Source organism: Aricia agestis, chromosome 2 (assembly GCF_905147365.1).
Source record: "Aricia agestis chromosome 2, ilAriAges1.1, whole genome shotgun sequence".
In the NCBI taxonomy this organism is placed as follows: domain Eukaryota; kingdom Metazoa; phylum Arthropoda; class Insecta; order Lepidoptera; family Lycaenidae; genus Aricia; species Aricia agestis.
The window spans coordinates 12,159,186-12,220,133 of NC_056407.1; the positions used below are offsets into that span (position 1 = coordinate 12,159,186).

The 60,948-nt window shown below is 36.6% G+C and overlaps 1 protein-coding gene across 2 annotated transcripts; it reads right to left on the reverse strand.

Annotated features, from left to right (window-relative positions):
* Positions 1 to 32,605: 32,605 nt before the first annotated feature.
* LOC121739742 (sodium-dependent nutrient amino acid transporter 1-like) lies at positions 32,606 to 58,986 on the reverse strand. Of its 2 annotated transcripts, XM_042132291.1 has the most exons (10): positions 58,829 to 58,986; positions 43,222 to 43,465; positions 42,701 to 42,843; positions 39,368 to 39,408; positions 37,885 to 37,977; positions 36,674 to 36,934; positions 35,278 to 35,485; positions 33,993 to 34,209; positions 33,523 to 33,779; positions 32,606 to 33,178 (listed from the first exon to the last, which is right to left on the reverse strand). In XM_042132291.1, exons 1-10 carry the CDS (start codon positions 58,910 to 58,912, stop codon positions 32,726 to 32,728), a joined length of 2,001 nt encoding a protein of 666 aa, XP_041988225.1. In that variant the 5' UTR covers positions 58,913 to 58,986; the 3' UTR covers positions 32,606 to 32,725. The 2 variants fall into 2 exon arrangements, with proteins under 2 accessions (XP_041988225.1, XP_041988226.1); XM_042132292.1 differs by lacking the exon at positions 58,829 to 58,986 and having other exon boundaries at positions 43,211 to 43,277.
* Between the last annotated feature and the right edge of the window lie 1,962 nt (positions 58,987 to 60,948).

Below are 60,948 nucleotides of genomic sequence, written 5' to 3' on the forward strand. Positions count from 1 at the left end.
AACTATCTGAAGATGGAACTCTCTGCCGTTGGTCTTCTCCCATTTCCGGTAAAGTATTCCGTTTTGAAGAATCAGACTGTCCCATTGCGCCCAGTACGCCTTAGTGACAGCGCCAGTGGGTGCAACCTCACTCCAGATTGGCTTTACGTCATCCCGTTTCTTCCATGTGATGATGTGTCGAAGGTCGTCATCTCTTTCTTGAGCCTCTCTCATACCATCATTCTCCCATGGACCCAAAGGACTTGTTTTCGTTAACTTCAATGTTACTTCATTAGATTCCTGCTTAACACAATGTTTGCAGTCTTCTGAACACGGCCTTCGTGAGAGTGCGTCGGCATTCCCATGCGACTTTCCGCTGCGGTGTTCCGTCTTGAAGTCATACTCCTGGAGTTGTTCTATCCATCGAGCTACTTGGCCTTCTGGGTTCTTGAATTGTAGTAGCCACTTCAAGGCTGCGTGATCAGTTCGCAGTAGAAACTGTCTGCCGATGAGATACTTGCTGAAATGTTGTAGCGTCTTTACGACAGCCAAGAGTTCTCTTCTTGTCACACAGTAGTTTCTCTCTGGCTTAGATAAAGATTTGCTGAAATATGCAATTACAACTTCTCTTTCACCCTGTTTTTGAGATAACACCCCCCCAATGGCCGTGTTGCTTGCGTCCGTGTCGACTATAAACTGACCTTCAGGTTGTGGATACCCCAGGATTGGTGTTTCACACAGATGTTTCTTTAGTTTCTGAAAAGAATCTTCGGAAGTCTCGTCCCAAATAAACTGTCGTTTATCTTCTGTCAGCCGATGTAATGGCTTGGCTATCTCTGAGAATCCCTTAACAAAACGCCTGTAGTAGGAGCATAGGCCGAGAAATGCCCGCACTTCGGTTTTGTTCTTAGGGGTTGGCCAATTTTGGACTGCTTCTAGTTTCTCCGGGTCCGTCTGAATTCCATCACTGGAGATAACATGGCCGAGATAGTTCACCTTACTCCTGAATAAACGACACTTTTTCGGATTCAACTTTAATTTGGCTCCCTCTATTTTGGCGAAAACTCGTTCTAAGTTTCGCAAATGGTCTTCGAAGTCGCGGCCAACAATGATGACGTCGTCCAAGTAGACTAAGCAAGCCTCTCCAACTAAGCCTGCCAGTACACACTCCATGAGTCGCTCAAATGTGGCAGGTGCGTTGCACAATCCAAAGGGCATGACGTTAAACTGCCATAAACCTTTACCGGTGGAGAAAGCTGTCTTCTCTTTGTCTTTTGGATGAATTTCCACCTGCCAGTATCCAGATTTCAGGTCCAGGGTCGAGAACCATTTCATGCCACTCAAGGTATCCAGAGTGTCGTCAATTCGAGGTAATGGATAACTGTCCTTCTTGGTGACATCATTGAGACGTCTGTAGTCCACACAAAATCTTGTACTGCCATCTTTCTTCTTCACTAATACAACCGGTGAGCACCACGGACTTGCAGACGGTTCAATGATCTTATGCCTTCTCATGTCCTCCAAAAGGCCTTCAACTTCTTTTTCCTTTGCAATGGGTATCCGTCTTGCTCGTTGACGAATTGGGTTCTCGCTTCCGGTATCTATCCTGTGCTGAACCATCGACGTTCTTCCAAGGTCGCCTTCCTGACTGGAGAAGATATTCGCGTGGCGTTGTAAAAACTTCTTAGCTTTCATGCCCTGCGAATAAGTCAGATTACTCTTGCAGTCATCGAGTAGCTCAGTCACTATTCCATAGTTGCTGGTGTTTGCTGAGTCTGAGCCTGTGATCGAACTACACTTTCTCATCCAGACAACTTCCTCGCACTTTCCAATGACGTCACCTTTGTTCAAGCAGATCTCGCGATCAGCAAGATTCAGAACCCTGACCACAGCGTTACTGCTTCCACTAACAAGGGTTCTCGCCGTCATCAGTTTTTGCGCTGATGTCTTGGTAGGTGTGTCTTCGATCAACACGCATCTATTCAACTTCTTCTTTCCAGCTGGCGGTAGTTTCACCAGCACCCGAGCTTCCGCACGTCCAGGTATTATGACTTTCTTTACACATTCAACTTTCCCGCAGGCGCCTCCAAGGATGAAAATTTCTTCTTCACCACACTTGAAAACTCCGTCAGCGACATTAATTCTGCAGTTATGCTTCTTCATGAAATCCAAACCCAAGATGCAATCATCCATAATCTCAGCCACGATAACGTCATGAGGGTATGAGGTTCCCCCTACATTAATCGTAACTGACATTTCTCCCAGGACGGGTATTGGCTGACCGGAGACGGTAAGAAGCCGACAGTTAATTCTCCTCTTGTGCCTCCTTGCGGCTTTTATCAAATTTGGGTTCACTATTGTTCTAGAGGCTCCTGTGTCTAGAGTCATTTTGCAATCCGTACCGTTAATAGTCCCCTGAATCACCAGACTATTCCCGCTGCTTGCTTGGGAGACAACCGTTATTGGGGCTTCCTCCGTGTCAGCCAGCACTCGCCCCTTAGTCCTGGCTTTTATTCGTTTCCCTGCTCCCGGGCAGGGGACGAAGCCCTTGCTTGCTTCTTCAGCTCCTCCATTTGTTCCTCGAGCCTTTTCATTCTTGCCATCTGGGTCTCCTTCTGCGGGCAGTTGAGCTGGAGATGGCCCCTCTCGCCGCACTTGTAGCACATGGCTCCAAAACTTTTCTTCGTGGGAGCCTTGACCTCCTTGACTTCCTCAGAGACCTCGTGGATCTTATGGGTCTGTCGTATGTCACGGCGAACAGCCTCGACTTCCAAAGCATGCGCCAATGCTTCCTTAAGCGAGGTGTGGTGACGAAGCCTCACTGCAGCTCTGACCTCCAGATCCCTGATTCCGTCGACAAATGCTTGCACAATATTGGAGTCGACCATCTTGGCGTCAGCTCCTGGGTGTGCCTTCTTGACGAGTTTTTCAATTTCCAACGCCCATTGTTGTAATCCTTCTCCTGAGCGTTGGACTCTGTCACGCAGTTGGGCACGAAACACGTGCTCCAGGTGTCGCTCCCCGTATCTGGATTCAAGGGCCTCCATCAGGTCTTTGAACCCATTTCCTGTATGTGCTTCCAGGACCGACAAGGCTTGCCCTCTGAGTGCGACAGTGAGAGCGGTCAGGCATTGTTCGTCAGACCATCCGTTGGCAGAAGCAACAGTCTGGAATTGCTGACGGTAAGCGTTCCAAGAAGTAGTGCCGTCGTATGGCGGTACTTTTACTCGTGGCCCGTGTGCCACTCCGGAAGTTCCATTACACGTCGCGACTCCTGTGGTTTCCAGGCGCACTACTTTTTTTTGTAGTTCAGTGAGGCCAGTTTTCACATTTTCCACATCAACCCCTAACCCGGTAACTCGTTCGTCGATTACGTCGACATCTTTACGAAGCTTAGTCACCGTGTCACTGACATCCTTTATAGCTAAAAGCGCTTTCTCTTGGAGGTCCTTTTGTTGCTCTTGTGACTCTTGCAAAGCGCCGAGCTTGCGGTCTTGTGACTCTTGCAAAGCGTGAATTTCAGCTCTTTGAGAATCTTGTAAAGCGCCGAGCTTGCGGTCTTGGGCCTCCATCATTGCCTTCATTTCAGCTCTTTGCAGCTCCATTAATTCAATTAAACTTTCTAAATGAAGAGCCATTTGAGGGGCTGTAGAAGCTACAGGCGACGCATGGTGGCTGGAGCCAGTAGGTAGGGCTTGAGTGGGCGTGGCCTGAGTGGGCGTGGCCTGAATGGGCGTGGCCTGGTGGGCGGGGCCAGTAGGCGGGGCCACGCCCAAAGTGGGCGGAGCCTGAGGTGCGTGGCCAGTAGGCGTGTCCCGGTGGGCGGAGCCAGTGGGCGTGGCTTCACACAAAGTGGGCGGAGCCTGAGGAGCGTGGCCAGTGGGCGTGTCCCGGTGGGCGGGGCCAGGGGGCGTGGCTTCAGTCAAGGTGGGCGGAGCCTGGTGGGCGTGGCCAGTGGGCGGAGCCATGTGGGCGGGGCCAGTAGGTGGGGCCTGTCCCTCAGTGGGCGGAGCTTGGTCCCCAGTGGGTGTGGCCTCCGCAACTCCTCTCTCGGAGTCAATGGCAGCAGCTCGCTGCGCCCTTGTCCTGACACTCCCCTTGAAGTCCTCTCTCGAAGTCAATGACATCTCCAAATCGCACTTCTGACACCAGTTGTTACGTGCTAGGGTTCGAGGATTTGGAGAGAAAGACCTGGTGACTCTCTTGAAGACTTTATTAACACTGCACTAAACACTAGGTCACAACACTTAGCACTAAGTCCAAACACAAATCACTGGGTCCAATCACTAAGCACTATCACTGTCCTAGGTCGTAGCCAAGTCGCAGGTTTCACTGGTTCACTCACTATTGATCACTCCGAAATCGCCTCGATGATGGCTCGAAAGGAACTGACTTCCGTGCCTGCCTGCGGCTCTTTTTATATGGCGAGACGAATTCCAGAAATTTCCCGATTCACGTAAACAAGTAAACAACCGTGGGAAATTTCTAAGCGGCTCGGGCATGTACCACAATAAAACTGCCGTCCTTGCGATAAGTGCAGTAAGTTGAATTTAATTTAGACCTTATGGACTCAGTCATAAGGTCTAAATTCAAACACGCTAACAAATAAAGGGTAAACACGTAAACAAACATTGGACCTTTTTAGAAGGTTCGAGTATGTACTTGCGCACCACGTGTCCGTATACCATGTACCGTAACAATATTTTATTACGAAATGAAATCATATCGTTCCATTTGTAGGTAGATCTTGCCTTTGGAGCGATAAGTGTAGTAAATTACCTGTATGTGGTGTTGAGCGATAGCGCTGCAACATTAAAGACATGAAATATAAAACGAATGAAAGACTAGGTCGAATTTTATTTATTGACGAGCTTTTGCCCGCGGCTTCGCTCGCTTTAAGAAGTATTATTATATACAAACTTTCATCCCCTATTTGAACCCCTTGGGGTTGGAATTTATCAAAATCCTTTCTTAGCGGATGCCTACATTATAACATCTACCTGCATGCCTTTCAGCCCGATCCGTCCAGTGGTTTGGGCTGTGCGTTGATAGATCACTATGTCAATCAGCCAGTCAGTCACCTTTGAGTTTTATATATATAGATAATGTTCCCATAAAAAATATAGTCGTCGACTTTTGCTAGGAAACCTTGTCAATTCCTGAAAATATTCCCAGCCTGTGCGTCAAAGGCACGGGCACTTGAGGGGATAAATGGTCCATTTCATTCAGCCACAGTTGTGTTGACGAGAAAAAAGCTTTCCTCTCTGCGGTTGACATATTAAAACGTGGTAGTAATATATTCCCTTAATTCAGAAACGATTTATTGATGAAAGACCCCCTTTATAAAAAAGGTCTATTGACTTCATGCGATGATATTGCAAAAGGCGACCCTTATTTTTTATTGGACCATTTTAAAACCTTTCAAATGAATTGCGTTTTAAGAGGAATATATAAATCATAGCTGGCAATTTCTCGTCGGTCATGGTTTTGGAGTCATCAACCGACTGGGGTAATAATAAATAAATAAAAGGTCTTTATTTCAGGCATAAATGTACCCATAGAGCATATATAAAATATTGTGTAAAATTAAAACTAAAGTAATGTTGACACTGTAAAGGGGTGTTCAGTAATAAAATCACTTCTAGTTCTTGTTCATGTGAACAGAGATCCACCGCAGATACATTAGATTATTGTAGTGTAGTCGTCAGAGATAGCCGCGGGTATCCTGTTGCCAGAGCTGCGTAGTCTGTGCCAAAATGCAGCCACCCGAGATCTAATGATAGCAAAAAAGTCATCGACTCCCGCCTTCGCAAACTTTACCGAAGCACTGCAGCTTCGCGGGAGCCGCATAAGAGTTCAGTATGTTTCATTATACTGAACTCTTATACGGCTCATGGTAAGAGATGGTCTCCAAAAATCAAATGGCGTTAGAGACCTATCAGAATATTAAATGAAATCTATAAATAAGTTGAATTATTAAGTTAAATGAATATCATTTAACTTAATAATTCAACTAATTTTGTGACATTCGGTTGAAAGTCACAGGTGTCTGCCAGAGATACCCTCGTCAGAGCGATTGTCGTATGGCGCGTCTGAATCTGCGAGTCTTTGAATAATTTATAACAAGGTTATGCCCTTGTCGGCGAAAGTTTTACTTTAAAATATTGTGTACAATATTGCTTTCAGTCTATGCGCTAGCTGGTGTGGTATTGTAACTACTATATTACTGCTGCCCATAAAGTTAATATACCTAGAGGAATAGAGAAACAAAGGCCTGAGCAAGAGAGATGCCACTATCAGCTTAACACTGCGTGGTAAAAAGAGACGTGTGATACATGACAGCAGCACTCTTTTTTTGACGTCCAGACGGCACGTGCCGCACGTTGACAATTTAATCTCACTAGCTGTTTGACCGAGCTTTGCTCGGTATCCGATGAAAATGACATTTTCTAGAAATGATTCCTAGCTAGATCGATTTATCGCCCCCGAAACCCCTACTAAATTTCATAAAAATCGTTGGAGCCGATTCCGAGATTCCAATTATATCTACACTACTATTATAAAGAGGAAAGATTTGATTGTTTGTTTGTCTTGAATAGGCTCCGAAACTACTGGACCGATTTGAAAGATTATTTCACCATTGGAATCCTACATTAATTTTGCTGAACATGGGCTAAATTTTATTTTGGAAAAAATAGGGTTCCGTAAGATATTTGGGATTTTCGGACGCAAGGTGTAAAAAATCAACCAGAAATGTTACTTTTTTCGCGTACGCTGCCTAAACTATAAAAGATAGAACCATAAAATGTTCTAAGTAATTGTAGATCTTTTAAATATCTACAAAAAAGTCTGCGACATACTATACCTATCTATGTTGAGTGAGGCACAATAACCATTTTTTTATTAAAAAATCTTGAAAAGTTTTTGGACTACATTTAAATGCCTTTATTTTACTCATGGCATTAATTCTTATCAAAATAAATTATTTCATTACTAAGTACAGTTAATGTAGATAATATTTGGTCTTTGAATGATTAAAATTGGACGTTTGGTTTTAATGTTATGGCGAAATTACAATATTACGATTTCTGCTGCACGTTGCGAATTGGGCGTCGTCAAGGCGCGCCGCGCGGGTGTGCTCGACCGGAGAGTCCACGTAAATATTAATTATTATTACCTCGATCATGGGAATCGCAGACACAATAGATTTATAATATAATAGTTATGCGACAGCCGGGTGCCGCTTCATTGATGGGATAATATTATAGTGCTTCATTAATTCATTACGTTTTGAATGACTATTATTTTTGATTGCTATTATAATTAATTTCTATAACTATAAATCTCCAATAGCGGCAGCCGGCTGCCAGCATTACAATTATCTTTATTAATTCTTATTAATTATTAATCATGTTTGTGTACAAACATGCTTGTGTAAGTGTATACGTACACATATTTTTACACACAGATGAAACCAATTTCGGTTTCGTTTGACAGCTCGAGATTGTTGCTCTATACCGCTAGGTATATTAACTTTATGCTGCTGCCTACTGTAGCCTACCTAGCTGGCTGGAGAGTGTAGGCTAAAAAGTGTCCTGAGACCCTGAGGTCAATATTATATTAAGTATATTGGGACAATCCAAGAATCGAATCTAATAAAATTATAGAATTAAAAAAGTAAACCTTACATATTTTTTAGGTTTCCGTACCCAAAGGGTAAAAACGGGACCCTATTACTAAGACATCGTTGTCTGTCCGTCTGTCTGTCTGTCTGTCTCCAGGCTGTAACTCAAGAATGGTAATAGCTAGAGACTTGAAATTTTCACAGATTATGTATATCTGTTGCCGCTATAACAGCAAATACTATAAACAAAATAAAATAAATATTTAAGGGGGGCTCTCATACATCAAACGTGATTTTTTTTCCCTTTTTTGCTCTATATCAATAATGGCATCAGGTACCTACCTGAAAGTACTTGAATTTTTCTCAAAGTTCTTATATGTTTACTTTAATATTTAATAATAATATTAAAATAAAATAAAAAAATAAGGGGGGCTCTCATACCAAAAACACAATTGTTGGCTAATTTTGCTCTATAATGGTACGGAACCCTTCGTGCGACAGTCCAACTCGCACTTGGCCGATTATTCATTATAATTTATAAATAATATAATATTATCTAAACCAAAACAATTTATCTAGGTACCTTCTTCAAACGAATTTTAAATGTATGAGTTAGATTAAACTAACATAGACACGTGAAATTCAGAGCACACTTAAAAGTTCGAGTCGCGAAGCTTCGGCACTCAGTGTATAGAACAACTTAAGTGCAGGCAGGGCTTATATAAAATGTATCACCTGTCTCAACACGTCTTCACAATGGAAAGCTCGAGCTGACTAACTTTGAGCGAGTTACAACAAGTTTTTAACAACGGTATAAAGCGGAGAAGTGACAGACTAAGCTTTGATAACGCGTCAATCAGTAAACTTTCGCCAACCAGGTCAGCAAAATTGTCACAAGGAAAATGAAAAATATAAGCATGATTTTGTTTTTTAGACTAATTTGTTATGCGCTATTATAAATAAACATTATATTAATGGTTTATTGAAATGTATAATGTTATTGTGGAAACCGTAAAATGGAACACCTCAATGAAATGTAAAAGAAGGCAGTTTATTTAAATAATATTATGTACCTTAAAGCTTCCCATAGGATAGTATAATTTGAAGAACTCAAGACTTAATCATTTTCTTAAGGCGACGCCTTGATAATTTGGCTGTAGCGATATCAATTTTTCTCAGCAATGACTAAAGCTAAGAAATTATAGTTCATTGTCAGTATTCATCATGTTTTTGTCCCCAAAGCATAACACGATTGGTCAACTTTTATAATACAGAATAATCAATCAAAAAGACTTCTGTAAATAAATATAAATAAATAAAATAAATAAATAAAAATTTGTACATAAATTGGTTCAAGCATACACTTTAATTTGCCCATAGCTTACATGAAATGTATTTATGGTTTTTAAATCACGCGACAAAAACCATTATGTAGCTACGCCCTTTCCATTTTTTGTTGTCCCATGCTTGTTTTCTATGAGAGGCCAAGCCGGCCTCTCATAGAAAACAAGCAATCTAAAACATATCCAACACGGTTTTTTACTTTAACGAGGCGTCACCTTAACCAATTTACCTATAGAGAGCACAAAGCTAAAATTTTGTTTCAATTTGCTTCAAACTTCAACTAAAAATTAATTTCCAATTTCTAAAGTGCATGCCGAAACTGAAATTATATTAGGACGCACTCCAAACTTCGGTGAATATTGAAAACTAAACAATTCTCATAAAAGTAACAACTACAACTATTCCCCGGGCCCTGATTAAATTATTCGAGACGAAGGAACTATACAGTACAGCGTTCCGTTTATAAACTTTCATTGGAAAACGATAAAATAAGCGAAATTTTATTTTGAAAAAAATTTTGATAACGTTTTTTGAGTCAGGTGATTGTGTAATAACTTTTTTCAGTGAAAAGTGTTCAAGGCACTTATCGGACAAGATTGCTAGCAGAATGTTTATTCTTATCTATTAGCATAGTGACAGCTGCAAAAGATATATTTTCGAATGAAAACGAAAACAGATTTTTTGTATCGATCCGTCACGTTACCTATTTTTGAATGCTAAATAAACTCTTTTCAATGTTTTTATAAAATTGCTTATATTCACACAATTGGATACAAAATTGCTATTACAACTGTCTAAGTTGATAGCACAATAATCGCTTTCATCTGTAACTGTGCGCGGATGTAGTATCAATTTCAAATAATATATTTCGTCGGGGGTTGTTATTGCAAAATTAATTGGCGAGTAATTGGCTGCAGCCGGGTTCACGTCTGAAGGCGTCCTGCTATTGACTGGCGGTTAATTAGATCCGGGAACAATGTGGAACAAACTGTGCAGGCGGAATAACAGTGCGGGTCTTAAATATGAGTCAGGTTGTTTTAGGACGTCTTACACAGTGCCTGCAGGCTGGAGGCTTGAAGGATTGAATGGAACGGTTTATAGCATAAACTCGTTGCTATTATAATTTACCGCAGTTCCGCACGGTTGGTACGTTTGTAATACGTTCCCCGAGTTGGCCGCGATGCAATAAGTACGAGTATGCCGAGCATCGCGTCGTAGTGACAGTGTGGGCCTAACAGCCTTTAGGGGTATTCGTTGGCAGGGTCGCGGTTGTGTATTCCGCGTATCCCGTGGCTCTGCATTAATATTAAGCGGAAGAGCAGGAACACCGTTGGGGTTTTTGTGAGTATCCGCCGCTCCGCCCCCAGGGAGTCCCACATACCCCGGTAGCCCTCCCCAGACTGCAGGGGATGCGTAAACGCATTTCCGCAACGAAAAAAAGGTACGTTGGACGTCTCAGGTACTTCCATCGTCGCTATTTTTTTTTTATTATATTCATCCCCCCTAACGGTGTCAGGGCTTGTTGTTTACAATTAAGTTTTTGCAACATAACAATCAATTTACATTAAAAATTAAGTACATTCAAATATTAAATTCTTATAAAATTATTCCAATTTAACTAACTAACGATTAATAATTAACAATTCAAATATATAACATTCCGATTAAAAATGTCAAAATTAAAAACAATAAAAATATAGCACAACATTTAACTACCCAAATATCACAGCTTAAGAATCACAATAACATACTCGAATTTCTCTTATTAGTAGCACACACTATTCTCTTACAAAAAGAGAGAAACAAATACCTCTTTTTCCCCCCCAGGATGGCAGGCAGATTCTCACCCGTCACCGATGTGCCCAATCTTTGCTCAATATCATATCTATTGCTAGCAAAAATTGGACACTCGAGTAACAGGTGAGGAACCGTCTCTTCAACTCCTGGTTGACACAGGCACGACGGATCCTCCTTCAACTTGAATATGTACAAGTAGAATGCGAATCCGCCGTGTCCAGTCAGAATCTGTGTGGTGTGATGTGTGATGTCTATCTTTTTGAGGATCTTGTATGTAGCAGCAGTGCTTGGGAAAAAGAGTTTCGTGACTCCGGCCGTCCCTCCTACTTCATATCTCCTGTCCCATTCCTCAATCGTATCCTCTCCGGCTCTCTTCAACTCCTCCATGATGAAAGGAGGGTCATCCGGGCCCGTCGGCGGTTCATAGTCCAAGGACTCCGCACGCCGGCGCGTCCGTCGATGTTCCTCGCTTTCATCACTTTCCAGGTCCGCGGGGTAGAAGGTCTCCGCCAACAATTCTGCGGAGCTTCGGGCGTCGAGGGTCTCACTGCCCCTTGTTAGGGGCAGATCCTCCTTCCTCCCTCCAACTCTGTTCAGCACTCTGTAGATGCCCTCCAACTCTCCACTTGAGCATCTTTCACTGCCTTTTCATACTTTTCTTTCGCTTCCAGGTACAGTCCAACTACGCGGTTTCTGCGATCAGACGCTGCGTTTCGGATCCTGCGTCTCCTCGTAGCGACTTCTTTCTTCATCTGCGCGAGCTCATCATTCCACCACGACAACGTGAATTTCTGTGTGTGTTTTTTGGTCGGCATAGTGTCTCTGCATGTCTGTGTTATGGCTTCTGTGTATCTGTCTATTGCTTCATCGATTTGTCGCTTGCTATGTATTGTGTCGATGTCTTGTATAGTCAATTGTCTGTCTGACATAAACTGGGTCAGTGTCTCACGAAATTGAGTCCAGTTGGCCTTATGTGTGTTAAAGATGCGTGTAGTACGTATTATGTTCGTGCCTGTGGATTTGTGTTGTCTGATGCCGAAGGATATGCCGTTGTGGTCAGAACTCGTGAGACTCTCTTCTACCTTCCAGTCGCCCACTCGGTTCAGCAGATCATCGGAGCACGCTGTCACGTCCACGTAACTGGAGAACCTTTTACCCCCTCTGACGGTGTCGAATGTCGGTGTGTCCCCTGTGTTGAGTATGTGTAGACTCATTTCTTCCAGTACTGCAGACACTTCCCTTCCTCGCGGGTCTTCCTTATCGCCACCCCACCACGGGCTTTTGGCGTTTGCATCACCTCCCAAGACCATCTTGTCGGTACCCAGCTCTCTTCCTATCCGTACAAGAAGGTCCAGGTAGGGCCCTACAGGCTTATCAGGCTCGAAGTAGAAGGACACAACAATCATCTCCCAGGCTTTGGTTCGGAGGGTGGCCACAACAATGTTGTTATTGCTGAGGCGTGTGTGTAGTTCGACATCCAACGTGTCGTCGAATACCACAACACATGCCTTGACCACACCGCCCCGTAGGGGTAGAAAAGATAGGAGAAAAAACTTGTTTGTGTGTAAAACTGACTAGTCGTTTGATGTGTTGATTTCTATAATGGGATATTGAATTGGACTATAATTATTTTTCGCAGCTCTAATAATATTCACTTAACTTAAACGGGACTCGGATTTTATCAACATTTTCATTTTAATCTATATATATAAAACTCAAAGGTGACTGACTGATTGACATAGTGATCTATCAACGCACAGCCCAAACCACTGGACGGATCAGGCTGAAATTTTGCATGCAGGTAGATGTTATGACGAAAGCATCCGCTAAGAAAGGATTTTGATAAATTCTAACCCCAAGGGGTTAAAATAGGGGATGAAAATTGTATATATAATAATACTTCTTAACGCGAGCGAAGCCACGGGCAAAAGCTCGTGTTCCATAAATGCCAAATAAAAAGGTAATATAAAATATAAAAATATTTTTATACTTTCGAGGAGTTTTTATTCAAATTTACGTAGGTACACTTGGAGTAGAACAAATCGTGTTACGTCTCAAGATCACAAGACTGATCCAGATTACATTTAGATAATTGAATAAGGATCTATTTTCCCTGGGAAAAGGTTCAGTGAGGGTAACAAGAGTTTTGGGCCACTAACAAAGCGGCACTTAAAACAATATGGTCAAATAATAGTAAATACTGACCGACTTTTTTCAGGGAACTAAGTATCTTATGTCCCGGTACTCCAAGTATCACCATACCAAATTTCAGCAAAGTCGGTTCAGCGGTTTGGGCGTGAAGAGGTAACAGATAGACAGACAGATATACTTTCACATTTATAATATTAGTTTGGAAATATGGATTGGGATATGGATACAAATTATGTACTACATCTAAAATGCCGCTGAAACGATTAAAATAAAATTTTGGTTAAGATCCAATTTTATTTTAATCGGATCAGTGACTTTAGCACGGAGATTAAATAGCATTATTTGTACTGATATTATAACGCTCAACCGATTTTGATAAAATTTTAGGATATTAATACTTTGAGGATCACAAAAGGATATAGGATTGGTAATCTCGGCATAACAAAGATATTATGTTCAATATTATCTAGATATTGCATGAACTAAATGACCTGTGAACTTCGTACGTGCCTCCAAATATAAACCTTCTTTGGACTTCTATGATTATTTTAAAACTATGGACTTTTATTAGCCAAATCGGTCCAGCTGCATAAGTGAGACTAACAAATTTTTTTTTTTTTTTTATAAAATAAGGTGGCAAATGAGCAAACGGGTCACCTGATGGAAAGCAACTTCCGTCGCCCATGAACACTCGCAGCATCAGAAGAGCTGCAAGTGCGTTGCCGGCCTTTTAAGAGGGAATAGGGTAATAGCGGAGGGTAGGGAAGGGAAGGGAATAGTTGAGGGTAGGGAAGGGAATAGGGTAGGGGTTAGGGGATTGGGCCTCCGGTAAACTCACTCACTCGGCGAAACACAGCGCAAGCGCTGTTTCACGCCGGTTTTCTGCGAGAACGTGGTATTTATCCGGTCGAGCCGGCCCATTCATGCCGAAGCATGGCTCTCCCACGTATATAATTTCATTTATATTTACATAAATGACTACAATTTGCAAAGTTCGTGGCCACGCAAACGGTAACGCTGACTAGAGTTCGATCCTTTCCGTTAAGGTGTGATTAATTCCGGGCGTTTACGTTATCTAGTTCCGTTAACCTCCTCACATTCGCCAAGAAGCACCCTTTTTACCTAAAGCGATGTATTTATTGTGATAAAGTGCGCGAATTAACAATAACCTAGTTTATGGTTAATATTTTAAGCCTGGCAACTTATGACGTTAATTTCTTTATGCTATGAGTAAATTGATTTTTTTTACTATATTCTCTGACCACTTACTCATATCTCAATTAAGTCAATTCTGATCTAAAATGTATCATTTTTTTTCTCTCGATATTCATAATTATGTAACTACTAACTAAAGAGACAAGACATTATATTTTTATGCAGGAGTAATTTAACCCAGAAGTTATGCTATTAGCGTTAAGTAATTTTCAGATGTAAGTAATCATAAAAATCTCAAATTACAATATTATAATGATTTAATTTATTATTTTTCATTGAATGTTTGTTTTTTATAACTATTACTAACTTACTAATAATTAATCTTGTGGTGCTACAAAACCTTTAAAGCATCGAAAACGAAACCAAGAAACCTTTCAGAAGCCAAACCAATAAAACAATTTCATATGTAATTAGGACGCCTGTAACAGGTTTAAAATTAGAATTTATGAACCAATTATAAGCCGGAAGCGGCGGGCGGAAGATTTCTTACGCTGAAAGCGGAGTAAACAGCTACGTTTGCTAAGCGAACTTCCGTTTAGGCGCCGGAAGTGAGGTATGCGAGCGGAAGTTGTCGGTGTACGGCGGATATGATGAACAAATTTCTGATTTCCGCTCACTTTAAATTAAGTTTTCATCATTTCAGTGCAATAAAAATCTAAACACTTGAGCTTAGATATTAATACTCTCAAAGAAACGCCTAGTGAGAAATACAGTATTTTGTTATTGTTATATTGTTTCAAGAAACTTTGTTTCCTGTATCTTTACACAATTTTTCATTTTTTAACGGTTTATTTAACACTAAAATGCGTATTAATTAACATCCTAACATTTTTATGACGAAAGAACCTCAATAAATAAAATAGTTTAAGCGTCAAAATTGCTAATTTTAAGTTGCTATTCTAGTTTGAATTTTAATAGACATCTATTATAATATCTATTCATAACTGATTTCAGTATGTATCGGTGATGCCAAAATATTACAATTTAATTCCGATTCACTACGCACTGCAATATAATATTCGCATTCATTACGAAAAATCGATATCGCGCGATAGCTGCTCGTCGGCAGCAATTAATCCCGTACCTACTTTGTACCTAGGTATAAACGGACCTAGACAGCCTAGGTATCAAAGCGTCCCCGTCGCACTAATCCTTTGGTGGGACCGGATAATTAACGGCCAGAGACTGCTTAGCGTACGTTTTAACAAACCTTTGGTGTGACGTCACAGATTATTACCGCTGAATTACGAGAGGGACGAGGGACTGATTTATTGGGAATTTATATTTGTGTCTGGTCTTTTGTTACAACCTCCACATGGGGTCATACTATTTCATTTATTCGGTAATACCGGGATATTGAGCTGCTGTAAGTTACGTTTAAATAGAGCACTTTGACTTTTATTTTCGAGAATCTTTACTAATAACGTTGCTATTGTATACTAAGGGCCTATTTCACCACTTTCTGATAAAGTGCCTAACAGGCTATTCACAACTTTTTTGATAGATTCTCCATACTTGATCTGTCAAGTTAATTTGTGGATAGCCTTGTCAGGAAGTGATGAAACAGGCGCTTAATGTAATTATCAGTTTTGCTCGTACTAGTTTTGTATAAGGCCTTGAAATTGTAGAATTTTGTCAGAGGTTCCGTAAAAGTTTTAGTTTACCATAGATTTGAAGACGATATCAAACATAACATTATCTTTATATTATGACACATTTATATTATGTGTAGTCAATCCCTTTTTGAACCTTTTAACAGGGTATGTAGTATTATATAATATTGTATACTTACACGTAGTTATATATGTCTTTTAATGTTATGTGGTGAGAAATAAATAAAATTATTATTATTATTATTATTAGTTTTCCAGCGAGCACAATGAAGTTTTTCGGTCCTTTCATGGAGATTATTAAACTTGTGCTCGGCTGTCAGGTGACGCGTGAAATATGCCGTGATGTGATTTAGACCCCCCATACATCACCGCTACCTGTCATACACACACCAAATATTGTAACTTATTGCAAATGTGAAACTCTGTAGTGTACTACAGTAGATAACAAAGGACATATAAATAGGATAGTGCTTGCTTTAGCACGGCTAAAAGTATATAATGTCGCTTTAGGAGACGACCATCAACCCTTAGGCTGCTTTTGACCGAAGCTTTATTATGTGCATGACGTTGCTCACTGCTCAGTGCTGTAATTCTACTGGATTTAAAAAAAATATTCCTCCTTGCAAGTCGCAAGGCGGCTTAGCTAAGCTCAGGTGGAAACGCGGGTAACTCTAAGGAGGTCTAACAAGCTATCATGATAGTATAGTCAATGATATTCTATATTACTAACGTAACTAGATTGGAAGTTTACGGTAGCAACGCGTTGCCACTTCGAAGATGTATGCAGACATATCTCACATACATAATGACATAACGAATATATGACTTGACATTGTCTTTTGAACAAAAAAGTGGTTACGCATTTCTGAGAATCTTTTGTAAGACATTGCTACTCTAGTATTTTAGAAACTCATTGAGTATAGTCATATTAGACCGCCGTAGCACTATCGAAGAAATTGATTCATAGGCAGTTGACAGACCTACGTCACCTTGGTCCGATTTTATCAATTCAATGTTACTAGAGATCGACCAATGGTCGAAATTCGACCTTAGTTTCAACGACATTAGGACTACTACCTGTGACTACTACCTATATTTTGTAAAAAAATATTGACTTTATTATATTTTTTTTCAACTCTCGTCTCTGGAACTCAGCTGATCTCAGACTGGCCGTGTAAGCATTGTCTAATAGTATCTAAGATTCAATAAAAAAACTATATACTTAATTCATTTTCATGACTTCAACCATAAATATAAGAGTATAATTCGTGTGTATAGGCTTGTCATTCAAAAATCTGTAATTTCTCATGTGTGTGTAATGTTTTATTTGTTAAAAAAAAAAAACGAAAAAAGCACACTTTATTTCAAAATAAGATAAGCTCGATGCACTCCTTCACCATATAAACTATAACTGTGCAAAATTACATTCACCTACGTTTCCCCATTTTTCGTCAAAAGGGATACAAAGTTTTTGGCTCACGTATTAATAATTAAGTAAGTACAAGTATAATAGAAATGTTATCTGTCGTCTGGGTTTGTCATTACTCATAACGCGACCAAACTATACATACATAGGTTCGCCATATTCTGCCTATAAATCAACTTGTGTGATAGCCTAAATATTACGACGTTACTGCAGCATGGCCTATCGTTTATCAGCTCGAATCCATACATATTTTGACTGGTATATAGTCATACTTGTAAATTGTAAAAAAAAAATAGATTTATATACCTAATGACTTTTGCAACGCAGGTAAAATAAATAAAAATGCTTGAAAAAGCGATCGAATATGAATTGTAGCTTGGAAGCTGCATTTTTTATTGTTCATCATCAAACTCGCAGTTTGAGCTCTATTCCCACAATTTAAAGTCCTAATTCGTTTAGTCACGTGTGATAGAGCAAAACAATTTTTGCTATTGCTAGGTTTCCGTCGGAATCATGGACTAAGTACGACTCGTACAACAAAGTTAACGAACCACGAATGAGTGCGCTGGAATAACCCGAAATTGCAACAATCGCAAAACGCACTAAATCCACTTTTACGGACCAAGTTACGAGATTTTTACAAAAGGTAAAATATTTTTGTACAACTTGCCGGCTTTCAGTAATTAGTTTGGGGTTTAGAGTTTTATTTTGAAAAGAATTGAGTAGCTTATGCTTTATGCACTCTAAACTAATCCAGTTTAAAATATAAGACTAGATGTTCCGCGCGGCTTCGCCCGCGTAATTTAGGAATGTCACGGAAACCGAACAAAAAAAGAAACCTATGTCCTTTCACGTGGTCTATTCTTCATGTGTGCGATAAATTCCCAATATAAAAAATAAGAACATTATTATGTTGCTTCAGATTTATTTACTTCACATGAATAAGAAGATACACCATATATAAAATATAGGCCATAAACAGTCAGATCAGAGTTTGAAAAGCTAAAGTCTTGGTTGTTAAAACTAACTTTTTTATCATCAGGTTTGTATGAATGTCGTACTTGTCTAGAGCAATGTAGATCATTGTAGATAATAATATTAATGTTATGAGCGCAGTCAGTTCCAGCTGCATACGTCACTGTCCACATTTCCCTGCGTGGATACAACCGCCCATTTGTGTGAAGTTGCACGACCAACTTCGAGGCTTATGCATTGCCGGACGAAAACGACCAGGACATCATTTGAACTATGGTGTATGCTTTACTTGTTCATTGGCTGATTTTTTTTAATCTGCAGTCTAGCTGGGGGTCTCCCCTTCCCCTTTTATGTCTAATTTTTATACATGACTAGACTTACGTAAATTAGATATTTCACAAACAAATTATTAGTCCACGAAAAAATAGCCTAATAGCCTATGATCCTTCACGTGGTCTACTTCTTATGTATGCCAAATAACATAAAAATTGCTCCAGTAGATCGTGAGATAAGCTCTTTCAAATAATTTACCCCGCTTTTTCCAAATTTTCCTCTATTTCTTCGTTCCTATATGTCTTAGCGTGATAAAATATAGCCTATAGCCTTTCCTGATAAATGGACTATCTAACACTGAAATAATTTTTCAAATACTTCTTGAGATTAGCGCGTTCAAACAAACAAACAAACTCTTCCGCTTTATAATTTTAAAGTATAGACTATAGAGTATAGACTATAGTTATAATTAAAATACGAGCGTAATATATTGTCACTGAACTCCTCCTAAGTTGGATCGATTTAAATTGTTTTTCGTATCCATGAGTGGCACCTCAGATGGTTAAGATTCATAAATGAGGCAGGTAAGGCAGAAAATATCACGAAGACAACGTCTGTCGGGTGAACTAGTGCTACCTTATATCTAAGACAAGAAACAGGCCTCTGATATTTAGTTGGGTTATTTTAAGTCAATATCAGATCACATCTGTCAGCTGGGCATTACATTCCTCGACCAAATAACGCATCTTTGAAACCATTTCTGTGTTAATACGGTCTATCTTCTAGGTTGTTTTATATGTGAGCATAATTTGATTTGCCCATGCAAAATGGATGTCATTGGATTACTAGCATTGGGCTATAAAAAAATAATGATGTAGAGGTAGAATTAGTAATAATAGAAAGATTATTGAAGCCTAATCGAAGAACTTGTTTTACGTTTCACAAAAATTATATTCTTATTACAATCAACTTCAATGATAAAATATGGCGAAATAATTTGGGTGTCTGTTTGCGTAATACTTACTTAAAACAATTTCTCTAATAGTACTCAGCTGAGGCTGTGATTGTTCATTGTAGTACTTACTATAAGTTTACTGTAGTACCTATTATGTATCTGAAGCGAAGGTGTAAGTAATTTTCAGTGATTTTTAATTCATACAATATATAGATATTGTAAAAACATAGCTTATTTTCACTTTGTTATCAAAATGAACCTGTTCCATCCACTCGTACTTTGCATACATTTTTTACGGAAGTATTAAGCATCATGCACGATACAACTTAATCCGGGGATCCATTTTTAGATTTTAATCCCATGTATATTTAACATGACATGGACGTGGCCGCCGGCCGGGAAATCCCCGTAAACTGTGTCCATTTTCTCCAGTTTTATCTTGAAACGTACGGTCAGTATTTAAGCTTTGTGCCAATAGGCCAAATACACATTAGCGAAAACTGTACAGCTTTCGAATTAAGAACAAGAATTTGTAATATTTAGCAACTTGGTTTATAAAGTTTAATATCTATACTATATTATTATAAAGCGGAAGAGTTTGTTTGTTTGTTCGTTTGAACGTGCTAATCTCGGGAAATACTTATCCGATTTGAAAAATTATTTTAGTGTTAGATAGCCCATTTATCGAGGAAGGCTTATAGGCTATATATTTTATCATGCTAAGACTAATAAGAACTAAGAAATAGAGGAAAATGTGGAAAAAAAGGGGGGAAATTATTTGAAAGGGCTTATTTGAACGCGTTAATCTCAGGAACATAATATATAGAGTATAATAATATAATTGTTGTTATAAGAAAATTTTAACTAAGCAGTACAGTATATTTAAAGATAATATGGTATGGTATGTACTCGTACATAGATAAATAGGACACAAAAAATGTAGTTTGTATTTAAAATTTATTCCTTTAAATAATGTTTCTTGCCAAAATTAATATTAATACCTGGCTTTAATTTCTTATCTACGAGAGTAATACTTAATTATTAATTACTTTAAATTGAAGCGCCACTTTGTTTAAATAATATGAAAAGCTAATTACTCTAAATTAGTAAAAATATCTAACTGCTTTTGCTGACTTTACAACGTGCGCATTTTAGTCCGACATTGAGTTCGGCAACAAAACTGAAATGGAAATACTAAGTTTTTTCGTGTTGAGACTGACTCGTATCGTTTTTTCACGAATTAATGAGTTAAATCCTACTAAAAAGTTGCTAAAAAGCCATCTTAATTATTGTTTTATTTTTCGGGCTAAACAAATTTTAACAGACTAACTTATCGGAAAAGTTTAAGTACAAATATTATTCTTTTTCCTGGTAATTTTATCAATTTTCGTATCTATATATACGCGAGCGAAAAACACAATAGTTTTGTAAACATTAACATTTTTACTATCTCAATTATTATATAATCGAATGGCCACGGCCACATTCAAAAGATATATTTTGATGATAAAGACCACAGACGTATCTGTGTAAAATTATCATTTTATTTTTCATTCCATGATAATTGATAACAATAATTATCAAGTGTAGAGTGCTGTAAATCTATATTAATACGCGAGTGAAAAACTTTGGATTCCTTTTGACAAAAAATGCGGAAACGTAGGAGCATGAAATTTTGCACAGTTATAGTTTGTATGGTGAAGGAGTGTTTCGAGCTAATATTATTTTGAAATTATGTTGTTATCATAATTTTTTTTTAACAAATAAAACATAAAACACACTACACACGAATTATACTCTTTTATTTCTGGTTGAAGTTTGTTGTCAAATTGACAATTGATTATAGTTTTTTAGTGAATCTTAAACACGGCCAGGTCTTAAGGTCGAATTTCAACCATTGGGCGATCTCTAGTAATGCATGAATATACAATTTTATTTTATTTGGTAACACAATCCCACCAAAAACATTTCTTGTAAAATGTTGCCTCGACGAAGTTTAACGAAGAGTTTACCCTGTGAAAAAAATAATATAAGATCTCATATATAGAGCCAAGTTTCTGAACTCTACGGCCCCTAACTTAAACAAATTCTACATACCAGTAAATATGTATGGCTTCGCCGTTTCGCTACCGTCGTGAAGGTGATGCGAATATTTAGTTACAGATCTGAAGTTAGGAACGAAACAGCCGAGCCATACATATTTACTGATAATAATATGTAGAATTTGTTTAAGCTAGGGTCGGTAGAGTTAGGCCGTGTAGATTCAGCAGCTTGGCTCTACATGAGATCTAATATCTTTTTCACAGGGTAAACAGGGTAAGTTGGTTCTTGTAAGTACTTATTTAAACGTTTTTAGTTACACTCTACAGTCCCGTGTAAACTCTTCTGTCCTAATTCATAAAATTGGTGAAAGTCCCATATAAACTTAGATAATATACCAAATTTCAGCTTTCTAGCACTTCAGGAAGTAGCCAAACATTTTGATCATCATCAGTGTGTCAGGGAGTCAGTGATGAAATTGGTGTATTTTAGATATCAATAAAATCTAAAGTATTAGAGCTATTCAATTAAGATTTTGTATGTTTAGTAAGTCCTATATTGCCATTATATCTAGAGAATACGAACTATCTGGTACATCGGGAACCAACTCTATGAGGGTTCGAAGAAACGACGAAACACTTCTGAAAAAGTAGGTGCCCTATTGCGCTTGGCTTGGCCCGTCTCGGCGGGTGCACTGCCGTGCACCCAGATTATTATCTATTATAATGATCTGCTAGGTGTAATCTATATATTATATAAAACTCAAAGGTGACTGACTGACATGGTGATCTATCAACGCACAGCCCAAACCACAGGACCGATCGGGATGAAATTTGGCATGCAAATTTGGTAGGCATCCGCTAAGAAAGGATTTTGATCAATTTCACCTCCAAGGGGTTAAAATAGGGGACGAAAGTTTGTATATAATAATAATTCTTAACGCGAGCGAAGCCGCGGGCAAAAGCGCGTATAATAATATAAGTATTCGATTTAATTACAGGCAGTAATGAGGAAGAATGTAGTGCACCAAATAACAACTTTATTAAATACATAATTTTGTCAAAAGCTCCTCCGGTAGAGCCTCTACCACAAAGTTGCATTAAGTACGACAAAGTTCACATGGCTTTGACACATTTAAGTTCTAAAATAAATGTTATTGTTATGTAAGTAAGGTTCATTTCGTTCTGGCAAGTACTTTGAAGTCTCTCTGGATGCCATCGATATGGTATAATTATTATAGAATAAACAATCGGTAACTATAAAAGTGTTTACTATAATTTAGAGCAAAATATTATCTGTTGATGTTATATTTTTTAAAGAATCTATATAATTATTTTTTTATATTTAACAGGTCACAATGTTGATACCATCTCACACTACACTTTTTTTTTAGCTAGGAGTAGCATTATGGAGTAGATAATAATATTCGCTAGAGCGCACTTTTTTTTTCATTAAAGAGGTTCCAAAGCTTTAGCTGTAAGGACATTGTGGTGTTAATTATAATATTATCTGAATCTAGAATAAAACGTCTACGGTCGCTCTGCATAATATACCGTAGGATCTGTTGTGCAGGCGTCTTCGGACGCTTTAACTTTAGTTTTCATTACTATATTATAATATCCAATGTTCTTAGTTCGAGCCTGACGGGGCGGCAAAATACAGTTGTTTGCTTTCTTCTATTTTTCGAAAGATGTATATTCAATGTTCTTTTTTATAGGCAACCAGTTATACTATTTTATTTTTATTCTCAAATTGACTCACAGATCGACAATACTCTTTTAGCACGTGGTCATAATCAGGACTAACTAGGTAGTCAGTCACTATCTTATCTAGAATCACTTGAGGGACTATTACGATTTAATTTAACACTTATAATAATATGATCTTCGATCTATGTCGTCCAAGCATTATGAAGCACTAGCTATTTGACCGAGCTTTGCTCGGTATTCGATAAAACACGAATAAAATGACATTTTCTATTTGACATTTTCTAGTTTGTTTGTTTGTTTAATTGTAATGAATAGGCTCAAAAACTACTGGACCGATTTTAAAAATTCTTTCACCATTCGAAAGCTGTATTATTTACGAGTAACATAGGCTACTTTTTATTTTGGAAAATATAGGGTTCCGTAAGATATTTCAGTATTTCGGAAACAACCAGAAAATTTACTTATTTTGCGTACGCTGCCTAAACTATAAAATATAGAACTATACAATGTACTAAGTAAATGTAGATCTTATAAATATCTATAAAAATGTCCGCAACACACTATACCTATCTATGTCAAGTGAGGCACAACAACCATTTTTTTATTTAAAAATCTTGATTTTTATTGGACTAAATTTAAACGGATTTATTTTACTCATGCTAATAATCCTTATCAAAATAAATTATTTCATCACTAAGTACAGTTTATGGAGAATATATTTGGTCTTTGAATTATTAAAATTTGACTTTTGGTGTAGCAGTTATGGCGAAATTAAAATATTGCGATGTGCGCCCGTTTCGAAGTGGGCGCCACCAATGCGGCGATGCGCTCGCGGGAAGGGTATCACTATGTACTTACAATATACATCGCCCGCGTAATTTAGGAATGTCACGGAAACCGTACATTATTCCGCAAAAAAGAAACCTATGTCCTTTCACGTGGTCTATTCTTCATGTAAATAATGTACCAAGTATTGTACACATTGAAAAGGTCTACAGAAAACTCCGCGATGGTATTATATACGTATAAGGATATCCCACAATAAAATTTTTTTGTCATTTACTTTTAACTTCAAGTAATGGCTAATTTTCGAAGCGATTTTAACCAATACGGCAATAATCCTTATTTAATTAAATACTTTAAGAAGATACACCAAGGGCGAGAGAAATTGAAAATAGGTATTTGAAAATGTATTGCTGTCTCACCAATCTCAAGCCTCCCACCGCAGAGCGCGATAGAGACAACAAGACAAAAGTTCTAATAAAAGAATAGAAAATCTTCGATTCGTTGTCCGTTGATTTTTTTCTCCAAAACTTAACTGATTTTAATAATAATAATAGATTTTAGTACTTTTTTCATCAACAATTAAAGCAAGGCTTGAGCTGTGTTCCTATGTTTTATTTTTTTTGTATATTTTAGCCAGTTTTGTTTTCTGGGTGTTTGAACACAGAGGAAAATCTGGCCATTTTTTGGGTTTTGGACGTTCTTATCTTTTTTAATAATAAAATTATGAAAAAAAAGAAAACATAGGGACATGTTAATAGTGGCCATAGATATTCAGGGAAAAAATCATAACTCTACCGGCATCATCCAGGGAGGAAACAGGGTGACAACGTTTGTATGGAAAAACGGCGGTGTGGACTCCTTTTGAATACATTATTGATTATGGCCCTTCACAGCATTTTTTTTATGAAATAACGGGGCAAACGAGCAAACGGGTCACCTGATGGAAAACAACTTCCGTCACCCATGGACACTCGCAGCATCAGAAGAGTTGCAGGTGCGTTGCCGGCCTTTTAAGAGGGAATAGGGTAATAGGGGAGGGTAGGGGAGGGAAGGGAAGGGAATAGGGGAGGGTACGGAAAAGAATAGGGTAGGGATTGGGCCTCCCGTAAACTTACTCACTCGGCGCAAGCGCTGTTTCACGCCCGTTTTCTGTGAGAACGTGGTATTTCTCCGGTCGAGCCGGCCCATTCGTGCCGAAGTATGGCTCTCCCACGTATGAAAGCGTATAAAGCTTATTATGATTTAAATTTTAAATGAATATTTTCGAAGATATTACAGATTTAAAAATTGCGGGACGTAGCTTTTGCGGCAGTACCGACCAACGCGGGCCACGGGTAGTAATGAATATAAATTATTTATCAAAACTACTGAATCGATTTAAATCATTTTTTGGTGACATAGGTTGTAATATATTTTATACCCGCTAGTATATATATATATACAAGAATTGCTCGTTTAAAGATATATATAAGATGTGGCCGAATATTTAAAGCTAACACTATCTAGTATAACATTTTTAGTTAATAATAATAATAATAATTTTAATAATAAGTTGCAATTCTTTCGCACCATAATTTTATTATTCGTAGTACAAGGGCTATAAAATTCTTGTAGAGCTGTGAATTATTTCATATCTTAAATAAAAGTCGCTAATCCAGTGACAATGCGATCATAATGCTTATCTTGCTACATTCGAAAATCCACTTAATAATCTACGATTTGAATTTCACGTTAAGAAATTTATTAGGCAAGAAATTCTCCTTTATAACGTAAAGTGTAGGTACGTCAACCTGCAAACTTAAATGAGACGCCACCTGTCGTCAAGTGCAGCTCCGCCTTAATTACTGTTCAAAAATTTACCTGCACCAGTCACTTAACTCCAAGTATTTCACTTCGAATTCTTCATGATAGAACTGACGCTATGAATAAAAATTCTTAAATTGTTGAGAACATTTCGCTGTGTTTTGAGATTATTAAGTTGTGTTACTTCTTCGAGTAGTAGTTTCGAAGAAAATTAGGTACATGGCTTTATTAGGCGCCTATAATTTTCGTCATTGCAAAAATTCTTTAATCAGTTTTGCCTCATGTGGGTTGGTATTTTATATAAGGCCCAATTGCGCCAGTTTGGGTTATACGAGTAGCTAATCGTTTTACAACATAATGCCTTATTACATAAGAACGAAAACCGTCGGTTTAAGGATCAGCTATTACTTCTTAAAAAGTGTTTTAGTAATATTATTCCATAAACAATAAAGCTTTCGAAAGCAATGTAAGATGGCTTGAAATAATATGTTTAAGATATTCCGGCATCACGTTCAATGTGATATATAATCTTTAGTGTTGGGTTACACGCGGTAAAAGAAGACTGTAAACAAAATATGTGAAGTTTTTATTTTACTTAACGTGCAATTCATTTCATCCTAAGTAGCTTTCATGTAAATTATTTGATGAGGGTTAGATAACGCCTCTGGGTGTACTTTACCTTTTCGAAATTAGATAAAAGATGTTCCTTTAACAATTTTGGGGTATTTTCAACTTTTCGGTCGCGCCTCTAAAATTGTTCCAATGAACAGTGTTTCTTACACTTTATTTTATGTTGATGTTCCTTACTTATTACTTACTTACTTACTTTACTTACTTACAAGAAAAACATAGAAAAATAAGCTGTAGTAAGTCTAAGCATAAGGCTTAGACCATAAAGTTAATATACCTAGCGGAATAGAGCAACAATCTCGAGCTGTCAAACGTAACCAAAATTGGTTTTCATCTGTGTGAAAAATATGTGTGCATACACACTTACACAAGCATGATTGAACATGAATTCTATGAGATTAAATTTTCAACGTGCGGCACGTGCCGACTGGACGTCAAAAAAAGAGTGCTGCTGTCATGTGTTACACGTCTCTTTTTACCATGCAGTGTTACTGATAGTGACATCTCTCTTGCTCAGGCCTTTGTTTCTCTATTCCGCTAGGTATATTAACTTTATGGTTTAGACTTACTATAGCTTATTTTTCTATGTTAATGACTTGGTGTCCATGATTATGAGCCATAGACTATTTATAATAAGGTTCCGTTCAACTTCTTTTCAAACTTTCAAAATACACACAATCTATACTTAATATTATAAATGCGAAAGTATCTCTGTCTGTCTGTCTGTCTCGCTTTCACGCCAAAACTACCGAACCGATTGTAATGAAATTTTGTATACAGATAGTATAAAGCCTGAGAAAGGACATAGGCTACTTTTTTACTGGAAAAAAGCGTTGTAAGGGGGTGAAAATGCGTAAATTTGTTCAAATTAAGTTAGTTCCAAAATTCATAATAGATGGCGCCGTGCGTCTCTTACATCGCGCTAACGCTTGCCCAAAAGTCTTTCTATAAGAGGTGGTATTATCTTATATTTCGTTTCCGATTTTTTCGATTGTTATTTCTTTTCAACGTTATTTAATAAATCAGTACTTTTAATCTTTGCAGTGACGTAACCTTAAACCTATCATTGATAAATAGTTTATGGGTAAAGTTGTGTAATTGGGGGCTAAATAAGCTTAAAAATTTGGCATAAATATAAAGTTTAATTAAAAAAATTGAAATATTATGTGCACACTGCACACAGCTGTTTTGATTTAAGGGGTACCAGAGTTTTTTTTTTTTTATAAAAGCTTTTGACACCAATTTTCTTGACATCGCGCGCTATAAACTGAAGTCCACGCGGACGAAGTCGCGGGCAACAGCTAGTTAATACATAAAATAGAAAAAATAGTTTCATTTGTTCTTATTTAAGTATCATCATTTCTTAAGGTTGAGAAAGCAAATCAGGAAATCAAAATACATGAAATAAAAACTACACAAAAAACTTAGTATAAAAAAGTAAACCCCCAAGTTGTAACTAAGTATAGAGACATAAAGTAAGGAACCCATTTGGGGACACCTCACACAATCAGATAGGTCAGATCGCGTGACGGTAACAAATGGGACAGTTACTCACGACCCCCCTTCGAAACATTTCTTATATGCCAGTTATTACATTTTTACCGGGAAAATTGCTGGGAGCTAACAGATTTTACCGCACAAGATGGAGTAGATAAGAATAATAAAACCAAGGGCTCAAATGTTTATGATAATGTTATGAACTTTGAGGAGAAATGAGAGCAGAAAGGAAAGTTAGATGAAAATACTACAAATAAAGCATTTACTTACTATTTACTGATTATTTTAGTCCTGTAAAAATAGTAAATTCATATCCATACTAATCCATACTAATATTACAAATGAGAAAGTGTGTCTTTCTGTCTATCTGTTTGTCTGTCTGTTACCTTTTGACGCCCAAACCGCTGAACTGATTTTGCTGAAATTTGGTATGGAGATACTTTGAGTCCCGGAAAAGGACATAGGATACTTTTTATCCCGAAAAAATGTACGGTTCCTGCGCTATAAACGATTTTTGTCGCAACAGAGTTGCGGGCGTCATCTAGTCGTTCATATCATTTTTCCGTTATATATATGTATATATATATATATATATATATATATATATATATATATATATATATATATATATATATATATATATATATATATATATATATATATATATATATATATATATATATATATATATATATATATAATAATATATAACCATAACTTCGCCGTTTGTGGACCGATTTTAATGATTTGTTTGTTGTTATACAGGGTTAAATTCGAATTTGGTACCATATTATAGGGGACTCCTTGAAATTTGTATGGAAACATATAGTGATTTCGATTTTTTCTGAAGCGTTCGTGGTAAATGCTACCGAAAAGTAAGACTTCGCATCAGGTTATACCCTGGATCCGAAGGTACCGAACAGAACTTTTGAATCATTATAGATACAGGTTTGGGGATTTCGGCGTTGTTTAAACAGCTGAAAGCATAAGCCAACACATCAAATTGATCATCATTATCACAATCATAATTTTACCATGGGTCATCACACAAAGACCCAATTGTTGGTACTTTTCATGATATTTACATCGGAGCAGATGTTTTTGATGATTATTTCGCTGTTTGTGGACCGATTTTAAAAATTCTCGTATTGTTGTATAGGATATAATCTTAATTTTGTATGACAATTACGAAAGTGGTGAGCTGATGATGGGATCTATGAGCAATCGAGGGAAATCCTTGAAATTTATCAAAACACTCATAGTGGTTAAAATGTTGTTTCTAGTAACTTAAACATAATAATTATTATGTTACAAATAAGAGAAATTTCATACGAACTCTTAGTCCAAAGGCACTGAACAGAACTCCTGAACCTTAAAAGATGAAAATTTGGAAATTGTAGCATCGCTTAGATAACTCCAAGCATTTACCACAATTTTGCTTACAGGAATATTATATGGATATTGGATAGTTAATATTCGTAGTGGTTATCTACGCATAAAGCCTTGTCTTGTAGATAACTAAAATCAGTGAAAGGCTTTGTCCAGCGGTGGGACAGTATAGGCTAATTTAAAAAATCATAAAATAGGGTATCCAGGGCTGAAAAGCAAAATTAAGTTTCTACATTATTAACCAGCATTATACATGATTTTGAACATTATTTTGTTCTTTTATTTAAAGTATATTATTATACCGTAGTACCAAAGGTACTACGGTTACTAAGTTGGCCATTTGATAATGATATCCATGTGTTATATAGGAAGCTCTTCAAAATGTATAAGGAAACATAATATTATAGTGATTTCGATTTAGTAAGAAGTATTCTAAGCATACGACAAGTAAGATTTTGCCACGGGTATACCATGGTTCCGAAAGTGCTTAGAGAACTTCTGACTCTTCGGTTTCATTGTTGTTTTAAAAACTGAAAGCATAATAATATGCTACTGTGTAAATTTTATTCAACGTAATTCAAGTTTAAGTACTTACAGTTAGTAGATGTGATAGTTTCATACCTAAATCATATCTATCTACAACTGACACGTCTTATGTATTTACCATTACATAAATAACTAAAAAGAGTGAAATTATTATTTTTTAACAAAAAATTAAAACCGACTTCCAAGGTAAAACAATAAGAATATTAACTAAAAAGTGTTAAATAATTCTTTCTCTAATAGTGCCTTTTCCAGAATTCGTCAAAATCTATACATATAATAAAACTGTAGAAATGACAATTCTGTACGTTAAAGATATCTAAAAAATTATAAGCGGGGGCTGTTACTACATCGCTATAGAAGCCAAAACTGTGGTTAGTTTTTTGTCTGTCTGTCTGTCTGTCTGTTTGTCTGTCCGTCTGTCTGTATGTTTGTTCCAGCAACACACGAAAACTACTGATCCGACTTGAATGCGGTTTTCGCAGATATATTTGTCTTCTCCCAACTTAACATCTGGTGTACAAAAATTTTTCCCCCCACCTCTCCAAGGGGTCAAAAGAGGGGGTAAGATTTTGTACCAAACTTTTTTCTTTAACACGAAAACTACTGATCCGATTTGAATACGGTTTTCGCAGATATATTTATCTTCTTCCAACTTAACATCTGGTGTATAAATTTTTGCCCCCTCACCCCTCTAAGGGGACCAAAGAGGGAGTCAAATTTAGTATCAAACTATTTTATTCAATGGACTAACTTCATATTTAATAATATGAAGTTAGTCCATTGAAGACTGTATTTTTCAATTTAACATCTGGTGTATAAAATTTTTCCCCCACCCCTTTAAGGGGGCCGAAGAGGGAGTCAGATATTGTATCAAACTTTTTTTTAACATGAAAACTACTGATCCGATTTGAATATGGTTTTCGCAGATATATTTGTCTTCTTCCAACTTCATATCTGGTGTACTTATAACATTTTTCCCCCCCAACCCTCAGACGGACAGGCTGATATTATATCTTTGTAATCGGGTTCCGTTTTTTACCATTTGAGTAAGGGACCATAAAAAGGAGAGAATTATCCATTTCCGTTATTATACTATGGTAACGCCTCCGTAGGCGTCCATACTAATATTATAAATGCGAAAGTGTATTTGTTTGTTTGTTTGTTTGTCTTTTTTTCGCAGCCTAACGAAGCAACCAATTGACTTGATTTTTGGCATCGACTTAGTTGAAAGGATAGAGAGTAACATAGGCTACTTTTGGTCTTGGAAAAACATCATGTTTCTAAAGGAGATTTGCAAGAATATTCGTATTGTACACGATTTTCGAATTCCACGCGAGCGAAGCCGCGGGCAAAAGCTAGTCCCAACTATTTCTGTACACATTTTATTATAGTCTTGAATTACTTTGAAGTCGGTACCAGCCCCAAATATTTCAGATATTCTGACATTGACTGAAGTCATGGTTTAATTAGCTGGTGCCGACTTCAAAGTAGTGAAGAATAATATGTACAGAAATCGTTGGGATTTTGACGAATTCTGGAAAAGGCACTATTAGAGAAAGAATTATTTAATACTTTTTAGTTAATATTCTTATTGTTTTATCTTGGAAGTCGGTTTTAATTTTTTGTTAAAAAATAATAAGCTATTATTATGTTACTTTATTAAGTACTTTATCAATAGCAGGTAGTCATAAAAATAATTCCCGTTTTTCTTTTTCTTGAATTCTTCGAATCGTATATTATCGAAACGGTAAATCGATAAACAATATCTATATGCTTTTTTTATGAAATAAGGGGTCAAACGAGTTAACGGGTCACCTGATGGAAAGCAACTACCACCGCCCATGGACACCCGCAACATTAGAAGAGCTGCAGGTGCGTTCAACAAATTTCGCCTTCAGGAAACACTTTAAAACAATCAGTTTTCGAATCGCTAACAAATTGTGAACTGATTGTATCCAATCACCGGCAACGCTTTATCTTAAGACACACCGATTTTTCCTTAAGCGAGAGGAGACGTATTACAAATTATATAATTTGTCTCCCCGGGGAGCTATTGATCAGAATCAGCGCCATATACTTGGGTAGATTAGTCTCTGGGGCTCAAACTTATGTGGAAGTAATAAACTTGTCCGACAAACCATTTCGGTAACATCGCGTATTATCATTATCATCCGAGTGCCTGTGTTTATATCGTATGTCATACTGAATTAGTTTAGAAGTAAGTGGTTGTGTTTATGTTTATGACTGCTTCTAAAATAAGATTTTGGCACACTTTTGGTCGAAATTAGTACATCGCGCGGGAACCGTATATTTTTGTGAAACTAAAACTATTTTAACTTCTTTTTCAGGACTTCTTATTTTTCTTCTCTTCTTATTCAAGAAGAATGAAGATAATGCATAAATTCGGTATGAATCGTAGACAATCATAGACAAGCAGGTATATAGATTTAAAGACAGGAAGACATAATTATCTAGTCTATTTATGTAATAGTATTACATAAATAGACTGTTAGCTTTAATTTAAATAATAAATGTTCAATCTTTACCTTCCCTTGTTCGAACAACTCTACGAACATGAAAAAGTTGTATAAAAGTTGAGACATTTTTTTAGATTTATGTAAAAAACTTAACCCATTTTTCATTGCTCCGGATCTTCCTCATTGCTCGACGATTATGTTTTTATTTAACTTTGTGTACGATCCGTCGCAGAAGATTTCCTGATAATATATTGAACAAGTTTATCTTTCTCGACACAATAATTTTCTTAGTCTTTTGTATGTTGAAACTTATCATAATATTATTTTTGTGCCCTTATAACTACTTATTAGAATTTTCCTTTGCTAAACAAGATTGCTGATTTAGTAAATAATACAAGATTTATTGTTAATAATAATTTATAATGTATTTGTTCATAATTACGTATCTATTTAAAAGTAACTCGACTAGAGAATATTCGTTGTACCCAGAATGATGTTATAGACTAGTCGATATTTCGTTGTTCCTTAAATCAGGCACCTTCAGTTGAAAATGTCTATTGCATTCACAACATATTGGACCGCCTATTTCTTCTTTCGAAATACAAATACTGTTGTAGATGTCCATAGGATTTTTACCTTTTTCAAAATTGACTGGAATCGAATAAATAGCTTCGTTGTCGGAATAAATGTTTTCTTTTCTTTTAATTATGTCGTAATTTTTCTTATTCTTAGCACTCTGATATATATCTTGGTTTGGAGACCAGCCGTCGTGTTTTATTTCGTTGTTCTTTACGTTATACTTATTTATTATGTTATTGAACGCAGTAGTGTCTACGTCGTAATCATATTCTGAATTTTCGTTGAGTGAACGCTGCGACATCCAAATATATCTCGACATAGGCTCCTCTGGGCCCCATAATCTTGAAGGACGGAAAGCTGACTTGATTTTCTGCAAATAAATTATAGATGTATAATAACCTTGTGTGTATATTATGAGCAGTTCACGCTTTGGAACATAACAATTGCAGGTTAAGAGGCTTCAAGATCTTTCCGGAAACTAAAATTGTTTCAAAAAATTGCAAAATAGATCTTAGGTTTTAGTATGCTTTATAAATAAATCATGTGCCTTGCTCTAATACTATAAAGGCGGAAAATAAGTGTCTTACTTGTTACTTCCGACAAACTAAAAACTAAACAAACTTTGAAACGAATTCCAATCAACATTGACATACTCCCGAAAGAAGTCGCGAGTAAAATCTAGTGATGCAAAAAATGTAATGATCACACACTCACCGAAAATAGATTGAACTGCTCCTCCTTAGCCACTGCTATACCAGCTAGTATGATCATAATCACCAATATTCCGATCAGCACTCCACCGAGAGGCCACAACGTCTGTCCATTTCCCCACGTCGCTCGAAGCAAGGATCTCAACCACCAGCCCGACACACCCATCAGCAGGATCGGCGTCAGCCACCACATCATCAGCCAGAACCAGGGTAAATGCGTTCCGGTTATAAACTCTATATCCACTGAGAGGTAGAATAATCCTGAAAAGAAAACAATTTAAACTATATACTTGACCTGTGAATGGAATTTTACGGTACTTATATTGACTCAATAAACATTAGTATGCTTGTTTACAATATTATTTTGAAATAGTTAGTACTTCTTTTTATCAAATCTAGCAATTTTTCTTGTCTTCTGACCATTTCATTAATGAACAAACTTTGAAGTTTGAACATTAAAACCAAAAAACTTACCATAAATAAATACAAAGCCTACGACTTCCACGACGGTGGTGAAAACCGCTAGCACTGGCAACACCAGGTCATCCAAGATGGCCGCCGCGTTGAGACCCTGAGCCAATATGGCGACGGTGACTGCGGTGCCCAGGGCGGAGGTGGCTGCAGCGAAGGTGCGCCAGTTGTCGCCAGCGATGCGGTTCAGCTTGTGGTATACGGGGTACAAAAGTGTTAACTGAAAAATCAAACGATTCGAGAATTATTTTATAATTATTATAATCATTAATAATTATTATGCTGACTAACTAGAAATTGTATGTTGTGACTTGTAGAAATAGCTTTAGCTATAGTATTACAAATTTAAATTGTCATAGAAGTAAAGTCTAAAGTTCAGTTAAAAGTTGTATTTTAGTCATTCAAATATTATAAATTACAGCTGCTACACTAATAAACTCAGTATCTAATTAACAAAACAATCAAAGTTACCTAGATAACATTACAAAGTTGTTTTTTAATTAAATAGAGTAACAACATTATTTTGAGTAAGTAACTAATAACAGTAACAGTATTATACATAATACTTTCTTTGAAACCCTTGAATAATATTGTAATTGGCTTGGCAACAGTTCCACATGGTAATTTTAATAAGCTAAGCGAATGTGGCAGCAGCCTGCAAGGTTTTCTCGACTTTAATCTCTAAGATTCTGGCTAAAGATTGTGCTTATTCCTAATTATATTGCAAAACTTCGTTAAAATATTTTATAACTTAATTAGTTTTGTGAAAAGAGCCAGCGCAAAATATTTTGGGAACTTCTGATGATTACGTACAATTTGGCAAGCGTAATTTCTATAGTACCTACATCCAGTTTAATTTCTATAATAGCTAACTTTACATATTAGATGTAAAGTTAGCTATTATAGTATTATAATATTTAAATGTTATAATATTTTATACCTCTTTTTTTTCACTTTACATCAGCCTTTCCTAAAGTGGGCGATAACGCCCCCTTGTGGGCGCTGAAGGTCTACAGGGGGGCGTTGTAGGACTCATAAAAATAAATGGGGGCGTTGTGTATAGGCTTGGGGGGTGATTTGTAATGTCATTTCATCTGGATGCATTTTAAATTGAACAATGGGGGGCGCTAAAACAAAATTTGTTCTCGGCAGGGCGGTAGACAAAATAAGTTTGGGAACCCCTGCTTTACATGAAGCTTTGTTCCTCGTCTCAACGTATGAATCATAGACGGCAGTTATTACTCATCTATAGACGATGCCTCTGATTTTCTACTTCCAAACAACTCACCAGTGTGATAATTCCTGATGCGAAGACAACTCCAAAGGCAAGTAAAGGCCACTGCTTTGGACGTTTTTCCGCCACAGACGACTGATATATTAAAACTAAAATGGCTATAAAACTCCTGTCGCTATCACTTCCTGTGTTGATTGACTGCCACAGAAATACCCACACCCATCCAGACAAAAAGTTGGTTATTATTACGAATGTTGATGTCCTGAAAGCGAAACAAAGAATATACTTTTTAGATTATTTTATTCGAATCTCCGATTTTTTTTTGGTTCATAATGTTTGCTATGAAAATATTCGTACCAATACATTCTATAACGTCTTTTACGGACTAAAGCAGGCCACACACGCAAGAGTGTACCTGAGGGCCTAGACAAGTGGCAAGTGATTATCGTAAATGCCAACGCCAACGCCACAAAGTGTATGGGATTTGACATAAGTATTCGCTAGCGAAGCGATGACGTATGTCAAATCGCATACATTTTGCAGAGTAGACAGAATGATAGAGTATGCCGACTTAGAACTGATGTTGAAATTTTTAAATTTGACGTATTATGACTAAAATCGTCGCTAGGGTTGTTAACTTGTTACCTACGAATTTAAAATTATGACATATTCGCTGGACGTGTTCCTCTTTGGTCGTATTGTTGTTTGTGTTTTGGCACATGCGAATAAAATTGTCAGAATCCAATTTTGAAATCTTTATTTTAAATATTTAAAAATAAATTATATCAGCCAGCGCGAGGCACATTCCGCTTATAATCCTAGTGAAACCCGACGAATTTGACAGATATTGAAACCTGTCCGTCTCTTTGCAGTCGAACTACTGGTCCTTATGTCTATTGTGCATTTTGTTAGCGTTTACGATAATCGCTTGCCACTTGTCTACTAGGGTTGACAGGTTTGCCTGAACAGGTCAACATTTCAGGTAAGCCGAAGCGTGTATGTTACAACCATAAAGTTATTATACCTAGCGGAATAGAGCAACAATCTCGAGCTGTCAAACGTAACCCAAATTGGTTTTCATCTGTGTGAAAAATATGTGTACGTATAAACTTACACAAGCATGATTGAACATGAATTCTATGAGATTAAATTGTCAACGTGCGGCACGTGCCGACTGGTATCACATGTATCACACGTCTCTTTTTACCACGCAGTGTTACTGATAGTGACATCTCTCTTGCTCAGGCCTTTGTTTCTCTATTCCGCTAGGTATATTAACTTTATGGTTACAACTTACAGGCCTGACATCTACCGGACAGGTGTAACTGTACAGGCAAATCTGTCAGGTACACCTTTGCGTTTATGGCCTGCTTTAAAGCTAAAACTGTGCAATTTTATACAGGCTGCAAATGATTACTGCAATACTTTCTTTACCAAAGATGCAACTTACCACCGTACATCAGAATATTTGTACAGCGTTCCGCCCGAACTGACCAAGTACCCACTGACGATGTGCGAAGACAGCAGCGCCTGTACCATAGCGCTATGCCAGATGCCAGGCTGCCCAAGCGCCGACCAGTACTCGCTGTCGAGGAGTGCCGTCAGGTTCTGTGTGCTCGACACGAATGTGCAAAGGCCGATCCCTATTACTATTATCATAGGCGATAGTATAATAAGCGACGCCTTCAGTGACTTCTGGAGGTAGAGCAACCTGAAAAAGCAGGAGGTTGTTGTTAAGAATAGTGCATACGTTACATACCCATTAGAGCCCCATGGTAGTATCATAATATGTAGCGTAAATGAAAATTGTTTATGAATTTTAATACACACATAGTCTAGACTTTTATAACTATTAAGAATGAAATTTACTGCTACACTATTATAAATCTCCACCAAGAACCTACAGCACAATCAATTACATACCAGCCTTAGAACAATAGCTATGAAACTCTATGTTACAATAAATATTTCAGATATCGGCATTCGTTTAGCGCTCAGTATCGTAAAATATACATACGTAACGTCTAATGTTGCCAGTCACTTGATCAAAGCGATGATCCATCAATTTCTTAATAGTGTTACGCGGACTAAATATCCTAGATGGTTTCACATAACGCTACCGAAGTACCGACTATTATTGTACACGTTGGAAACTCTACAATCGTAAAGTGGGCAATCGACTGACGAAGTTATTTACTTTTTCATGAAACCGTATGCACTTTTAGGTACAATGCTATTAAAATGCGTAAGTATTTCTCATTATCTATGTAACATGTTCATGGTTAATCCTCCGAACTTAATTTTGATCCAATAGATTAGCGTTCTGGGAAACGACAACATTATAAGAGTTATTTTTCCAAGAAAAAACGGTTAGGTACCGCATGTTCTTATAATTTTAGCGTAACGTAGGCGTACATCTACTCATAGATGTTGCTATAACTTCCTAATCGTAAAAACGTCGTCGAAGAGGCAGTATTGCCCGTTTGTCGATCGCAATTCGCAACCGAGACGCGAATAACTCTCAATACCACAATCCCTCGTCAGTCGATCACCTCCATTAGCAACAATCATAAAATTGTCCCCTCAATAAAAGTACCTAGTCAATTTATATTTACCGCGTTATAACTGTTTATTAAAACTGTGTAATAGTATTATACTTACATAATGGGCACAAAGAACCATAAAACGAATATAATAATCGCCATTACGCCGAGATACTGCGGCTGTTCGGTGAATGGCGCCAAAAACGTCGAGCTGAAAATTGTTAATGATATATTTTTATGCCAATTACAATTATTTATGCCGACCGGAGTATAATTTGATGAGTATTTAGCATGGTAATGTTTTGTTTTGCGCGCAGTGTTGGGAATTTATTTGACTTTTTATTTTATATCATTTGGAACTTGGTTTATATTCATATATTTCGTCTCATAACATAATGGCTTACACCACGAGATTAGTTAATAACTAATCTCGTGGTGTAAGCCATATACATCTTCATATTAATAACATAATATTATGAAATTCGTTTGAAGTCGTGTTTGTATCTAGATTCTCGATACTTTTTGTTGTTGTTTGCTGTTTGGACAAAAAATGTCCATAAATCTCTCAAATCATCTCTTCTCACCAACCCAAGTAGTAAGGACATGATGATGATGTCAGATAGGCCTTTATTCCATCCAATGAAATTTGATTACCAGCGCTGATCCTGGGTTGACAATAATTGGCTTCCGACTCAGTTTATTTTAGTGCCTCTACCAGTCAGGCATTGTTAAAATAAAGCCTATTACTTTTAACATTTATTTTACTGAAGCTCACCAAAGGCTAATTTCACGAAAAAATCGTGACCGAATTTTACACAAAGGGTATATTTTTATGTAGAGAAATCTTCAACCAATTCAAAGTTTCAAAGCTACATATTATTGTAGTATGCTTGCAATAAAAAAATAGTTTGTTGTTTATCAAGCAAAATTATAATATTTTTCTAGATCAATTTTTATTCCAAGCCCACTTTGTGTCCTATTGGCTATTCTAAATTGCTGCAACATTCAATACGCAGAGACCATCCATACTAATATTATAAATGCGAAAGTGTGTCTGTCTGTCTGTCTGTTACCTCTTCACGCTCAAACCGCTGAACCGATTTGGCTGAAATTTGGCGTGGAGATACCTCGAGTCCCGGGAAAGGACATAGGATAGTTTTTACCCCGGTAAAATGTACGGTTCCCGCGCGATATATGAATTTTGGCGCAACGGAGTTGCGGGCGTCATCTAGTAATTTATAAATCTTAACTCCGTTCATTCACACGCGTTCAAGTTTTTCTACACCATGCAATTTCCCGGCAATTCACTCTAAATAGTAACGGTGAATTACTTTTCCTTGCGTAATAAGTAAGCGTCTATCATTGATAACTTCCACCTTTACTTATATGGATATTGCTATATGGATAACATTTATGTTAGGTAATGTTGAGTGCGTTATGACTTATGCCCACAGCAAAAAGTACATTTACTTTCAAGGAAAAATGATTTAAGAGAGCTCATTGGATAGATTTCTCTAATGTGCCTTTATTTTACTGGTGATGGCCATTATAATAGTAAACTTATCACCAGTTTTTAATAACTTAATTTTATTACTACTTACTTGAAACATTCGGTTGCATTCATTTTATTCTCGTATCCATTCTGAAATTAAAAGAAATAATTATTACCTATGGATTAAAAAATATATCTAAAAACTTCAAGTTTTCTTGACTGTACCTACTAAAAGTAAGATTAACAACTCAATCTAAAGTGTTTTCCGTTAACCGTCACCAGTTTCCTGTCATTGTCAACATTCCAATTATCTGAATGTTTTTTCCGTTTTAACAAAAGAAGTTGCTTTATTTTTTGTTTTATGTTTTGATCGGAAATTTTGTAGTTGAAGTTGAACGTTATGTTTATGTCCTAAGATCACACTAATAATACACAAAGTTTGTGTGTGTCTATGTATTGTATTTGTTTCTGTTAGGTATTTCTTCACTAGTTACCCAAGTTAGGTAATCTTTTCTTAAAATATCTCCATACAAAGGGTATGGTAGTAGTTCAACTCTATTATAAATGGTGCATTTGAGTTAAACATGGGCTATTTATATAATAATCGGCCAAGTGCGAGTCGGACTCGCGCACGCAGGGTTCCATACCGTTATAGAGCGAAAATAGGCCAAAAATTGAGTTTTTGAATGGGATTAGGCCCTTAATTTATTATTTTAATTTAATATTATTTTTAATCATTAAAAGTACAGATATAATTAAGGAATATCTAAATATTTCAAGCACCTGTTTGTTTCCATTATTGATAACGAGCAAGAAAGGCCAAAAAATCACGTTTGTTGTATGGGAGCCCCTCTTAAGAGGATTCCACACCGCCGTTTTTCCATACAAACGCTGTCCCCTGTTTCCTCCCTGGATAATGCCGGTAGAGTTATGATTTTTTTCCTGAATATCTATGGCCACTATTAGCATGTCCCTATGATATAATATAAGAGCGTCCGAAAACCCAAAAAAATGGCCAGATTTTCCTCTGTGTTCAAACACCCAGAAAACAAAACTGGCTAGAATATTAAAAAAAAAATAAAACGTAGGAACACAGCTCAAGCCTTGCTTTAATTCTTAATGAAAAAATTACTTTAATCTGTTAAGTTTTGGAGAAGGAATCAGCGGACAACGAATCGAAGATTTTCTGTTCTTTTATTAGAACTTTTGTCGTGTTGTCTCTATCGCGCTCTGCGGTGGGAGACTTGAGATTGGTGAGACAGCAATACATTTTCAAATACCTATTTTCAATTTCTCTCGCCCCTGGTGTATCCTCTTAAATATTAATTTTATTTTGTTTTTAGTATTTTTTGTTATATCGGCAAGAGATATACATAATCTGTGAAAATTTCATAACTCTAGCTACAGCGGTTCTTGATATACAGCCTGGTGACAGACAGACGGACAGACAACGAAGTCTTAGTAAGAGGGTCCCGTTTTTACCCTTTGGGTACGGAACCTTAAAAAGCACAGTTTTCCGAAAGTTGGAAATCTGTATTTGCTAGCTTTAGTAGGAAATGCTAGTCCCCAACGTGAAATAGATTAAGTAACTATGACTTAATCTTATGAATATTATAAGATAAAGTTTCACGGGTATTATGAAATAATAATCGCATTATTAATCCATACTAATATTATAAATGCGAAAGTGTGTCTGTCTGTCTGTCTATCTGTCTGTCTGTTACCTCTTTACCATTGGGCCCATCATCATACTTTGTGTACAATACTGAGATAAGTCGTTACCTTAAATTTTTTATAAGTAGTAAAACTGTAGAGAAGACGATTAAAAACATGGCTACAGGGAAATCGCCAGGTCACGACGGTCGCAGTATTGAGCACCTAAGATTCGCGGGCAAACATATGTCAAGAGTTCTGGCATTACTGTTTAATATCTGCATTGTCCATAGCTACTTACCTGCTGATTTAATAAGGACTACGGTTGTGCCAGTTACTAAAAATCGCAGCGGTGACGTTTCTGACAGATCGAATTATAGGCCAATATCTTTAGCGACAACAATAGCTAAAATATTTGACAGTGTGCTTAGCTCCATTTTGGAACAACATTGTAGTCTCCATGATGGTCAGCACGGGTTCAGGCGTGGACTGTCAACGGAGACCGCAATAATGAGTCTAAAGCACACGGTCAAATATTACACGAGCAGGCGTACACCTGTGTACGCATGTTTCCTCGACCTCAGCAAGGCTTTTGATCTCGTCTCCTACGACATCTTGTGGCGAAAATTGGAAACTCTTAGTTTACCCGGTGGTTTCACCGACTTGCTTAAATCTTGGTACTGTAATCAAGTGAACTATGTGAGATGGGCTGGCAAATATTCAGAACCGTACGGGATGGAGTGCGGGGTGAGGCAGGGGGGGCAGACCTCGACCCGGCTCTTCAACCTGTACGTGGATTCACTGATACGGGAGCTCAGCGGTACTCGTGTCGGTTACCATATCGGAAACGTGTGCGTCAACAATATTAGCTACGCGGACGACATGGTACTGCTGGCGCCATCTGTCGGTGCATTAAGGATATTACTCGGTATTTGTGAAAAATACGTTGTCTCACATGGTTTAGTTTACAACGCCAAAAAATCACAGTACATGGTCTTTAAGGCTGGCAGGAAATGTCCCAATATTGTTCCCCCTATACACCTTAATAATCAACCTCTAGAGAGAGTGTACACTTGTAAATATCTGGGACATTTCGTGACTGACGGCCTTCGAGACGATGTGGACCTCGAAAGAGAGCGTAGGGCATTGTCTGTTATGGCAAATATGTTGGTGCATAGATTTGGTCGTTGCACGGACGCCGTAAAAATTACTCTTTTTAAGGCCTACTGCACATCTTTTTACACCTGCAGCTTATGGACCAACTACACCAATAAAACGTACAATGCCTTATGCATTCAATATAATAATGCTTTTAGAGCACGGTTGCGGCTGCCGCGTTTCTGTAGTGCCTCAGCGATGTTTGCTTTTGCGGATGTAGATAGTTTTGAAGCTATACTCCGCAAAAGGACTGCATCGCTATTGGCCAGGGTCCGCGGCAGCGGCCACAGTGTCCTGAGAGAGATAGTCGACAGCGGGAATTGTCCTCTGATCGACTTCATGATAAATAGGACTAAATCTCTTTTTAGAATAGAATACTAATATAGCGATAAGTTTCTTTACTAACAATTTTATGGGTCTGAGTAATCTGCAAAAAAACATTTTTTTTTTTTTTTTACGCCCAAACCTCTGAACCGATTTAGCTGAAATTTGGCATGGAGATACCTTGAGTCCCGGGAAAGGACATAGGATACTTTTTGTTCCGATAAAATGTACGGTCCCCGCGCGATAAACGAGTTTTGGCGCAACGGAGTTGCGGGCATCATCTAGTATAAGAATAAATAACACTTACGACTGTGATTTGCAGTTTTGTGCAATCCCGCAAAGGGAAGGACCCTTTACCAATCCAAATGATATAAGCGGCGGAGAGAGCTACGTAGATCATACTGTAGGCGCAGCACAGATATGACGTCAACAATCTTAAGTGACCAACACCTGAAAAAGAATAAGAGAGAGGTGAATAATAGAAGACCTAAATTTTTTAAGTGAAACAAAAATTGAAGTATTTTGTTTTGAACATCATCAAAGGTTCAAAAGAGTGCAAGAAGAAAATAATATTTTTATGTCTTTTCATCTATATTCGTGTAACACTATGTAGCTGCGAATTGGTATGTATCGCAACCCGAAATCTACTTATAGAAGTGGAATAGTTCACTTATAGAAGTAAAAAGTAAAGAAAAAGGAAAACTGACGTCAAAAGTCTGAAAATTGATCACAATTCAAGTCCAGCCAGTAGCCACCGATAGTTCCTGCACGGTCATTATCTTATTAATTTATGACTGCATAATAAATGAATACTTACAAAATATTTACCTCGCAATATGGGGACAGCTCTCCAAACTCCCACGGGATCCTGCTGGCTTAGCTGCCCCATGGCCAGCTGCAGCACCGCCGTAGATACCCCGACGGCCAGCAGCCAGAACGAGTAAACAACCAGGTAGGCCAGCTCTCCATACTTCATCGCCTCTCTCGGTAGCCTTACGGTGTTGAACAGAGTGAGCGAGACGGCTATAGTGCATATTTGCGTGCTGATTATGTTGAATATCCGTCTGAATGTCTGCAAAAGAAAGAAGCTGATTAGCTTATAGGTGTAAAGTTACCGAGCACAGATAATATAAATAATTGTGTGAGCGTTATTTATAACAAGTTAGGATCAGATAATTTATACCTGAATACTACAAGTCATTACTTGGAGTGTGAGCGCTTTTTAACCGACATCCAAAAAGGAGGAGGTTATATGTTCGGCTGTGGAGATTTTTTTTTATTGCCACGCGTCAAAACGCATTATAGGAAAAGCGCTCATACTCAGATCTGCGCTAGGGTGATGACTCATGAAGTCATGACACGCATGACAGGAAAACCTTTTTACCATAAAACTATTAGAAAAGTCATTAAACTTCCTCTTAGCTTCTCAGTATTCGCTTAAATAGATTCTTAAGCATTTGGAGTAAGATCGGACTAATATGAAAAATCAATATCTTGGTTTTGTTTTACAAGAAACAATGCACTAGCCACTAGGTATCTTCACAACAGTGTAGTAAGAGGAAACCTAATTAAATTACCGTCAGAACGCCTTGCCAATTAACGAGTGTGCCATGTGAGACCACATGCAACCAGGTACACGTATATGAATGGGCGTACCCAGGATGTTAGTTAGGGGGGGGCAGCATATCTGTTTCGAGAAGCTGGTCGGTTTGATATATTGAAACAAGAAATCATGAAAATCGACTTTTATTAATCTGACTGAAATGATATTTTGTTTCCAACACTTCATTTTGCCCCTACCTGGGTACGCCCATGCGTATATCGATTAATTCATATCCATAGTAATTATAACATCCATTTTACTTGGTACTACGTAGATACTAATCATCATCAATCAGTCGTACTATCCTACTTCATACTATCCTACTAATATTATAAATACGAAAGTCCTTTTGTTTGTTATCTTTTCATGCCCACACTGATGAACCGATTTTGCTGAAATTTAGTATTGTGATACTTTGAGCCTCGGGAAAGGACAATTATTTTTACAGTCTTTTAGAATGACGTTTCAAAATCTTTGTAAACCCATAATGAATAGAAGTTTTATTATTTTATAAAAATTTCGAAGGTTCTGTAAACTATAATAACCATAAATTAGTATTCTTTGAATCTTAATCTTTGTGGTTATTCTTGTGGAAATAAACAAGTTTAAATAATTTATGCACTTTTTTTGTTTTCTTCATGTCTTTACTATATTCATTGAAGATTATTTTTCACTTTAAATACAATAGAATACAATAATTATTGAATACGGAAAATCAAGGCCATTATTGAGAAAAAAAAACATTACATAATATTATTATGTTGAACGTCTTAAGAGATAAATAAAATAATATTATAAGAAGGAAAATTTTGCTTGTTTGGATCCAACAAACTCTAAGACAACTGACTGATTTGAATGAAAATTGAGTAATGAAAAATATAAAGCCGCCCATGACGAGAGTCACAGGTTAACAAAGAATATAAAAAAAAATATTACGTCTTAAATCTACGATGCATTAGTATATAAAGTGTCTAATTTGGTCAGCAAACTTAAGAGCCCCGGAGACGATCAACCGGTTTAATTCAAACCTTACGTGTTTGATGCAACCGTTTGATGTCGGTTTGAACGGTTTGTCAAACGACACTGCGCAGTTTCATTCAATACGCGCTGTCGAGAACACGTCTTGTGATGCAGAAGATGCTCTAGATTCTAGAACGAGGATCGCGATTTTCTTATCTTTTGTTTATAACGTTAATGTCCTCTGTCAGAAGAGAAAAAAAAGATATACGTGTGAGAGCCATGCTTCTACACGAATGGGCCGGCTCGATCGAAGAAATACCACGTTCTCACAGAAAACCGGCGTGAAACAGCGCTTGCGCTGTGTTTCGCCGAGTGAGTGAGTTTACCGGAGGCTCAATCCCCTAACCTATTCCCTTCCCTACCCTCCCCTATTCCCTTCTCATCCCTACCCTCCCCTATTACCCTATTCCCGCTTAAAAGGCCTGCAACGCACCTGCAGCTCTTCTGATGTTGCAAGTGTCCATGGGCGACGGAAGTTGCTTTCGATCAGGTGACCCGTTTGCTCGTTTGCCCCCTTATTTCATAAAAAAAAGACTGGTTCAAAGAATGGTATGGACTATGGACTAACATAATATCGTTTTACCCACGAACATCTACAGAAAGTGCTAGAAACTACAGCTTCTTTCTTTTTTTCTTCTTCATAATCCAGCACTAAACTAAGCCGGGTTTGATCAAACCTTCAAACGCGTCGGAACACGATCAAACGGCGCATCAAACACAACGAAAATATGAAATTTCATCAAACAAGCTTCAAACTCGTAAATGTTTGACAAACCGTTCAAACTAGCTTTGTAAACGATCAAATCGGTTTGAGTCAAACCAAAATTTACGTGTTTGAATCAAACCGTTTGATCGTCTTCGGGGCCCTTTAGATCGCAAAGGTTTATGGAGTCAATGACCTAAGAAATTAAATAAATGCATAATGATTAAGCTATGCAAGTACTGGGGTAATACCTAAGCACTTCGTTTATGTTAAGCATGTTTGCGTAGAAGCGCCAATGTTATGAAAACTCAGACTTTGCTTTACGTCTTTACTCGGAATACTCAGTACCTAGACATTCTAAGTATAATGCATTGTTATCACGTAACATAGTTGTATATTTTGTAATGTAAGATACCGGAACCCTACCTATTATGATAATCTATAATCTATATATATAAAACTCAAAGGTGACTGACTGATTGACATAGTGATCTATCAAGGCACAGCCCAAACCACTGGACAGATAAGGGTGAAATTTGGCATGCAGGTAGATGTTATAACGTAGGCATCCGCTAAGAAAGGATTTTGATAAATTCCAACCCCAAGAGGTTCAAATAGGGGATGAAAGTTTGTATATAATAATACTTCTTAACGCGAGCGAAGCCGCGGGCAAAAGCTCGTTGTTCATAATGATGTAAGATTTTTTACTCTAGACTCGAAAAGTGTAAACGTATAGTTCGTAAAACCCCTAATTAAAAAAAATGGCATTTGTAGTATTTAGGAAAATTTTCCTAACATAATTGTAATGATAGAGAATAGCCCGTATACATAATAGTATGAAACTCAGAAGAGTAAACGAATTATAAAAAAACCAGCTGATAAAACAAAATGTAATAACTATTACAAATTAAGTGCATGTGATAATTCATAATTCTTAAAGGTGCTCCCTTACCGGGAGCATTTGCTTGTAATGTAGCGTTACAGAGTCGAGCATGACAATGCGAACCTTGTAATGATACAGTGTGTAATATCTTGATACAACTTGTAACATCAACTAGCTATAGAATGCTCAAAGTCGAATGTTACATTACACGCAAGTGCTCGTCAGTCAGGGAGGTAGTACTTATTGTAATGTAATGCTCAAAGTCGAATCTTTAATGTTACACGTGTAATGTAATGCTCAAAAACGAATCTATAATGTTACATTACAAGTGAATGCTCGCGGGAGCACCTTAATGAAAATATAAGTCGGAAAAAAGAAAAACTGAGTCGTGATTGTTAAAACCCTTCATAGTTGACCTTGTTGTCAGCGAGGACTTATCTAACCTGCGAGATCCGTCATCCGGTGCCATTTAACAGGAAACGTCGGGTAAGATTAAATTGCAGTGCTTAAGGCAAGGCAAAGTTAAGAGTAGGTCTTAACTTTGACGTCTAATTGATGTAGTAGCTGTTTATTATGTAGCGACCGTTCCGAAATTATAAACCAGTGTACTGTTTCCCAAAATAAGGACATTGTATACGATGCCATATTGTACTGGTATACCAAGTTTGACGTTTTATAATCCTAAAAAAAGTTTTTTTACGTAATGTAACGATAATTTTATTGAACGAATTAACTATGTATCGTCGTGTCTAGACGTTGTGGGCACTGGCCAATAGTCTACACTCTACATAAGCTATGTCCACACTATGCACTTTCATCTTCAATTTTCGCCATCCTCTTTCATCCAACTTTCGTTTTGGCGCATTCAATATAGTATGCGTCAACGAACGCAACGCCAACATTGTAATTATTGTTCAGTTGCAGTGTCTGTCAGATTATTTTAAAATGTGACGTGCGACTTATTTGGTCATAAGAAATTCCAGAAAAAAAAGATCCAAGGGAAAGTTTTGGATACGGTCAGAGTGCATGCGTCGCGGGCATACCTCACGTGCGCTGTTGACTGCGTTATAACGCATGCCCTTGATGACCAAAAAAAGGCACAGTGTGGACAAAGCTATAGAGCTATTCGATAAAATGACCAAGGTGCGACATTAAATACAACTAATTTTCAGAAATATAACTTCTTATATTTTTCGAGTTACATAATATAGAGCCCATAAAATACGACATAATAAAAAGTAAAATCTAAGTGAGCAGTATTTCAAAGATCTTTATGTTAGCCACGAACCAACTATAAATCAAAACACAGCAAAAAGTTACGAGAAAGAGGTACGTGCGAATAACATAATGTGCTCTCTGAACTTCGGACATTCAATACTAACTCTTTAGCGCCCCAAGTCTCAAGACACAAGAATGTGGGATTATGAAATGGTTTTCTGCATTTGAATTAGTTGGAGGTTGTATATCACAGTCACATATCTTCTAACTTCACTTGCAGTTGTGCAGATTGTAAATTCTGGGCTTTTTTTTGATTTGGTATCTTGAACACTTAATTTTTTTTAGCCTAAAATTTCCTCCTGATGGGCAAGGGCCTCCCCAAGATTCTTTCATCTTTTCACTGAATTTATTATCAATATTATGCTTTTATCGCTTAAACGTTTATTTATAATATTAAAATACAGTTTAGTTTTTATAACTTTTATTTTAGTTACTAAAGAAGATAACAATGTTAATCATTGTAGCAACGTTCCTAAAGTTACATAAACAACATCAAATTATATAATTATGTTAAAGGAAATAAAAAGTCCTAATAGACAGTGAATAGTCACGGTATCATCACAATAATTTATTATACGGTATACCATCTTTATACTAGACATAATAATACGCGCACGCAAAGTTTATGAAGCAAAACATGACAGTATTACGACCACGTTAAAATGTGTAATTGATTTTGTTTAAAAAAACAATTTTCATGGACTTTGGCAGCAGTATCCAACCACGAAAATCCTTTGCTTTGAAACTAAAGAGCCCGAGGGACATCCCAAAGCTACCTTGGAATCTGCAAAGAAATTAGTCAGAAGAAACTAAGAGAAGGAAGTATTCCAAATTCATGGACATAGCAAAGTTATTATACTGTATGCTACTTATTTTTTATATTGTGGTCGTATTGGAATGTTGTAATGATGCGGGTCCATAAAAACACATTCCTGTCCGCTAAAAACCTATGGAAGAATAGATTGCGGCCTAATGGAGAAAAGATTATCTAATGATGAAGCAGATGTATGCCTCGTGGAGGAAGCGACAGCAATTATCATCGGTCATCTATTTACTTTTGTCGTTTCTTTGATTTGCAAGGTCGTTATACTAGTAAAACGTACTAGGAGTTATTCTTGTTGTTTTTTTTTTTGTACGGGAAAAAAATAATCCCAAAAAATATTTACTCTTCACTCATCTATATATATAAAACTCAAAGGTGACTGACTGTCATGGTGATTTATCAACGCACAGCCCAAACCACTGGACGGATCGGGCTGAAATTTTACATGCAGGTAGATGTTATGACGTAGGCATCCGCTAAGAAAGGTTTTTGATAAATTCCAACCCCCAGGGGTTCAACTAGGGGATGAAAGTTTGTATATAATAAATAATAATACTTCTTAACGCGAGCAAAGCCGCGGGCAAAAGGTCGTTTAAGTATAAACTTCGTTATTGTTACATTTCTTGGGCCTCGCCAACTAATAATTGCCATTTACTTAAATCTGCAATATATATCTTTAGAATTTGAACCCCTTAAGAGGATACACCAGGGGCTAGAGAAATGAAAAAAAAGAACGTGTAATATCTATAGCTGTCTCCCTTACCTCAAGCCTATACCGCAGAACGCGATAGAGACAACTGCAGAAAATCCAGAAAATCAACGATTCGTTGTCCCCTGATTCCTTCTCCAAAACTTAACCGATTTAAGTACTTTTTTCATTTAAGATTAAAAAAAGGCTTGAGCTGTGTTCCTATGTTTTGATTTTTTTTTGTATAATCTAGCCAAATCTGTTTTCTGGACGTTTGAACACAGCGGAAAACCTGGCCATTTTTTTGAGTTTTTGAACGTTCATATCTTATTTAATAATTAAATTATGAAAAAAAGAAAACATAGGGACATTGTATTAGTGGCCGTAGATATTCAGGAAAAAAATTATAACTATACTAGCATTATCCAGGGAGGAAACAGGGGACAACGTTTGTATGGAAAAAAAAACGGTGTGGACTCCTCTTAATCTAAATATAGATCTTAAAATTAATGTTTCGTTACTAGATCACCCGCTGAACTAACTACGAACATTTTAAAGCTAAAATTTGCCAAATCGGTTCAGCCGTTCCTCAATTTTAACAAGAGTAAAAAAAAACATGGTCATATTTTACTAGATGTCCCAGTGAACTTGATGTCCCTCATAAGTTTTTTCCGGACTAATAAATTATTAAATTATATTTTATAAAACTTGAACTGAGCATTTTCTCAGTTTAATTCTTAATTTGACTATAAGGAATCTTCAATGAGATCAATAAACCTGGACCATGATGCATTCGCTTAAATTTGTATACTGTATAGTTTAATAATTAACATTTGTATAATGTATAGTGTAATTAATATTCACTATAAGGAAACACTGGATATCTGTTATACGTTACGAGCTATCGACGCGTGAAATTGTTTTGCATCATTTCGTTTGGAGAAAAGTCTATGAGAATTTCTTCGCAGATATGCAATCACAAAGGTACCAGTGATCGAGATACTTAAGAGGATACACCAGGGGCGAGAGAAACTGAAAATAGGTATTTGAAAACGTATTGCTGTCTCACCAATCTCAAGTCTCCCACCGCAGAGCGCGATAGAGACAACACGACAAAAGTTCTAATAAAAGAACAGAAAATCTTCGATTCGTTGTCCGCTGATTCCTTCTCCAAAACTTAACCGATTTAGGTACTTTTTTCATTAAGAATTAAAGCAAGGCTTGAGCTGTGTTCCTATGTTTTGTTTTTTTTGTATATTTTAGCCAGTTTTGTTTACTGGGTGTTTGAATACATAGGAAAATCTGGCCAATTTTTTGGGTTTTTGGACGTTCTTATCTTTTTTAATAATAAAATTATGAAAAAAAAAAACATAGGGACATGCTTATATTGGCCATAGATATTCAGGAAAAAAATCTTAACTATACCGGCATTATCCAGGGAGGAAACGTTTGTATGGAAAAACGGCGGTGTGGACACCTCTTAATCACTATGATTGCAAGAGAGATTACATTATTACATTTGCCAATTTCCACTATGTAGCGATCTCTGTCCATAGTACTGTATGGCGCTGGACGCCACCCATCGGCAGTATTTTTAGTCTAGCTCCTAATCCACTTCCCGGCCCATTATAAAAGTAGTGCAGGACATCTAAAGAATATTAGCTATCTACAAAAAAAATATTAAAAAATCCAAAGGAGGAAAAAAATATTTTTTTTCGTTTTCAAAAATGCAGTTAAAAAGTTCATTTTATGGAGTAACAAGTTCTACAGTGGTTTAACTCTATATTTTTTTAAATTTATAATCGGCTTTGAAGCATTGAGTTCCGAATAGAAAAGTCACGTTTCAAATTCCTATCATTTTTAATCTAGACATTATATTACAAAAATATTTGGCACACGTATTAATAACACGTGTAGGTATAACATATTCAAATATTGTCAAAATCGGAGACATCGACTTTTTTTTCCTGACCGTTTGGCGTGGAACGCCCCATATAATAAAAAAATATTTGGTGAAGATTGATTCTTCTGAGTTCTAAACATTACAATATTATCGTGCATGTATAACGAAACGCGGAAACAAACAAGTGAGTCAATATTTTTATAATCCGACGGCATGTACAATATAACGATGACAAATATAAAAGTATGTTGAACACGGACAGTGGACAGTGAAATGAAACGTATCATTAGATCGTAGCAAGTGGTATCGCATGTCTGTAGTTTTCCTCTTAATCAATATGTAATTAACTTTTAATTTCTGTACCGTTTTCGAATACTCATTCCATCGGATATAAATTACTTACAGTCCTCCCAAAGTGATAATGCGCATATTTTCGTAATTTTTCGGCAACGATCGTATTTCCCGAGCGTCGGAAGACGTCGCTGCAAGCGCTGTTTTAAACTTAACTTTAAGAAAAACAGCGCTTTGCAGCGACATAGAGGCGCCTGACGTTGCTTGGACGTTACCATGGTAACGCTGCGATGGCTTCCCGGTGACCGGCAACAGCGGACAGCCACCGGCTTTGTGATATTTACTTCTATTTCCTTTGAACAAGGTGCAAAAGGCAAGTTTCATAGATTCGGGTGTTATCGTGATTACGACAATTAGCGAAGATTCCCATGCGCATTATTAATTTGGGATTACTGTACATTTTATTAGTTTCAATATGCATGCACCTTATCTTTATGTTTGTGAATTAAAAATCGAACTACCTAGATGACGTCCGCGACTCCGTTAAGCCAAAATTACTTTATTTCGCGTACTTTTTTCCGGGATTAAAAGTATCCTATATCTCTCATAGTTTCATTTACTTAGTTCAAGAGACTCAACGTTTCTTCATACCTTTAAGCATAATTGTTTTAGTGGTTTGGAAGAGGTAACAAACAGACACACAGACACTATTTCGCATTTATAATATAAGTATCGATGTAAATCACCATGTTGGGAGCATTATTAAATTTAACCTTTACTATAGTTTATTGGGATTTGGGAGCTTTTGATAGGAATTTTATCCAAAAAATATATCTAAATATAGGTAATACGTTAGTTGATTGGTAACTGTAACTAATCTATGGCGTTTTTTGACTGACTTCCAAAAAGGAGGAGGTAATACGTTCGGCTGTATGTATTTTTTTTTTATGTATGTTCAACGATTACTCTGCCGTTTGTGGTCCGATTTACAAAATTCTTTTTGTATTGTATAGGGTTTGACTCGAATTTGGTACCATGTTCATAAAAGTGGTGACTTGATGATGAGGGAACTCCTCAAAATTTATATGAAAACATATAGTGATTTCAATTTTTTCTGAAGTAAGTATTTCAGGCATATACTACCAAAAAGTAAGATTTTGCACCAGGATGTACCCTGGTTCTGAAGGTACCCAACAGAACTTTTGAATCCTTATAGATACAAGTTCGAGGATTTTGGCTTTATTTAAACTACTCCAAGCAAAAGCCAATGGATTGTACATTATTTCTGCTGAACATAGGCTAAATTTTATTTTGGAAAAAATTGGGTTTCATAAGATATTTGGGTTTTTCAGACGCCAGGTGTGAAATCAACCAGAAAAGTTACTTATTTTGCGTACGCTGCCGAAACTATAAAAGATAGAACCATAAATGTTCTAAGTAATTGTAGATCTTATAAATATCTACAAAAAAGTCCGCGACACACTGTACTTATCTATGTCGAGTGAGGCACAATAACCATTGTATTATTAAAAATATTGAATTTTTTTGGACTACATTTAAACGCGTTTGTTTGACTTATGCTATTAATGCCTATGAAAATAAATTATTTCATCACTAAGTTCAGTTTATGTAGATAACATTTGGTCTTTAAATGATTAAAATTGGACGTTTAGTTTTGAAATTATGGCAAAATTAAAATATAACGTGGGAGAAGAACTTCGCCGACTTCAAAAGCATGAAGATTGAGTACAGAAATAGTTGAGGCTTAGGCGAAGTCTGAAGACGGCACTATAATAAGGAATAAGAATTATTTGATTCTTTTTAGATTATGTTTAAGAATATTACTTTTGTTTTTACCTTGGAAGTCGGTTTTAATTTTTTGTTAAAAAATAATTATTAAATTTTTAGCTTCTACAAAAAATTACAAACCGGGCTCAAACTTTTCTCAATTTAAGTAACTACCAGCAGCTGCAAACGTGTCATGACGTTTTATTCACCAAATATTCCAGCATTGAAAAATATTATCTAACTTCTTGAAAATATATACTTAAAGACAGTGTAAATACTAAGGGGAGGATAAAATTTACCCCGTGAAAGTACCTATATAATTGTATGTGGAGAAATTTAAACTGCCTTATCATTAAGTTGCCATCTATCAGGGCGAAAAACTGGAGCGTACAAAATTGAAAGTGAATCCACCTACGTGTTAAGTAAAGCATTTCAAGATTTTATTTCCCTTATACGTAAGCGACTTAAGCAATAAAGAATTTCTAAATTGAAAAACTTGTAACAACTAATAACACGTCTTGCAAAAAGTTCAATAGATTTGTCCACACTGTGCCTTTTTTTGGTCGTCAAGTGCATGCGTCATAGCGCAGTTAACAGCGAACGCGAGGCATGCCCTCTGACCGTATCAAAAAACAAAAATGACAATGTTGGCGTTGCGTTCGTTGACGCATTCAATTATTGAATGCGCTAAAACGAAAGTTGAATGAAAGAAGATGACGAAAATTGAAGACGAAAGCGAAAGAAAATTGAAGACGAAAGCGCATAGTGTGGACATAGCTATTCTAGCCTATTTTCCTAAATTAAATCTATACGAGGCTGCTATGTTGCTTGTAAAATTAAAACATACTAGATGACGCCCGCAACTCCTTTGCGCCCAAACTCGCTTAACGCCCAAACGCGCAAGAACCGCACATATTTCCCGATTAAAAGTATCCTATGTACTTTCCCGGGACTCAAAGTATCTCTATATCAATTTTCAGCAGAATCAGTTCAGCGGTTTGGGCGTGACGAGGTAACAGACAGACTTTCGCATTCAATGTCAATGTCTAACTTCTAAGTATAATTTTGCATTTTCCTATACAAAATCATCTAACATCCACAGTATATATCACTCCTTATAAGCTTCATAAGTATAATAATTACAGTCCGACATCTCCTAAGACTACCATACCTTATATGCTTGATACAATAATCAGAGCAGGGGTGTTATAACTCGAACCGTTAAACAATATAAGGATGTTTTCATGCCACAGGATGTCATATTATATCATTACGGCAAGCAGACTTTTAGTTTCAGCCTGTTATTTTAGCGAATTGATTTGCTATAACTCCAACGCTTACTATAGCCTATAGGGCTAGATCCCTTTATTAAACGTTGGAGTTAGGAACTAAAAGAACTCGACATAAGCCCAAGAACATTAAGTTAGAATGATAACATTATTTTTTTAAAGATTGTTGGTTAAATAATTATTTTATAGTGCTACTTACATGATACTAAAATATTGTTATTCTGTAGACTACGTGTAAATATTACATAAAAACACGGAAGTAATCTTAAGTAATGTAGTTAGAACGTAATTTTAAACTACTTGTTACCTATGTTGTGTGTGAAATAGTTTTATACTTCAATATTATAAATTAAGTCAAGTAGATACATCAATTTATAATTACTAGAGTACACCCAATGGTCGAAATTCGACCTTAGTTTCAACGACAATAGGACTACTACCTATATTTTGTAAAAAATATTGACTTTATCAGATTTTTTCAACTCTTGTCTCTGGGACTCAGCTGATCTCAGACTGGCCGTGTAAGCATTGTCTAATGGTATCTCAGATTCAATAAAAAAAACTATAATCCATTTTCAATTTATTAACTTGTTGTCAACAGATTTCAACCATAAATAAAAGAGTATAATTCGTATGTATAGGCTTGTCACTCAAAAATCTGTCATCTTTCTAAGTGTGTGTGTTGTAGTGTGTGTAATGTTTTATTTGTTAAAAAAATGTATGTTAAAAGCATCATTTCAAAATAATATTAGCTCGATGCACTCCTTCACCATATAAACTATAACTGTGCAAAATTTCATTCACCTACGTTTCCCCATTTTTTAACCGACTTCCAAAAAACGAGGAGGTTATATATTCGGCTGTAGATATTTTTTTTATCTTTTTTTTATTTTTGTATGTTCGACCACTACTCCGCCGTTTGTGAACCGTTTTTAAAAATTTTTGTTTTGTTATATTAGGTCTCACTCCAATTTGGTCCCATTTTCACAAAAGTGGTGATCTGATGATGGGATCCATGAGTAATTGAGGGAACTCCTCAAAATTTATATGGAAACATATAGAAATTTTGGTTTTATGAGAAGCATCCTCTAAGCATATGCTACCAAAACGCAAGATTTTGCACCAAGGTATACTATGGTTCCGAAGATACTAAGAGAACTCCGGATTCCTTATATATACAAGTTTGGGGGTTTAGGCGTTGTTTTAAGAACTGAAAGCATATGCTACTATTCAAATTACATTCATCATCATCATCATCATCACTACCATGTCAGGGTCACCAATGTCACAACTCACATGGTTGTACCTATATGGATACAATATACACACAACACCATAAAATATCATCAGTCATCACGTTATGTCCTTATTTATTTGGTATATTTCAAAGCGATTTTAATATAAAAAATATACTTAATGTTGTTTCAAAATACATAATATTTCAAGTACCACAAAATTGAACATAAGTAACAAATTCAACCTTTACTCCAGAGCGAAAGGCACACATTTGGGTTGGATTGAAGGAAACGGGGCACTATGGAAAAAATACTTAGAAAAATTTTTCGTCAGTATTTTAACCTCTTATAACCACCCTTTTTGAATATACCAATTGATAGGGGGCGCCAACGGGAGCAAAAAAGCTCAGATAAACTTTTCTCAAAAATCAACACCTGTCGAAAGACAGGCCGAAATATGACCCTCGTTAGCACGGAGAAAATACTTAAAAAAATTTGGACGAAAAAATTAAATCTCTTATAACCACCCCTTTTGAATACACCAATCGATAGGGGGCGCCAAGGGGAGTAAGAAAGCTCAAATATGGCAAAAATAGAAAAATTTTGACGACAAAAATACAGCCCCATAGGACCACCCCTTTTTATTACACCAATCGATAGGGGGCGTCAAGGGTAGCAAAAAAGCTCAGATAAACTTTTCTCAAAAATCAACCGATGTCGAATGACAGGCCGAAATGTGACCCTTGTTAGTATGACGAAAATACTTAGAAAATTTTGGCTAAGGTACCCATGTCACCAACATTTAATTGACGTAGGAACCTACGTCAATAAAATGTTGGTGACATGGGTTAAGGAGGATTGTTTTGGGTGAGAAAAACTGCTACTTACCGTTTCCACCGCCAGAAAACTCTCCGTTTAGAAGAAATTCGCATTTGAGATTTTCGTAATCTTCAGCTAAGATCATCTGTTTTCTGATGCTTACGAAGTATTTTTAAGGCATCTCAAGGCTGTGATGAGTGGGTCTTACTTAACTACTCAGCCACGGATACCGAAGGGGGGGGGGCGCAGCCCCCCGCCAAAACAAAAACAAACAAAATCTAGAAAGTCCAAAAGTAGGTTAGGTTAGGTTGGAACTTAGACCACAACACCCAGATATAGGAGCCCCGCGTAGCGGGGCTCCGTCGACTTTCTTTTGTAGTAGTGTGTCAAATAAATTGGGGTAGGTTTGTAAACATTTACCAAGATTAAGATAATATTAAGGGGTTGAAGTATTTTCTTACGCGATCGTTAGTAGGAAAATAAAAAGAGTGAAATTATTATTTTTAACAAAAAATTAAAACCAACTTCCAAGGTAAAAACAATAATATAGAACTAAAAAATATTAAATAATTTTTCCTATCTAAAGTGCCTTTTTCCGAATTCGGCTAAACCTCAACTACTTCTGAACTCAATCTTCATAATTTTAAATTCGGTGCCAGTTCCAAAAGTTTCAATTATTCTGTCAGAGAACTAAAGATTCAGCTATCTGGTATCGACTTCAAAATGATGAAGATTGAGTACAGAAATAGTTGAGGTTTAGCCGAATTCGGAAAAAGGCACTATTAGATAGGAAAAATTATTTAATACTTTTTAGTTCATATTATAAGGATGTTATTATTGTTTTTACCTTGGAAGTCGGTTTTAATTTTTTGTTAAAAATAATAATCGTCAAATGGGATACAAAGTTTTTCTCTCGCGTATTAATATATAAATTTTATCCATATTTTTCACAAAAAATTAAGAATGTGCAAAAAATATTCCGTTGTATTTGGCCAATAATATTATGCTATTTCAATAATAACTAGATGATCTTGTGAACTCTCTCCTAATATAAACATTCCCGGACCTGGACTTCCACAAACATTAAAAGAGTAGGTTCAGCCGTTCTCGAGGTTTAACGATACCACTGACCAACAAATTTTAAAATAATGTTTATCAAAATAGATAGATAATAAATTATATACTTAATAACAAACCACAAAGAAGGAAAAGGAAAACTATGTTCAAATGAAAACTGCGCTAGAGTTCTTCTTTAACAGGTAGAGCCAACAGTTACGTGCAAATTCTCCGCATAGTTCATAAATTTCATGAATATTTTACGAAGTGCAATCATGAACAGTACTTACATAATAATCACATAGTTTTTTAACTGCTTTCGTCATTAAGTACAAAACACGCTAGTTTCAAATTGCCTCTAATTTGTGATTAACGACAATCGCGAACAATTTTCCTCTTAATGAAAATGTGGAGTTGTTTAGAGTTGGTTATTATTTTATAAGTCTTATATTATTCAGTGATTGATTTACTATATTTAGGGTTAACAAATAAAGAAGGATAAATACAAAATATTATGCTCTATCTGTGTAAGTACCTAAAACTTCAAGCCATCATAAAAAAAAGTAATAAATAATATGATTTCTTAATAATAATTATGTTTACGCGAGTAAAAATTTGTTTCTTTCTTTTGTATAAGAAATTAAATGAAGTTCGGCACCTGTGACCTGTCTATAATATTTGTCCTTCTCAGTATTATTGTCTACTAGACTAAACATCGGAATAATAACAACGGCTCCTCATTATGGTATGGAAACGTCCGATTTATTTGTAAAAGCTCAAGAAAAAACGACGGATTATGAGTTAGTTTTAGTGTAGGATTAAGTACCTAATATTTATAAAATACACTAGAAACCATTCGCTTCATTTATTGAAAAATCTGTATCCAAATGGACATTTTATAATTAAAAATATTATAATGTGTAAGTATATAATTATTGTAAAAAGATGTGCAAGAACTATCGAAGTAAAATCATCCATCTACTATGACATAACTTCAACTTTAACCATAAAACTGCTTACAATACACTAACAAGGTCAATATACAATTAGTATTACCCAGCCATTTTGGAATGGTCGTGTGAGTGAACAATTTATTCCCGCACTTCGAACAACACGAAACGGTTGAGTCAACACTGCCATATAAAATATTTACTCGAATAATACTCAAGTACGGTGAAAAAGAAGAGACGGTGGCGCGCATGCGCTTTGCGCGTAAACTGAAGAGACGGAAGGCAGGCGCACGTAGTGTTGTCATAATTAACAACATGATACTATGTTTATGCGACAACTTAGTGTGGTATTGAGAACTGAGTAATGATTTTATAACTAGGGAAGCAGTTCTCACTTTGCATGAAATCTATAAATTTATATAAAACTCAAAGGTGACTGACTGATATGGTGATCTATCAACGCGCAGCCCAAACCACTGGACCGAGCGGGCTGAAATTTAGCATGCAGGTAGATATTATGACGTAGGCATCCGCTAAGAAAGGATTTTGATTAATTCCACCTTTAAGGGGTTAAAGTACGGGAGAAAAGTTTGTATAATATTATAATACTTCTTAACGCGAGCGAAGCCGCGGGCAAAAGCTCGTTACTTATAAATGACAATAATATTATAATAAAAACGTTAATGTGGTTGATTTTCATTAATTTTATTATTATGCCCAACAAAATATTTATTATTCTTTAATTGTAAATATTATAAAAAGTTTCAATAATCAAATTTTTTATACATCTTTAAAGATCATGTCTGTAGCATCATATTGACTTATTTCAAAAATAAAATTACGATCACGTCGTAGTGTACATAGTAAATATAAATTTCGTCGATATCGATATAAAATTATCGATAAATTGCTAGCACACCACTAGTGAGGCGCTACGCTACAACGCGTGCACTATTATAGTGATGCATTATGGGATGTTACCGTGGTGTGCGCTGACCATTACATTTTAAAATTCGAACCAAAATTAAATTACACTTTCCAACCGAAATATTGTTTGAATACATCCGAACCATCCGAACACAACATTTATGCAATAATTATACCTATGTTTGTCTTTACCGCTATAATTACAATTTTAATTTTGGAAGCCATTATTTTATATAGGTAGTTAATAAACACGTTTTGCAGAACGATAGCATTACTCTTCTTACATTAAAGTATTTATTTTACTTTAATATTAAGTATTTTGTACAGCTATTGAAGTTGGGCACACTGGTTGGAATTATATGCACGAAATTGTAGAACTAGAACTTTGGCTATACTTACAAGAGAACCTGACCCTAATTCTCGCATTAAAACGTGGGACAGCCATGCTTCGGCACAAATGGGCCGGCTCGACCGGAGAAATACCACGTTCTCACAGAAAACCGGCGTGAAACAGCGCTTGCGCTGTGTTTCGCTGAGTGATTGAGTTTACCGGAGGCCCAATCCCCTACCCTATTCCCTTCCCTACCCTCCCCTATTCCCTTCCCTTCCCATCCCTACCCTCCCCTATTACTCTTTTCCCTCTTAAAAGGCCGGCAACTCTTCTGATACTGCGAGTGTCCATGGGCGACGGTAGTTGCTTCCCATCAGGTGACCCGTTTGCTCGTTTGCCTCCTTATTTCATAAAAAAACAACTCAAAATGTAATTATAATAAAAACATTAGTGATAATTGTTAAGACACTATATAATTGCTATAATATTTTGTTGTCTTTTATTGGGCAAGAACGTGACAATTTACACCATTTTGGTAACGACGTGTAGAAATAAGGCTAGAATATAATAAAATTGCGTTCTGTTTTGTAATATAATACATAATAGTAAAGTAAAAATGTTAGAATAATTTCTTATCGTACTTACTGTTAGTAACACTTGGTATTACTGATATTATATTATATTCTGTAGTAATAATAATATAAATAAAACTATTTTATAAAATCAATATTGTATTTTAAAACTACCAATAGATTTTAAATGCTATACGCATGGCCGGATCTACCATAATATTATGGCTATTTGGGTTTCAGCCGAGGGCCCCGTAAGTTCACGGTCCGGCCCTGGCTATACGTTAATAAGGAGCACTTTCTTAATTATTTTCTAAATTTTACCACTAAAACTTGACTATAATACTGTTATATGACCGTTATATGACCGTGATAGTTTCTGTAAGCGGCAAACATTTT

What these genes read in the sequence shown, in the direction of transcription:
- LOC121739742 (XM_042132291.1), bottom strand. Translation starts at nt 58,912, where the DNA reads ATGGCAGTGTTGACTCAACCGTTTCGTGTTGTTCGAAGTGCGGGAATA. An exon ending in GACCATTCCAAAATGGCTGG is followed by an intron (nt 43,466 to 58,828) that starts GTAATACTAATT and finishes TTTCTTTTGCAG; the next exon opens with ACATTCAGACGGATATTCAA. An exon ending in AATGCAACCGAATGTTTCAA is followed by an intron (nt 37,978 to 39,367) that starts GTAAGTAGTAAT and finishes AACAATTTTCAG; the next exon opens with CTCGACGTTTTTGGCGCCAT.